The sequence below is a fragment of the Crocodylus siamensis genome, chromosome 8 (assembly GCF_052110815.1).
Source record: "Crocodylus siamensis isolate JL-2025a chromosome 8, ASM5211081v1, whole genome shotgun sequence".
NCBI classification, from domain to species: domain Eukaryota; kingdom Metazoa; phylum Chordata; order Crocodylia; family Crocodylidae; genus Crocodylus; species Crocodylus siamensis.
In genome coordinates this window covers 20,506,175-20,578,263 of record NC_143402.1, presented here as the reverse complement: position 1 = coordinate 20,578,263, position 72,089 = coordinate 20,506,175, and the positions used below count along the sequence as shown (strand labels likewise).

General features: G+C 43.6%; 1 protein-coding gene across 1 annotated transcript; it reads left to right on the top strand.

Moving 5' to 3' along the window:
- The first annotated feature begins 18,356 nt into the window (after nucleotides 1-18,356).
- Nucleotides 18,357-69,742, top strand: LOC149858176 (uncharacterized). Its single transcript, XM_090060563.1, has 15 exons — nucleotides 18,357-18,877; nucleotides 47,669-47,751; nucleotides 52,024-52,194; nucleotides 52,844-52,993; nucleotides 54,783-54,824; nucleotides 55,409-55,493; nucleotides 56,440-56,517; nucleotides 57,691-57,757; nucleotides 59,961-60,149; nucleotides 60,809-60,984; nucleotides 61,285-61,446; nucleotides 62,471-62,580; nucleotides 63,485-63,674; nucleotides 64,331-64,448; nucleotides 65,549-69,742. Exons 1-15 carry the CDS (start codon nucleotides 18,797-18,799, stop codon nucleotides 67,282-67,284), a joined length of 3,438 nt encoding a protein of 1,145 aa, XP_089916689.1. The 5' UTR covers nucleotides 18,357-18,796; the 3' UTR covers nucleotides 67,285-69,742.
- Nucleotides 69,743-72,089: the final 2,347 nt, after the last annotated feature.

Here is a 72,089-nt window from a genome sequence, read left to right as displayed (position 1 = left end):
CAGATCCCAGCTGGGGGTGCATCAGTACAGTCTCCTTTTCTCATGCTAGATCCAACTCCATCCTAATGTAAACAGTTATAAATTATAATGCTACCCAACACAACATAGCTGCACCTTCTTAAAGGAAGGCTGAAATTAAACTTTATCAATATAATGTGAGCAACTTTGTAAGAGCACTATCTAGTACCGAGCTAAACCAGAAGTAGTTCTGGGTGGGTCACAGGAAAATATATTTCATTTTCCATCCCTTCATCCTGTTAAAGAAAGAGAAGAGAAAAAAGAAAGGAGAAATGGAGATTCAGAACAGGTGTTCATAAATGCTGCAAATATTTCACATCTGGAATTGCTAGGCCTAGTTTTCCACTTATGTAAGTATCAAACTGGTATAAGTATTGTCATTGACTTCAGTGGATATATATGACTAGGAACGGAAATTCAGGGTCTCAATTCTTTTCTTCTGCTTTATGAATATAAACCCAAAGTAATTCCAGAGTTATGCTCTGTCATTTAGGGTAGAACCTGGCCATAAGAAATTCATGTGACTTTGGCCTGCATCCTGTAGGATTTACTATGACACGTGATTATTAAAAATATCCAGCATAATATGATAATGGTATTACTGTGTCAGAGTCCCAGAGTGCCAGTTTAATTGGGTTTATGGAGGCATTGCATTGCCAAAGCAGTGGGAGCTGAAATAAACATGATCTGCTCTAGCACCGGAGACCCAAATGAGCAGACATTCGGGTAAGTGTCCTTTTAGACACCTCTTTGCACAAATTTTGCTCACGGTGGCCACGTCTACATGAGCAGTGGACTGCTCAGTTGTTACTACACAGTCATTTAGTGCTTTCTTAACCAAGTACTAAATTACTGCTCAGTAACCACCATAACCATAGCATCTCCACACGGTTTTTTTCTGATGCTACTGTGCAGTAGCAATGAGCTACTCGTTACTACTTCACAGTAGTGTTGCATCATGGTTAGTGTCCCCCAACACTACTGCACAGTAGTGTCTCATGTAGACACAGCCAGTTACTCTGGCTTGATGTCATCTATTTCAGAGATTGCACAGTAAGTGAAGATAGAATTTGGCTCGCTCAGTCTCTCTGATCAAACACATACACATTTTGTTCCCTATACTGTTTTCACATGTATGGATACTTGTCAGCAGTGCCCTTTGGGTTGAAACTGCTGGCTGTCCATGGAAATCTCTCCTCTAAACAGCATTTCATTATGCAGACGCTGTCCTACGACATCCACATTTCTACACCTGGTATTGACTCAATTGTTCTGCGTGCAATGTGCTGGCATTAGGAGGGTACATACCATATTCTTCTAAAGGCATAGGAGAAGCTGGTTGCACTTAAGAAATTGTTTCCACTTTATTCACATGTTTCCATCTTTGCCTATATTTAATGTCCATGGTTCATTTATTCCACCCTATAAAAGATTTATTTTATCACCAGTGGTTCCTGCCTGGGATTGTGCTCAGATGAGATCTGCTGTATGTAAGCATTAGGTTGAAACACCTAATGTAAAAACCCTACCTGAGTGCTTGGAAGGGAAGACTGGACAAATCCCCGCTGGACATTATAAAAGAGCAAAGGCAAAGGATGAAGGAGTCAAACTAAGTATGGCCAGTTGGAAAGGTTCAAGATCCAATTGCAATCTCAGCAGAGATGATGAGCATCATGGGCCTGTGAATATAAACTCAGGATTTCTAGGACCTTTTAGGATAGCAGCCACAGAAGTTCTTATTCTTGGGATGTTTGTGATTAGACTAGGAGCTCTCAGAAGCAGAATGATTAGTCTGACTCTTCAGGCTCAGGAGAGGCAGCAGCTGCGTCTCCCAGGAAATACCCTGCTTCCCTTGTCTTCGAAGAAGTCGTCCCAACCAGACTGGTTGCTTTTGCCCAGTCTTGGGCTCACCTTGAATTCTTCACTCATGAGACTGTCAAGACTTACAGCAGCTGTGACCTCTGTAGCCAGAAGGGCAGCACAGCCTTCCATTTGCACACCCTGCCAGCCCGGTCCAGCCTCAGCACAAGCACTGTCTCCACTGGCTCCACTTGTGGGCCAGTCAGCTCTAGCCTGCAAGGTGCCTTTCCCTCTGAGTCTGGCCACAGGCAGTCACTGTTCTAAAGCGCTTATTGAACAGAAAAACAGATAGACTAGATTAGACCGGGGAGGCTGATCAATTAGACCAGTGTTGGCCAACCTATTCAGCAGGAATGCCACAAGTTAAATAACTGTGCCAACACTAGACGCTGACAGGAGAGAAGGAAAGAGAAGTGAGAATATCCCAACCAAAGTGACACCACCCAAATAGTGATAAAACATGAATTTTATCAAATTAAATAAATCATTAAAGTGAATTGAGGCTGTGTTTGAACCTAGGTGTACTGGGAATGCATATCTCCCAAATCCCAGCACAAGCCATATATAAAACAAGGCTACAATTCATGTGTTTACTTTTGCTTCATTACAAACTTTTCACGTGGATTGTAAAGCTTCACTGCAGCTTCAAATGTGGATGTGTAAAGGCTACACTTTCATTAAGGTGCTATAATTACAGTGAATTAAGTTTAATAGCTATAATAACTTAATAAACTTAATGTGCCGTAATCAGCATTACTACACATTAGCTCAGATGAATGCTTTTTGCATGACGCTTAATGCTCATATGACTAAAGCTACTGCTCATTAACACAGATGAACGCTTTTGGTGTGACACTTAATGCCCGTTGGACTAATCTACTGTGCATTAGTGCATTAGCACAGTTTTTGCCAGCCATGCTATAAGCAGTAGAATTAGTCCAATGGCATTAAGCATCTTATGTAGAGGGGCCCAATATGCTCCAGATCTCCATACGTGCTGTCACACATGATTATGCTTTGGGGAGGAAAGTGAGGTACATTTTCTGGGGCTTAGCACGCAGGCCATCAATACAACTTAAGACTCTAGGTCCTTTTTCCCATGGTTCCTGCTTCTCCTTTATTCTGCCACCATTTTATGCCACTGCTTACCCACATAACCTTTTCTCAGCTATAGGATCTCTTACCTTCACTCAAAACATTGCATCCTCACAAAATAGGTCCAAAATAAATTCTTAAAGCCAGACATCTGGGCCCCAAATGATAACCCTTTTTGTCATCAGCCAAGCCAGAGGCAAACGGATAATGAAATGAAATGAAAGTTACATTCTCTTGCAGTGTATCTCAAACAAAAATAAGGTGGTTCTTGCCAATATTCTTATTAAATATAAATATTGCAGTAGTGTCCACCAGCCCCATTTAGAATTGGGTCCCTATTGTGCTCTGTAACCATGATGTGCATTGTCTTCTCGAGGAGACCTGTGAATGGTATGTTTATAGAAGACATGAGCCTGAACCCAAACCCTGCTGTGAGCAGCCTCAAACTGTGCAGGTTGAAATCCAAACCCAGATCTATATTTCACAGCTGACCGCACTGCCTTATGTTTGAGGCTGGACAAGAGCCAAACAGCCCCAAACTATGAAGTTTGAAACCCTTCAGAGATTGGGCCTATCTCTAATTTAACACAAATGGGGGAGCTGTAGAGAAAGGCAAATCTCCAGAAAATGCTATGCTCAGCCAAAGCCTACTTCTTCCATTATTATTGGGAGCTTCTAGAGCCAAAAATATTGAAAGACGATTATGGCATTTCAGCAGTTCTACCCTTGGCCAAAATATGGAACTAAGGAGACAGCCAAACAAAAATGACAAGCAACAGTGTTGGGGAATGGGATATTAAAAACCTCAAATGAGCTTAGCCCTAGAAATGGACAACAATTTCATAGGAGAGGGGAATTCAGGCACTAAATCAAGTTCATAAGCTGCAATTAATCTCTTTTAGAGTGCACAGTTGTCATTTTTTCTCTTGTTAGAAATGCTAAATCATGTAGACAAAGCTGAGGCAATGAGCTGCCATGGGGAACGGCTCTGTGTGTGCATATAGACAGAGTGATGTTGTGATAAAAGTACCTTTAAAAATATACATTCCAATAAATGGCAAGACATTTCAACACATCCTGAACTAATCAGGGCATGTGGGGTCATCTCTCCTGACATCATTATGTGGGAGCAGCGGTGACAAGATGTTAAAAATGCCAAATAATTTAGGTGGCTTTATTGCTGCCAGGTTGCCGTGGCAGAGCCGTTCTGATGTGCTGCTCGGATTTTGGAGGCATGAGCTTAAGCCTTGCTCCTGACTTGTTCTGGAGACCACCCACAGTTGACCTAGCCATAAATAGGTATCCTGCTGCTTGGACTGGGCAGTCACATGCAACCAGACATGAAGCTAGCCATATCACTCCCTTGAAACTGTTTTGCCTCTTTGGCTGGTACAGCAGGGCATCGCACCGGCAGTCAATGCTTGAGGCACTCTGCATGCTTTAGAAATGCCTCTGTGAAGAACCAGAGGGTACTCACCCAAACCACGAGCATACGACCAGACAGAATAACGTCACCATGGGAACACCTGGTCCACACCAGATCTGCATTAACACCTCGCCCAGTAAGGCAGATTGGTGGGACACAGCAGCCAGGGCTATCTCCGGGGCCGAGCAGGGAACCAGAGGGGCGGGGAGAGAGAGAGAATGGAAGGTGGCGGCCAGGTAGAGGATTACCATATCCTGCCCAAGACCTTAGCCCTGGGAACAGGGCAAGAAACCAATCCGGTCTTGGGGCTCGGAGGAGTCCTCATTAGGAAGAGGGAGAGAGAGAAAGAGAGAGAACGGATGCTCTGTCCCTCGGCTCGTTCCTTTTTCATTTTGACACTGATTAACAGCCACCGGCAGCCAATTAAGCCAGACGTGGTGGCAATCAGAGAGGAACAGGGGGAGAAAACGGACACTCTTTCCCTTGGCTTGGTTTTTTTTTCGTTTTGGTGTTGATTAACCACCATGGGCTGCTGATTTAAGCTGGATGCGGCAGCAATCAGAGAGAGAAGAAAAAAAAGGGAAAACTCTGTTCGCCTCTGCCGCCGAGGCTCAAGCACCTGAGAGCAGGCAGAATAAGCAAAAGAGGTTGTCTTGATCCTGACAACTAGGAAGAGACCCAATGGGCCCAATAAATTTTCTTTCCATTTTTTTAACTTCTTCCGTTTTTTTTCTTTGCCAGCACAGATCTCAGGGCATGGACCAATGGTCAGTTGTGGTCAGGGTGGTGAAGTCACCACCCTACCCTTTTCCTTTACATCTTCAAAACATCAAAGTTGTGGCAGGCGGGAATCGAGAGGGAGAGAGAGCCACCCCAACCAGACCAGCAGAGGGTAATGACAAGTGGGAGAGGACCAGTGAATGCCAATCGGGCACAAAGGCACACACCTGTATCCGGTGACTACCCGACAGCCTCCAGATGCACTGCAGGAACAGGAACCATAGCAATCACTGCTGCACCCTCTTGTGTCCCCTGAACCTAGTCAGTGGGCAAGGAAGTTGGACCATGACTCCCATCCCCATTGCATCCTTTGAGACAGTTAGCACAACAGGCAACATGAGAATTGTTTCCCACCTGACCATGACGGCACAGGACCGGTGAAATGTTGCTCCTTGCTGGGGTATACAGTGATTTAGAAATGTCTCCATATACTCTCTCCCCTGCGCTTTGTGCAGTCCCTGTCCAGACTACTGGTGATAAAACTGTCCTCTTGCTTATCTGTGGGTTAACAGCTATGCAGATAGCAAGTGCTTTAGAATTGCACACAGCCTGGAAATACGCATGCTCTGGGATTAGGTACACTTAGAGATCATGCACAGCATGCTCCGAAGAAGATGGACTTCCTCTTGGAAAACACACGAGTCACAAACCTGATTTCTCATTAAGCCATTTAATTCCTTTTCCTTATTTTTCTTTAATCAGTGCCTGAATCCACATAATTGAAGTCAACAGTGCTTTTCCCCCCAACTTCATATGTACATCTTGACAATACATGATAACTTTGTCAGCCATATATTAATTGAACCAAGTTTATGTGCATAACACATTGGTACCCATGAATGAGTAAAACAATTTGTTTATAAACCACTTTACAGAATATAAGGTTCTCATGATCTGAATCATACATTTTCAAAATGCTTCGTCCAGGTTACAGAGTATGAGAAAGGAGCCATTTCTCTGATATCCAACATACTTTTTCAAAAGCGGCAACATATTTGGGGATTGCAGACATATTATGATGGTGATCTGTAGCAATCCCAAGAGATAAGGCTGCAAAACAATTTCTGTTATCACCCGCATACACACACTTATTTTCACATCTTCACTGCCACATGCCCTTTGGCCTAACATTTTCCATGGTCGGTCCCTGCCCAGTGGTAATTGTTTTATTTGGAAATTGAAAAAGAAATCCCAGCAGGCCTTTTCAAGTTATGGGAGTGTGAAATAAATGTATGCAGCCTTCCCCACTGTAAAAATATTTGACCACGCTTTTTTGCAACAGGCCTACAGCCAGGAGGACTGAAATGTGGCATTTGATAGACACTGGATTTCTTATAAAGCCCCTAGTCCTTAGTCTGGGAGGAAAGAAGGGGGCAGAATTTTAAACTAAATGGTTAAATGTACTCGCAGGTTCCCTTCTGAACATGCTCGCAGATGTCTGCTAAGGATTGACAGCTGAGCTTAATGACGCCTTTCTTGCTGCGGTTTGATGGGTCCAGGAACTTCTGTTCTTGGGCTCCAGCTGGAACAAGCTGCATGATGGAGGGTTTAAATGTCAAACACAAATCCAAATCTTCAGAAAACCTGCTTTTACCTCAGGGAGAAGAGGAAATGGCAGATCTTGCAACATTTGAAGCTCCCTTCTACTTCAGCTTCACTATTCAATACCTATGCCTTAATTCCATAGGAAGAAGGGAAGAGGGGAAGAAATGCTATGGTCCGAAGCCACAATTAGAGTAAGTTAGTATGTACTGATGCTGGGGAATGTAGACACTTTTACCATAATGAAGGTAAAGTAGTTACAGTACAAATAGGTGTCCTGCTGCTCTTTCAGACCAAGTTTGCAGCCATCTCCAACCCATCAGCAGCCAAAGCAAATACGGGAGCACAGCCTTCCTCTCCCATTCACCTCCCAAAGTGGACTAATAGTTTGATGCCTTGCATCTGGAGCCATCATTCACACCTTTGCAAAATGATTTGTAAAGATGTGGTGGCAGTTCATACTCGTGAATGAAGGCACAAGGGGCAAGGCAATGGAGAATCTGTCATTTAAGCTTTGAAATACTGCCCCAGAAACTGCTCACTTCATTCCCACGGAATTAGAAAAATAAGGCTCTAAGGGACCTCAAGAGGTCACCTGGCCCAAAACCCCTGCTTGAGGCAGGACTAGACCTGTCTAGCTTCTCTGTAAAAGGTGAACAGCTGGCAGGTGAGTTATCCTGCAAACATTTTAGTGTTTTGTTGAACTGGGTCCTCACATACCACCAAACTGCCTACCTAATTCCAGAAGAAGGATGGAAATGCCAACATCAAGGTTCCAAAAACAACACTAACTTGGCTAGATAGCACGTATCTTGCGTTTTCTAATCCTGTTCGCCTGGTTAATGGTGGGGTGTAATCTATTAATGTTTATACTCTAAACAGGAGTGCAACTCAAATGAGGTAAAGTTGTTGTTGGACTATTTCTGCATGCCCTGTTTTTTGTTGTTTTACATATATAGCCTTAACTCTGCATCAGTGTGGGGAGCATTGGTTGGAGAAAAGAGTTATAAAAAATCTTGCAAACATAGTTTCTTCCCAGCCATGGACTCGCTGCATGATCTTCTATGGCATTTGAGAATGTCAGTACCAGCAAGACAGTGAGAGAAACTATTGCTTACTGTGCTTTGACTCTTCTGTATTTATCAAAATGTGTTGTGTGCTGGGTCAGATTAGCTGCCTATTGGCCTCTGCAAACTGAGTTGTGCAAGACTCCTACTTGACTTGTCAACCACACTATCCAAGTCCTCCCGTGATACTTACCCAGCAGTATTACAATTATTCAAAGGTGTTACATGAATGTGCCATTGTAAGTATACATTTCAAATTGCTTGGTTGGTATGCATTTGTGGCACCTCTGTTGGCCCCCCTCTTTAAAGACTGAAACCTTCTGAATATCAGTAGAATAAGATCTCTAATACATGCTCTCATGCACACCCATACAGACATATTTATATACTGCTTCCTGGTTACACACATTTCTTTATACTCATATAAATGGTAACATGCACGGATACATATCTTACCTCACAGCAACTTCTGCTGTGGTAAACTGTTTTTTTGTCTGAGCAAAACCAGTGAAGAACACACATCAGGAATAAGAAAACAACAACTGAGACAATCTAGGGAAAATTTGTTCACGTGTGATAGCTCAGAGAGTACAGATCTTGACAATGTGAACTGGTATAAAACAGGTTCTTTGGAGCAAGGAAGGAAAGCAAAGAGCAACTTTGCCACTTGGAAACATGCTGCCTTTAATGATGACCATAATTAACTTGAGATACTAGAATCTTCATAGAGAAATCCTTATAGTCCTTAGCCCTGTGTACAGCTGCAACCGAGGACAACCAGGTAAATAGGATGCTAGTTGCTCTTCTGAAGGAAATGCAATATAAATGGAGTAAAAGACTGTGCAATGTACATTGACTGTAATGTTTCTATAGCATAAACCAACTGGTATTTAGCTGGAGAACAAGATCTAGGCATCGGCTCTGTATTCCATAAGTAATGTGGACTTGGAGAGTTGCAGTGTTGTGATCCTTCAGGTGAAGTTCCTACCCAGTGCTACAGATAATCATACAGCATAGAAACATAGACCATCCTCTCCCAAATCAGGCCAATAGTCTATCAGATCTGGTGTCCTGTCTCTAGAAATAGCCTATGAGAATGCTTCAGGGGAAGACAAAATAGTGCAACTAGCTAGTGGTCTAATGCCATATGTGCAGGGAAACATGCTGACTTGACCCCAGCATTAGCTCAGCTAACTCCTAATTGGATTCTCTGGACATTTGTAGCACATGAACAATATAAAGCAAGTCAAGTTGGCTTCTCCTTTTCCTAGTCTGTAAAATGGCAAACGTAGTGTTTGGTAGGGGTGTGTGAAGTGAGCCGTATTCGATTCAGATTCAGCTCAAATCAGGGACAATGATTCGATTAGTTGATTCAGTTCACTGTCCCTGATTCAATTTGGCCAAATTTGAATCTGAAGATTGGTTGCTGATTCAGAGAATCAGCGATTCGGACATAGACACAGCTTTAAAAGTTTTTTCTACATACCTTGAGGTAGCAGGTGCAGCTCATGAACACTGCGATGCTGGGGTGCATGAAGTGTCCCAGAGGAGTGGGGGGGAGGGGGAGGGAGCCCTCCACATGCTCAGTGGTGAACCCAGAAGTGGACTGGAAGTACTTCTGGTCTACTTCTGGGTCCACTCGGGAGCATGCCAGGAGATACCAGTTGCCGAGCCAGGGGGGCACAGGGGGGCCCCCCGATTGCTCCCCGGCAGACCCAGAAGTAGACTGGAAGTGCTTCTGGTCTACTTCTGGGTCTGCTGCCAAGCATGCTGGGGAGCCCCCCACTCTTCTGTGGGATGCGCCCCAGCATCACAACACTCATGAGCCCCTGCTACCTAGAGGTATGTAGAAAAAACTTTTTAAACTATGTCTATGTCCAAATCTCTGAATCTTTCCAAATCTCTCCAGATCGATTCAGAGGGTTCCCATTCAATTCAGAGAGATTAAAGGGTCCTCTGATTCAATTTGGATTTGGAGATTCTGCCACCTAGTCGGGCTGAATCTCCACCAGATCAAATTGGGGACCAAAGCTTCACACAGCCATAGTATTTGGGTGATACAGCTTTCCTAGAACATGAGTTGGAGTATTGACTCCTTGGCAAAACAGGGAACCTAGGAATATTGGTCACGTTAGCCTTTCCATTGGCAGAACTAACTGACAAATTCTGTTACACGATGAGTTCACAAAATGAATGAGTAAATATAAATACACCCACCTGCCAAGGAACCCTTCTTTGTTCACCTTTAACCAGCCTACCACTGAGTCACTTGCATGGAGCAGGGTGCACAGCAAGTACCACTGAGTCAATTTTGTTTCCAGAACCAGTTACAAATCCATTTCAATCTGGGTGTGGACAAAACTGTGGTTGTTTTCCACAATTAAGGTAAACATCCCAGACTTTATTCTGGCTACAGGAGGTCTGATTTACACAACAATCTGAATCAGTGCTGCAAACAACCATCAGCAGAGGAGCAACTTATGGTTTTCTGATCGTATCTGTGGCAAGGATTTTGGGTAACATCTTTTATTAGACCCTCTGTATAGTTGGGAGAGCTGGTGGGCATCCTTTCAGGCATCAAGGGTCCTTCCACAGGTATAAGAAAGAGGCAGACACAGTCCTGGTTGTAGCTGTAGTACAGGAGGGCCAAGGAAATGGTAGTATGTTAATTTGGGAGGTCTTTAATTTAATCCTCCAAACTAATCATGTCTTTCTCAAGAGGCACAGCTCTTTGGAAAAGTCATTGTCTGGCAATTTATTTTAGTGCTCTGATGAGAAGGAAAGTGAATTGATTTGCTGCTCAGTTTTGAAGGACTTTGGAAACATTTCCTTGGAGGAGTACAGAGTGAGCAAGTTGGTTTTCATCTTTTGCAAACAGACTTCCCTGCTGGAACAGGCTGTTTCAACTGAGCACTGACATTCAATGCCCCTTTGAAAGACACCAGGGACCTGGAGACCATAGACGCTGTCAGGTTTCCAAGACTGAAATTCCTCCCTATAATATCTAGGCTTGAAGCCAATATGGCTGGCTTGGATTGCTCATATCTTTCAAAAATACTTTCTAAGTATTCACATTTCAGACAAATGCTGCATGAAAAAGACACTGTGGAATGATTCAGAAAGACAGGCAGATGATGGGCAGCAGTAACGCAGTCACGGACAAAGACACTCCATGAAGGGATGACCTTTTTAATTCCATGGTACCCACTCTACTCTGAAGAAACAGTGTCCCAGCTCTCATGCTGTTGCCCTTCGCATGATTCATCTGCTTCTCTTCCCGGTATCTGATCCATTATGCAACTGCTTTGACACTATGCAATAAATTTCTTGAGAGACTGCTGTTCCAATTCTGAACTTTCTTTGACAAGGATTGACCTGGATTGTAATACCATCATTCATGGGTTTATTTGGAATCCAGTGTTTATCTTTGGGTGAATGTTTATGAGAAGAGGCAGTTCAGGGAGCTGATGGTGTATCATTAATCTGTAAAACAATGGAAAACATGGTACCCGGTTCCTCTCATAAATTAATGTCAAGAAATGTAATAGAGAAGTAACCTCCACAAGACTATTGTCGGGGTGTAATACATCCACTTTCCCCATGCCTGTGGCTAATCTCAAAGATATTTTGAAATTGGCTGTTACTAATCTCAAAGATATTTTCATAAGAACTTGATATTAGGAGGAAAACCTTTCCTGCTCAGGAGGCTAGGACAGAGGTAGCACTTTAGAAAGGAGATCTGCATTTTATTGAAGAGTTCTTCTGGGAGTTATAAAACCAGTTTCTTCCCCAAACCTGTGCTTGTTATTATTATTACAGTGGTGGCCATAGGATCCTAGCAGAATCAGGTCTGATTTACACAACAATCTGAATCAGTGCTGCAAACAACCATCAGCAGAGGAGCAACTTATGGTTTTCTGATCGTATCTGTGGCAAGGATTTTGGGTAACATCTTTTATTAGACCCTCTGTATAGTTGGGAGAGCTGGTGGGCAGAATCAGGGCTCAGTTGCATTAAGCACTCACCAATACATATATACAAACCATGTGCTTAGGCATCCTATTAATCCACATCATGTTGATTAGATCTGTCAGTGTGTTGGAACTTAATTTTGCCTGAACTATTTGTGCTTTTTGGATTACTACTGAGAGCTTAAATATTAAAACTGGAACTGATTGAAATACATAAAGTGTATGCATATGTGTGTATTAATTTTCCATGAATACCGGGGGGGCTGGGAGAGTATTTTGATTTCTCTCTTATGGAAAATTAAAACTGGATTTTGAGGCGAGAGTGTTTTGTCCACTTCCCCCCACACTCAAAAAATAAGCAAATTGAAACCTTTCTGTGAATATTTTCAGAGAAAAATGTTTTTGAGAAAAATGTGTAACCAGTTCTAAGTAAATGTAGCTTCCCAGCAGACAGCTATTTTCATTCTACTATACGGAAATTCAGTAGAATTAGTGAAAACTCATAACGCAGTTCTGCAAAATATTACTGCAAGATCATAGGAAAGCTGGACTAGAACGGACCTCACCAGGTCATCTAGTCCAGCCCCCTGCTCAAGGCAGGATCATCCTTGACTAAACCATCCCAGCCAAGTGTCTGTCTAACCTGCTCTTGAAAGTTCCCAAGGATGGAGATGTCACAACCTCTCTAGGTAGCCTGCTCCAGCCCTGACCACTGTCACAGTCAGACAGTTCCACCAAATGTCCAGCCTGAACTTCCCATGCTACAGCTTGAGGCCATTGCTCCTAGTCCTGTCCCCTACAGTCACAAAGTAAAGCCCATCTCCATCCTCTCTATAATCACCTTTCAGATATTTGAAAACTGTTATCAAATCTCCCTTGAGATTATCAAATCTTCTCCAGGCTAAATAACCCTTGTTCTTTCAGCCTTTCTTCATAAGTCTGATCTCCCAGGCCCCTAATCATTTTTGTTGCCCTGCACTGAACGCTTTCCAAGCAGTCCACATCCCTCTGGAAGTGTGGGGTCCAGGTGACTCCAGGTGAGACCTTACCAGTGCTGAACAGAGTAGAGGAACCACTTCCTTTGACTTGCAAGTGACACTTCTGTTAACCCAGGATGCTATTGGTTCCTATTCAGCTTATGGTCCCCCATAACTTACAGGCCCATCTCTGCAGTATTACAATCAAGCCAGTCATTCCTCAGTCTGTATTTTTGCATGCAGTTATTTCATCCCAATTGGTTGACCGTGGACCAAATCATTAATGAAGATATTGAACAATATTGGTCCCAGGACAGACCCTGGGGGAACCCACTTGACACCTCCTTCCAGTTAGACACAGAGCCACTGAGGACTACTCACTGATTATGATATTCCAACCAAGGTGCAACTTTGCTTTCACAGAGGAACCAATGGGACTATGGTCAGGAATTATATTACTTGTAGTTGTGACCAGTATTGCTCAGTTATAATTTCATCATGGGTCATGATGTTATTGAAGGCTTCTCTTCCTGGCAATAAATAATTATTTCTAACTTGTACTGGTGGGAAGAAAGGCTGGGCAGCCAGATTGTACCAGGAGGCAAATGAAAAGAACCCCAAGTATATTTATTTTTACGTTCCATAATTTTTAAGACCATCTTATGATGTTGGGGTCTGATTCATACTTTTGAATGCTCACTGTTCAGCACTACTGAAAACATGCTTACAAGCCTGGGCCTTCTACCTGAAGATATCAGAGCACATTGTAGTTTAGGCAACAGTATATTCTCAAACTCAGATTATTTTTGGTACATATCTAGAGTGGGTTCCATAGCACCAAAAGCCCTGAAAGTAATAGAAATATGAAAGTATCCCATGCTCATTATGTGTTTACTTTGGAATATTCTTTCAAGTGGTTTCTTTATCAACTCACGAGTAGACTTCCACGTGCAGACTTCCACGTGCAGGCCAAGTCTCCCTGTAGTACAAACTGAAAGCTTTCAAAAGGAAACTTCCTACATGAGAATTTTTCAAAGTAAATAAACTTGGCTCCAATTGCTTTTCATGTCTTTTAATGAGGAAAAGTCCCAACTATCCTGCCTGTCAGACAGCAGCTTGGTGTGACCCCACTTGTACTACCCTGCCTGTCAGATAGCCGCCTAATATGACCCCACTTCTGAGAGTGTCAGAAAGTTAGGCATGGAAGAGGTTTGAACCAGCCTCTACTGGCATTTACAAATCTCTTAATTAAGTTTAGGCAGTGTGCCAAGACGTTCCTGTGACAGGGGTGTTGGTGAAGTGGCATCCACAGATTTTAGGCTCCTAGCCATCATTGACTGTCAGTAGGATTTAGATACCTAATTCCTGTAGGGTCTTTTGCCTGGTCTTATATATTATAGTTAAACTGGTTGCTTCATGATTAAAACCAGTGAGACAATTGCCACTAACTGGTTTAATTGAGGGCACAAGGAAGAGGTTGAGGACTAAGTAGACTAAAGAGACAGAATGTCTCCTTCACACAAAGAAACAGTTGCTCCACTCCCAGATTCAAGAATATTAGTGAGATGATGAGGTAGAAGCTGTCATGGCCAACATCCATCCTGAATCTGTTTTGTGGCTGTAGAGTTGGTTTTGTTTCCATGGCTGTCTAGCTGGAGCCTTTCACAAGCACAGAATTTTCTGGGTATTTTTTTAAATTAAGGTGGAAAAACATGGTAAGTGATATAATGATCCTACCAGATGGTACAATGAGACAATAAAGCAGATGCCTAGAGGGACCAATATTGGCCTTGCCAATGTGTTTTGGCCTGGAAAAAAGGCCTGGAAAGATATTGGTGGCAAAACTGGTGTTAAGCAATGGCTTCCCAAAAAATATTCACCTAATAAAAATAAAAAAAGGAAGAAAGGAATTGAGAATGCTGAGGATCTTTCCAAAATCAAAAATCTGCATTATTAAAGGCTTTCTACTCTTCCACTAACCTCCTTTTCAAAGGCCACTATGTTTATCATCCATCAGTCTTTCTCACACGTTGTTGCAAACTTGACACACAGCTTTGCATAGCGTTAAGAAAGGGGCAGTAGATACTGAGCTCTCCATGAAAGGAACAGAAGAGTGGAAAATTGGGTTTCTGCCATGGCAGGTTGTTTCAGTTCCATGCAACATGAAGTAGTTATGGTTTTTATTGACATGGGGGAAGCAGCTACAGAAATAATTCCAGAGAGAAACGTATCTCGTCCCAGCAACGTGCTCGTGCTTTCAAGGGAATTCCTCTAAGGCAGCCGCAATAGACCGCTACAGAATGTTTCGGCGCCTTCCACCGCCGGACTCCTGGGATTTCCACTTTGTGGGAAACCTTGACATTTCAGTTTTTTCCACAAAACGGATCTGACGTGAAAGGTTTGATTTTTTTGAACTGCTGACATGCTATTTCTGAAACACGGTAGGGTCCTCAGGATTCTAGAAGCTGCTGACATCCTTCGGTGAACATCATTTTCACGGCTTTCGGCAGTGGCACAGAAGCCATGCGCTTGACCAAACTCTTGGGTGCCCACCCAATTGCAGCGGTGATTGGACAGGCTGCCCAGACCAGCCGTTTCATTTCTGTTATGCAGGGCTGGGCAACAATGCAAGTGACTTGAATCATGTCAGCTCTGATCAGTAGCTACTAGGGTTTCCAACTGCCTGGGCTCAGGACCAGCCTTGCTATGTAAATTGTTCTAAGGTGGAAGATCCCAGGGTTCCTGGCTCCGTAAGAGGGACCCTGGAAATTGTAAGAGCCCCCAGGGTCCAGAACCTGAGATCCCTTGAGGGTCTTGAGAGCCAGGCAGGCTTCTAGATCTGCCCAGTTCCTAACTGGTGGGACTGCCCTGGAACTGTGGACTGTGGCAATGCTGGGGAAAGGCTGAGGAGCTGGGTGGGTGAGTTGGCAGGACACCAGGCCAGTTCTGAAATCTGCCGCTACCCGTGTTCAGTTCGAAAATTCATCAAAAGCAACATGTTTCCATGCGACATCTCATCTAAGGTGCTTCAGCATTTGCCAGCAGGAAAAAAAGTCCATGGGAAACACTTCTGCCTAGTTTTCTTACTGTTAGTAGTTTGGATTGTGGGAGAGGACTGGGAGAATCTTCCTGGGAAGCTCACAAGCAACCCTTTACCCAAGGAAGCCCCGTAAGCAGCCCCTTCCACACAACCTGAAACACCGAGAGCACCTTGTACCATGATTTCAGGAAAAGCAAGGGAGTTACCTGGGCAATACATAAAAGCTGTAGTCACAACTAAAATCACATGGTGCTAGATGCTGTACAAACACAGAGAGATAAGGTGCCTTCCCTGGTAGCTTATAATTTAATTTGAGACAAGATATAAAAAAGAGATGTGATAAGCAAAAGAGAATACACAGGGCAAGAGTAAAGAAAACTGGATATTGAGCATGCATGTGTATCTGTAGTGCCATGGGATGGTTCTAAATAATAATAATCTGCTGTATTTACTGACACATTGATTTTATTTTAACCAAAAAAAAAAAAGATCTCCCGACTGATGAACATATGAGCCGCAGGTAACTGGCTGATTTTCTATAGGTCCCACAGTGAAATGGAGCTTGAGGATTGATTTGTAAGGATTAGCAAAGGCTGCTTTGTGAAGATGGTTGTTATTTATTTACTTACTTACTTAGCATATCCAGTTTCGGCATATTGTTGCAGCCCTCTTAAGGTGATGTCATCACCAGTGTGAAGAGCTTGAAGGCCACCACGGAGCACAGGAAATGGACACAAGTCAACAATGAGGGACATGGTTTGAACACCAGGACATTTGTTGTTACTGTGAAGGACCCATTGGTATACGTTTGAGGCACAGTGACCCCGTCCAGTTCGAAAGGAGTGAGAAGTGCCCAGTAACAATATGGCCAGTTAAATGCTGGTTGACGGTAGGGTCAGAAATGATGTGGTGATCGATTGGTGCTTGTGTCAACTGTTCTTTGTGCCATTAATGAAGGAAAAGTCAAAGGGTTTTGAAAGGGTGGACCATAGTGGACGTCTTAAGGGGAGCAAGCTAGTCATGGGTGGAATATACCCCAATTCACTGCATCATAAGCAGTTTTCTGGACATGTGATTTAGCACTGGCATTATGCAGATGGAAGACACGTCAGACACTCTTTGAAGTATTTGGTTTGAGGTGCCATTTGAGGTGGTGCTCTGCCATCCGTCTCATGTCTCCATCATGTATGAGTTCCACTTTTGAGAAGTCATGGGCTTGGGTGGCAAAGGTACTGTCCTAGGGTGGTCATAGGAAAAGCTGATAAGCAGGTAGGAGAGACCAGTGTTCAGGACAGAAGACATTGGGGGGAACAGTTATTACCCACTGACATAAGAAGGTGATGTATTGTGGAACAGCATAGGCACAGGCAGACGTGCTTCCCCCAACCACCCTGCAGAGACGCTTAAACCAGGACCCAGAGAGAGAGCTGGCTTCCCCAAACGTGGCGTTGTCCATTACCCTTGGCCCATTCAAGTTCTGATCTTTTCAAGACTGCTCAGAAAAGAGTCTTCTTAGCAGCAGCTGTGGGGTGATAAAGGCACCTGTCTTCAGTGCTAGACAGTCTCAGACACCCACTATCACATCTGCTCCTCACTATGACCTTGTGAATTTTCATTCTGCAAAAAAGACTACACTTTGGAGGCAAAATTAGGCCAGCAGCACGATTCTACCACTAGCTTTCAACTGTGCAGTTTTCCTTGTCGCAACAAAATACGTGGAGCTTCTACTCTGGAACAAATTGCAGATTTTTATCCTGAGTGGAAATGTCTGTATTCAACAGAGGCTATACTCTTTCCCCAGTGCAAATTGCTTTCCAAGTTTTATGTTTTTATTTTCTTGGCAAGGGGAGAAATATGTAAGGTAAAAACCCAACTGTTTGTCTCACGTACGCTCCCTCCCCGAAACGTGACATTCCTCCCAGCTTCATCAGTGGTGTGAATTTTTCCATTCTGCTTTCACATCTTGAGCTTATCTGGAAAGAATACAGAGTGGGAAATGCCTGGCTGCTTTTGCTAGGGGAAGGTTTTGCTGTTCTAATAAAGACCAGGTTGTTTCCTAGTATCTGGAATGTGCAGAAGGATTCGGTAGGCGAAAAATGGGCATTGCTCAGAGTTGCTCTAAACTCTCCAGTTTTGTGGGGCTTTAGAAAACTTTTGGAAGTCATACAGGCCTGATCCACATCCCACTGAAGCCAATGGAGCTTTTATTTCTATCATTTTGAATTGGTTTTGGATTGGGCCCAAAATGAAATGTGCTTTCCTCATAATTCATACTGCTTCTTTTTACTGGTAGGCGCCCAATCTGTGGGAAATCTAGGCTAGGTAAGCAAGAAAATGTCCTCTTTTAAACCCTTATTTTCCCATCTCTGGAGGCATCAGGGTTCAGTAACACTAAGCCCAGAATAGTTCTGTAAAACTGAACATCAAAAGTGTCTACTTCTGTTGTGAATGAATAGCACATTGCCCTCAGGAGGGCTTTAAATTGGGCAAAAACCAGCACTCCTGCACCTCCCTTCCATACTGTGGGATCCCCCGGCCATTGCTGACATTATCCTACTGGATTGCCCTAAGCAGCTGCCTGCGACTCTGAGTTCACGTTCCCTTTCTCCACTCACTCTGTGCTGTGTTTTCATTGAACAGCCAGGTTACTTGCAGCATTAAATGCTTTCAGAAAGGAGCACAGTGTAGCCTACTGTGAGTAAATGTCCTTATTTAGGCAGTGCGAGGAGGAGCAACTTAGCTGGATGCTGTCTCAGCTGATCAGGAAAAGCGAGCAGGCAATGTTACTTGCTCCACTCGCTCCCGTGCCCGGGGGCTGGGAGCTCAGCTCGGAACTCAAGGATTAATGGACTGATCCACTAACAATTGGGACTTGTAAAACATAGCCCGTCACAAGCCCCCTCCCTGGGTTTCCCCCCTCTCTCTGCACCTCTCTCTCCTCTGACTGTGTCTGTAGGTGAACATGTGAGGTTGGGAATAAATCATGCACACAGAAGAAGGACCACCACCCAGCCAGGAGGATGACTCCTCAGCAGAAGTCTAATCTGCCGAAGGGGCAGAGCGAAGAAGATCTGAGATTGTGGATGCAGGAGTGGGGCAAGGCAAGTATCTGTCTGGCTTGTTAAAGGGGAGACAGGGCCCCAGGAGGCTCAGGGGGACACTGCTTTATCTACAGGAGCTGGGTTTCCCTGCTAGAAGCAAATCCTTGTCCATCCATGCATTCCTTGCCCTGCTTCATTTTTCTCTCTTCCTTTGCTTTACTTTCCATCACCTCTGTTTACTAAGCCCATGTTTATTCATCCCTTCATTTAGAATCTGTCTGAAAACTTTTTTCCCTCTAAGTATTTGCAAGTTGCAATGACTCCCTCTAATGGGTCCTGAGTTATATTTTCCACATCAGATTTAACTTTCTCTTCTATTCATCTGGCTTGTAACCTGCCTTACCTGCCCATGCTGCTCCCGATTAAAGATCTGCAATAGGAGGGCATAGAAATATCTCCCTGTCCTCTACCACTGAGCACTAGCATTCACCAATGAATCTGTCAGCCACTAGGCTGTTTAACATCTGAAAACGGAAGGATTGAAAGATTTTCCCTAACATCTGGAAAGTACCAAGTGTGGTTTTTGTCAGTCTCCCACTGACCCCAGTGGTATATAGCTATACATTTCATGATATAATGTTGTTCCATTTGTACAAAGAAATATTAACCATCAAATATAGAGTGTAAGGGAGGATTGTAGATCCCACTGGATTCTAGACATCTGAAATGCTTCTTTATTTTCATTACTTCTGCTCTTTTCACTTGACATTTTATAGTAAAGCTGTTAGCCCAGGTCTCCTGTTCTGATATTTACCTTGGGTTTTTTAAATAGTGCCTGCTCATATCCCACCCGCAGGTTCAGTTGGATGCAGATTTGTTCTTCCTGCTTTCAATTGCTCAGTAGTATCCTTTTTTGTGAAACAGCTGATGTGTTCCACTCCAGAGGTGGCTGCATTTCAGTGGCAGGGGAAATCCGTCCAATGTAATTGATAACTGGGATCAAACCAGACATAGAGATATGTAAATTCAGATGATGTTTCAGTTGTTGGGAGAATTCTGCCCTCCATCCATAGCACCACGCAAAGTTGCACACCTACTGAGCTAGACAGGACTGCTTCAATGAAGAGGGGGAATGATGTTTCCTACCATACCTCTTAACAGAAACCTCTTTGTGGGGGAGGCAGGGAAGGGGGGATGCTGGAAGGGAAGGAGAGGCTGAGCAGGGCACTGGTAGCCAGGACTCCTTCATCCCACCCCTCATTCTGCTACCTGATCAATTCACTCACTTGTACCTCAGCTTTCCCAGCTGTAAAGCAGGAGCAATAACTGGACCCAGCTAAAACATTAAATTTCTGTTTTGGGGGAAATTTTAACTTTTCCCAATTTTGTGGCATTTTTTATTGTTGTTTTGAATTGGAAGAAAGCAACAAATATTTTCAAAACCTCCTGAAAACTGGAATTTCAAACCCATTTTGTGTTGGAGGATAATCATATCAGGATTGGAAGATTTTATTTGGAAGTTTGTTGCATGGGGTTTTCATTTTGTATTTTTTTCATGATATCACATGAGTTGGAATGGTCTATTATTATTTTATTGTATTTATTTTTATATTGTTAATATCAAGAGCAGCTGCTACTTAGCATGCATTGAAATATCCTCTCTTAACCTGCATTTAATTATAATGAAATGGAAGTCACTTTGATCCAGAAAGAATAAGATGTTTCAATGAGTCCTGCATAGAAGCTGCCCTTTGTTTTTAAAAATACAATATCAGAAAAATAATAGCATAGGCTACTAGCATGGTATTATCATGCAATAATTTAAAATAAAAATATGAAATAAGAATAGCATACTGTTTCAAATGAAAGGTTGGGGCTGTCAGATTAACAGCACTCTATCATTTTATGAAATACAGTTTTTCTGCACATTTTTATTATATTTTTATTTTTCATGTCAGTTTTCTTCTGCGAGAATTTTTTAAGCAACCAACAGAAAACTGCTTGTACAAAAGTTTTTCAGCATTCCCTAATAATAATACTAATTGCCTACCTAGCAATGATCTTGAGAAGCTAAAAAAACCCTGTCATTTGCAAAGGGACTTGAGGGCTTCCTAAAGTACTATGAAATCTAGAGTCCTGCATCATTGCAAGTGCCTGGTTCATTTTTTAAAGATTCAGTTGAAGGTCTGAGAGCCCAGCATGGGAAGGAGAAGTGATGGCCATCTGAATTTGCTTCTCTGAAAACTTTTAGGAGAATATCCTTCCTAGAGAACTTTTCTGTCCCCTTCTGTCTTTTGAATGGTCTTTATGAAAATGTTCATTTTCCTAGTATGATTATGCATCTTCTAATGCCTCTAATGCAGCCTCCCAGTCCTGTTACATTGATAGTACCTACTGTACACTACCTATATGTATGAGGGACCAGGATTCAGAGCACATTTTCTTTGCCACTAGATCATGGGCAGTAGCTGGATAGTTGGACAAGCAAGGGCACATGTGCCTTGTCCTGATGTCCTGAAAGTACATGGTTACTATGAACTGATTTTTATCCTCTGAGCTGCTAAAAATACATCAGAGCTCTGCAGCTGCCTGCTACCAGCTTATTTTCCTATGGTTTTAGTAATTAAAAAAAAAAATTAACAAAAGCACTAGTAATAAGGGTATAGATTCTGAACAAAAGCCAAATCATATACTTTATAATATGTCCAAACCCTGAACTGACATAGTACCCAGTACTTGCTTTAGCAATCTAATATGCCTTAGATAATGTAATGTGTTGACCCTATGTGATGTTTTTCCTGGCTTGCATGACTGTATACGACAAGAGTTGCCCTGCAGCTAATAATGGATTCAGTCAACGACGCAGTAAGGCAGGAAGGAACATCACTAGTGATACACACACACTTTTCCAACACCCCCCACCCCCAACAAGCCGCTAAAAATCTGCATTTCTCTAAGATCTAACTACCTGTACAGTTATTTAAACACTAAACAGCTCTTGAAAGATTCATTGTAATTGCACCCTCTGGTGACTCTGAAAAATGTACATGTATCTAGTTTGCTTTTATATGCAGCTTTGAGTTTGTCTTTAGAGAATTGCTATTTAACTTTGAGCTGTGTTATTAAAGTTTGAACCGCGTGGCAAACTTTTCTGCGCTAAATCCTTCTGTTGTTTTTAAGCACGCAGACAGCATGGGTGACACAACTGTCATCAGTTTCTGGCTCCTCCATGGATTTTAACAGCTAAATGTTAAACATTTTTCAAAGCTCTATAGAGTCTTCCTGCGGATTAAGACTGAAGGAGGGTTAGCTTTTACTCCATGCTGTATGCTCTAGGTTCCTATAAGCTTTCTCTTATAGGCTTATAAGATGCGAGAAGGCTGAGGTCAGTATCTGAATTCCTGATTTCTTCACCTTTTTGCATCGCTTCATTGTGCCTAGCTCTGCAGGCCTTCCTTCTTTGCTGACAATGCCAAGTCTGGTGTGTTATGGTTCATCCTGCAATCAGGATTTCAGTGGATTTAGTCCAAAAGCTTCTATCCTAAATGAAAACTGCTCAGGATGTGTTTTGGGGGGTATATTAAATGATAGCAGCCTGAAGATCTAGAGCCACTCTTTGATTAGCCATAAAGAGACTGGTCCTCATCCATATATTATATGAGATTCTGACTTTTCAAAATATGTGCATTTAAAAAATGGTTTATTAGCAAGCTAGCACTTTTTCATACAGGGGCACCTTTACGAAAAGCTGAGTACTTATTCATTGGTACCTTTACGAAAAGCTGAGTATTTATTCATTGGTGAGTATTTATTCACCAAGGCGCCCCCGGGGGTTACAAGAAATAATGGCCACAAGCTGGAGGAGAGCAGATTTAGATTGGATATTAGGAGGAACTTCTTCACAGTTCAAGTGGCCAGGGTCTGCAACGGGCTCCCAAGGGAGGTGGTGCTCTCCCCTACCCTGGGGGTATTCAAGAGAAGGTTGGATGTGTATCTAGCTGGGGTAATGTAGGCCCAGCACTCTCTCCTGCTTATGCAGGGGGTCGGACTCGATGATCTATTGAGGTCCCTTCCGACCCTAGCATCTATGAATCTATGAATCTATGAATCTAAGCACTAGGTCTGGTTACTGATTGTTCTGGTCTGCTTCAAATGGCTTATTTATATACAAACAGCATCTGCTACCAGAAAGGACAGAAGAAACTGCTCATTTGCTGTGCTCAGACAGACAGTTATGCAGGTTACAGCCTCTCAGACCTAAATGCAATCATGGAGAACATACTATATTATCACACCCACACCTGACACCCATTTCTTTGTCTACCTCAATTCAGTCATATCTTCATGCGTCTCTATTACATCAGTACACATAGACACTCACAAACACACACATTTGCACCTATACCACCTTGTACCAGCACACATCCCTGTACATTCCCATATACACCTACCTTACACACAGTCACTCACTCCCATACTGTTCACACCTAGAGCACACTACTACTCCTTCCAGAACTCCCATCTCCATGTAGCATCACTGGGCAAACCAGCCAGTTTCTCTGTCAAGTGGTGCTATTCCAGTGGTTGGCCAATAACATTTAGGGGTGGTCTTCTAGAAATGGTACCTACAAAGTGGCCTGACCCATATATCATTGTCTCTAGATGGCAGATGGAGATGCAGTTGTCAAATTCCCATCTTTGTGTGTCTGTGGTTAGAGGTACCCTTTTCACCATGTTCAAAGGCATCACACATGCCTTATACTGGCTTGTGGAAAATCTGCAGGGCAGAAATACATGACCATACCCATCACTGCTGGAAGGTTGATATTTCCAGGGTAATTGTTCAGTCTTTGTGATAAGGATGCAATGCTATTTCTTGTTTTCCAGTTCCATAGAACTTGTAAGAGACTGATTTAAAGAAGGGAAAGGAGAATAAGTAATATGTATGAGGGAGGGTCTATGACTCTATTTCTCTTGCCCTATTCTCTCACCCTACTCATCCCCCCGCCCTCCTGCAGTGAACAAACAAGCTGTTCAGATAAGGATTTAAAAAGTGACTGAGAAAGTTTCCAAAACCGGGTGCCCACAATTACTCCCACTGAAAACAGGCAGGGTGGGGTCATGCCTGCAATGGGAGAGAGAGAGACTCAGAAAGAAAACAGGATGTTTTTGTGATAAACCTTATTTTTGATAATTGCCATTGAAATGTCTGTTTTGCTTTGTTTTTGGAGTTGCTTGCGAGCTTTATCGAAGAAGCTGCAAGCCAAAGAGCTTCGTGGTTGGGTGGGTGGGTGGGTGTGAGTGAGCCAGCAAGGGGAGGGGAAAGTGAGGGGTGACTGCTACTTAGACCTAGGGAAGCTATTCAGCATACCTAGAATATAACAACTGTAACAAGCAGTAGCAACTAAATGACTGCTATCCTGTCTCTGAATACAGTCCTTCTGGTGCAAATGCAGTTGCAGTATTATAGTTGGTTCTGGACACCTCTGTACAAGAAAGGTTGTCAGATTGCAAAGAGCTCAGAGAAAAGAAAGCCAATCCAAGCAAAACCCCTGAGGGAGTGATTTAAATGTGGAGTTATGTTACCCCAGCGATGGAGATCAGCAAACTTCTCCGGGGAGGTTTGTTTCCCTCATTCTGGAGCCATCTGCATCCCATAATGTGCTACAGTACTGTGCCCAGTTTTACCCCATCCTGTTTTCACCCATATGGTCAGAGTGATTGAAAAAAATTAAAACACAGAAAAGTAGAAGATGGATGATAAAGTAAGAATAGAAGCAGAACTGCCATTAAATAGAATATTTTTTCTGTTGCCCATTGATATCTTTTTCATGCCACACCAAAAATTGAGACATAGGAGTTGGTACACCAAAGCAACCCCATAGTCCTACAGTCTGGCATCTTTTCTTCAAGAATGGCCAACAGAGTGAAGGCAAGGATTTCTTAGGATGATATCTTTTATTGGACCAATTATCATCTAGTCCAATGGGACAAGCTTTTGAATGCAAAACATTTAATAGATGTATTTTGAAGAAGATATTCCCTTCTTTATAGTGCCACTCTGTGCAGGTTCATCCCTGCAGCAAAATTCTTCCTGACTTCAACTAGTCTATCTTCATATTGAATGTTAATAGTGCATAAATTGCCTGTTTTAGTTTGTATTACTGAAGAAGTTGTTCCTATTCAGACAAAAAACTAGGGTGAAATGCCAGCTTCACAGAAATCATGAGGATTTTATCATTCATTTCAGTGGTTCAGGTTTTGAGTTTCATCTGTACCTTTACCTAGGTATGAGCTTCTGTAATCAAAAGCAGCAGTTAGTTTCTTGTGAGAACTATTAGTCTCTTGTGATGGACTTTATTAAAACACTCTAGTCACTGGTTGTCCTTTATCCCCTATTCTGCTGTTTCGCAACAAATTATAGCAGGTTAAGGGCAAAATTTACCTTTATATCACTTTAAAGTGGAAGCTCTTTGACATAAACAGTGCCAGTGAGTCCAAAATCTTTGAATCAGATGCCATATGCTCTTTGCTTGCTAACATCAACTGACCATTATTGCTCACTTTCCTCTTCAGTCTTCTTGACTATTTTCTCTCAAACATTTTTTGCCTTCGCTGAGCACTCCCCCTATATTTCCCTGATGAACTTTTCTTCCTCCTTCCCTTCATTATTAACATCTCCCGGGGTCCCATTCTCATTCACTTCCTACTTCTTCTTTACACCTTCTTTTTGAGTGGATTCATCCAGCAACTTTGAAGCAACAGTGAAAGGTCAAGGGTGGAGTGGGAGGTCTGAGAGTTACCAGCATAATGTTGTCTCTCTAATTGCTTCTTATTGTTCCATCTTATATGACTCCTGGCACTTCAAAAACTGGCAAAAATGCAACCTCTCTGGCCAAATCCTCTTCTTGTTTATGCTGACAGCGTAAATCCAAAATAACTCCACTGGAGTTGATGCAGTTTGGATCCTAGTTTGGCTTCTGATATCTGCCCTCCTTTCCACCACCTTCAAAGTACTTGAATTATCTGTTTCAGTTTCAGCCTCTCCCAAGTTTCAAGGAGGCTTTAAAGGGTTGACATTACTAGTAAATATTCAAGCAATCCAGATACTGGTTGGTGGTATCAGGTGAGAGAGTGATGCAAGGAGGAGAGATCCTTTCATGGTGTGTGTATGTGTTGCAAGGGTCACTGCTGATTAGTCCATTTTTCTACCCGCCATCTCTCCAGCGTTGAGAGTGCTATTTAGCAAATCCAAAGCTATATAACACTAATGTGATGCTTATAAGGCATAAAGGGATTAATGCTCAGCTCTAATAAAATCCAGATGCCCAGAGCCGCCTCTCTTCATTGCCAAGATTCAAATAAAATAATTTAACTAATGTAAATACATGAGATGCACAAAAGAGAGAATATCTACTATGTACTTAAACTCACAGGCACCAGGGCCACTGGGTTTCTGCTCACAGGTCATGCAAAAGCGAGGACTTTTTTACCCACAGAACAACTCCCTTTGCAATGAATTAATTCATGAGATAAACCTCACGACCTTTCACAAGAGCCGTGATGCAGTCACATATCTGCAATACAGCTCGGGAAATTCTAGCAGGGGAATAAGGCTATATTTATTAATTAGAAAAAGGATGTGTGGATCTAATGAGCTGGAGAATCTCAGCCTGGTTCCTAATGGATAAGTGTCTCCACACCGCTCAGCCCACTAGCACAAATAGCATTAACTGAGCAATTTCTTGGTAGTCTCCGCTGACAGATTCAATGGCTTGTGGCAATAGAACTTCCTCTGAGCCTTACCCAAGGCAGGGTTGAGTAACCCTGATGGTACTGTGTGGAGTGCGTTTGGTGCTTCAGCATGCTAAACCCCAGAGACATCTTAGTGGTGGAGAATGAGCTATCTGATATCTTGGGGAAGTGGGCTGGATGAAGGGATCGTATGTCCAATGGACCCGAAGCATTAATGCCTCACATCATATTCACTGCAGACCTCTTTTCTCCCTTGAATGATATATACTTTCCTATTCTACCATGTAGGGCCTCATCCACTCTTAGCCAGTAAGGGGGAAAGCAAGACTGAGACTATACTTCAGATCCCATGCTTATGATGGCACAAAATAATACTGCTTTCATGTCCAGTTATCTACACCTTTCTATTTTTAGTATAGAAGCTGTGGAGAAGATTGTACCAAGAGAAAATACAGGGTACTTTTAAAGATACAAAGGAATGTGTTACATTCTTCCATCCCCTAAACTTGGCGGCTATGCAAACTTTTCATTTTGCCAAATATTTATTTGCATTAAAAACCCTTCAATTCATGATTTACTTTGGCCTCAGCGATGAATTTTTATACACTGAAATCCAATAAGTTTCCTCCCAATGTTATATATACATCCGACTTTACAGTAGGAGCTTCTATTGCAAAATATCGGCCCTCTTTAAACATTTTAAAGTCTGTTTGCATTTCTTTTCAATGCAGGGCTTCTCAGCAGTTGCTCTGAAATTGTATTATGGCATATTATCAGAAAGAATCCAGACTTGACAGTAAAAATAATACATACATGTGAACAGCTACAGAGACCCACTCACAACTGAAGAAGCAAGAGATCATTTCTTAAGTTTCTCAGGTAACCAGATGTGCCTGAGGTCAGGGATGAGAATAAAGCCAGTTTACGATAAAGATAGGCTGCCCGCATTTGGGAAATCTTTCTTGGGGCCAAAAGAGTTGTGTGAAGAAAGAGGAGCTATTCCATGTGAGGCATGTAAATACAATGGTACTAAGGCAAAAGCATAACAAAATAGGACTGCAAGGGATCTGGACCATTAAGTTCAGTCACTCTCAATCACAATTAACTGCTTAATTAACTTCCCTTCCACCTCTCATACCAAAAGACACAAAACACCTGCACCACCCTATAACAAACATATGACCTTTAGTACCCAAGGCCAAATGCTGTAAAAACAACAGTGTGCTCAACAGGAGAGAACAGACCATTCGTTACAGTGGGAAATTTGCAGAGATATCAAGTGATAATACCTGTAGATCATGGGGAGGTGAGATAGGATCTCAGTAGAGTAAGAACTAGCCCAAACTTTGAACCCAGGACTGCAGGAGCTTATGACTTCCGTTCAGGTTTAAAAAAATGTTCATGTAAGTTTACCAGATAAGGTAGTTTTACTTTTCCTGCTGCTTGCAGGCTTCTGAGCTAGGGCTAGATGGGAAGGCAATGTAATCTCATCCCAGGACTTTCTTTTGCTGTATTCTAACTTGGCCAAAAGCAGGAATAATAGGGACATTCTAAGATATTTTTTAATACATTAGTGCCAACCAGCCTGCAATTCACTGCTGTAATAAGGAGGTGAAAATCACAGGCTAGCTTTTCAGACAGATAAAGAGAGGACAAACTTCTGGGTGCTAATCTGAATGTAATCTCCCAGTGCAGTAGGCCCAATCTCATTGAACTCAATGGCTACACTTTGACTTCAGTGAGATCAGACTCAAGCACTAAGTGGTTCATCTCTCACCAAAATAAATATCCTCTAACTGAAGACACTGAACAAGTGACACATGCAAGAAAAATGAAGGAAAATGTTCAAGCTGTTGTTCATTAGGAAGATAGCCTGATTGAAGGAGCAGTTCTTTTTTTATTCCGAGTATGTATAATGTCCTAATTCTCACTAAGGGTGCTGACAGATATGCAGTTCCCAGCTGTAACTCATGGCACTTCACATAAAGCACCATGAGTTACAGCATTTCCCATGACCTAACAGACATTTGCTGTTGGTTCCAGGGGGTTGGAGGATCAAGCTCCAGTTTGGAGCAGCTACAGCCATTCTCCCCTAGGTCTGCCCCTCACCCCCCAGATACAGTGCTGTCTTCAGAATGGGAGGGGAGGAAGGGAGAAGAGGGAGCAAAATCTGGGGTTTGTCTAGCCTGCGCTGGAGGGTGGAGAGGGTGGATGGAGCCCCAGACAGAACTCCCTCCTCTCCCTTCTCTCCCTCCCATTCTGAAGACAGCACTGGGCTGCACTGTATCAGCCCAGCCCTGCTCCCAGCACAGGCTGACAGATGTTAATGAAAGCTCTCTACTTCAGAACACTTTCATCTGAGCCCTTGTGTAATGAGGGTTCAGACTGTTGTGCAATCAGGCACTTTTAAAGTGCTCTTCTGCCATGCACTTCTATAAGGGCACAGCTGTAGATTGCTTTCAGGGAGCCAACCATGCAATGAATGTAACTTCTGTCTGCACCCTAAGGCCTCTGGGTGCTAAGCAATAACAGTACAGAATGTGAGCAACAGCAATAGGATCTAAGGATTATGGGGAAACTGTACCATATACCCCTCCATATTCCCCACAAAACAAGTGGGTCGTAGAGCCGCAAAAAGATACAACAGAATGAAATACCCTAGTTAGACAGAAAAGTACAAGCAAGACTGTAAAAGCTGGATCCAAAAGCTTTTGAATAAGGCTGAGAAATAAGGCCTTACTTGGTTACTTGTTAAAGGAAATAAACAATTCTAAAACTAAATTTAACCATTAAGAGTTGTCAAGGCCATAACTGGCGGTTGTATCTTTAGTTTTCTGCACAGGATGCTCTTCTATTCTAATTGGATGTCCGAAAATATATAGGCGCACACACCCTTGTGCTGAACTTTCAGATTTTCAAGGAAAAATAGAGCCATGAATATTTTTGGTAGCAAAGTCTTCCATAATTATCGCAAATTCTTTCCATCACCACTGCACCAAGGGGCTGCAGCCTGGAAATATCCGGACTTTGGCTTCCCTTGTACCTCTGTTTCATCAGGAACCATCTTGCTGTCTGTGGAACCAGATAACAATGAAGTAGTAGCTGTTATCTAGCCATCTGTTATCTATCATGATGGGTTCCTGCTCCACAACCAAGCTCCTAACGACTAACACAATAGAACCAATAAGTACTAGTTGTAGCTGGCCTTGCTCTCCTGTTAAGGACTGGTGAACTCCTGCCCACAGTTAGAGATCGGTGCCAAGCACCTGCACCTAAGTCTGCGAGTCATTTACAGTTCCCAAAGGCACTCTGCTGGGCATTTAGAGTCCTGGATTTGTTTTAGAACAGGACTCCCAGCAACACAAGCAGCACTGTGTGCTGATATGCAGACAGGCTGCTCATGTGACAATACTACAGCAGAATGAACCAGTCCTGAAGCCCAGAGTCTCTTGCAGTAAAAGGCGATTCTTAGACTCCCAGCCTTCCCATACAGACCCATACAGTCCAGCTGGGTTTACAAGAAACCGGTCAGAACAGAACATTGCAATGTTGGTGGTGCTTGAATTGGGACTCCAGTTCAATGTCATTAGACACAGAGGGTACGTCCAGATGTGCGTGGACGTTTGGTTCCCTGGGGACAAGTAGCAACGGTGTACCTTGCGCCACCGCTTCTTGTCCCCAGAGAATGCCTGTGCCACGTGCACTTTCACACCCAGCAATATATATATTCGCCCCAGGTAACACAGAGCGGTGTTTCCCAACCAGCGTGGTGCAGCACAAAAGTGTACCATCAAAAAGGAACAGGCATGCCGTGGAATTTTGCCATGGCAGTGAGTTACAATAGGTATGAGTATGGGGAATGCCTTAACAGGTGTGCCACGGAAAATTTTGATTAATGTAAGTGTGCCTTGGACTGGAAAATGTTGGGAAACACCGATGTAGGGGAGGCTGGGGGCAGCACCTGTGCTGGCCCCAGCAGCCTTACCTGGGGTCCTGGGAGCCTCCCGGAGCTGCAGCCAAGGATATCCAGGGGTCAAAAACAAACCATAGGGGAAAAAACAGAGCAGCACGCACTTGGGCAGCATGCCCTTGAGGCATGGAGACCTCCAGACTCTATGGCATGCGGTGCTGCAAACGTGTTTGCAGCGCCACATACCATACCACACGACCATGCTCATCTGGACACGCCCATAGGTGCCAACCAGGTTGTCTTCATCTGGATCTAAACCTTCCCATGGTCCCCAGGGTCTGTGTTACCTGTAAGCAGAGGTCAGTGTGTGTGAGCATTGCCTGAAGCAAAAACAGCCATTATTCTTTCAAGGATGCCCTTCTTTGTGTTCATTTTTTAAGATTGCTCCAGGGATCCTGAGATAATCTCTGCAGGAACTAATAAATCCACTGGAGCTGAGGCAACAACAAAGAGCATAATAGTGTAAGTTAAACTTTTCCCAGTCATGTCTCCTGGAAAACTCTCACTTGGCTGTTGGCAAATTAGTTCTTTCCCTCCCAAGCTCCTTTATATGGAACTTCTTACACTGGTAGGGTCCCACAGCACGTCCATCTGTTGTGACTGAGCACCATCAGGCACTGCATATTTTAAGAAATGTTTGGGTTTGGTTTGAATTTCTTTTGAGAAAAAAGGGAAAAACAATTAGTAAAACACCATGTGAAGAAGAGTTTGTCTAAAACAGCTCAGATAAATATTTACAACCAATTTTCTTTGCTTCAAGTTCAAGTTAAGCTCAGTTCTTTCTCTGTTGAGACTCATATCCTTAACCAACATAAGCTGTGGCCACCCAGTGTTATTTACTCTTCCTTCTTTGATTAGTTGGCTTAATTGTGGACTCAAGAAGAGGCTGAAGAGTTAAAAAGTCTTCCTAGTGTTTTCAGGAAAAACTTAATGCTTTACCGTATGTGTTTGCTGGCAATATCAGAGCTGAGAACTAATAAAATGAGCTGTTTTTTTGTTTCACCTTTATAGCATAGAAAAATCTGCCCTTTGCAAAATGGGCATGAAATATTGAATATTAAAATATTAAAATGGAAAATATTAAAATGTAAATGAGTTACCACATACATCCCTACCTGACATAAAGTAATATGGCAATGATAGCTAATCAGTTTTTAAATACTGTGATGTTAGCCAGATAATATAAAGGTGTTTTGACCAGCAGCTTTTTGTGGCAACAGCAAGGGCAGTAGTTACCTTCATAGCAGTGTGCACTGCTAAATGCCACTGCTCTCTTTCATTAAGTGTGTCATGGACTTGATAGTGTGGAAGGAGATTTACAGGTGGCAGGGGCTTGTGCTTTTGAAACAGAGTGCTCTGAATTCAATCCTAGTTTGTGGCAAAAAGGTTTGCGTGGCCAAGGATCTATTGTGATACAAATGACTAGTCCCTCTGTCTGTCCCAAACATTGTCTGTCCAGACGATAATGTAAATTCCTGGGGCAGGGACAGTGCTTAACTTTTGTGTATGGGAGTGTAACTACAGGTTTCCCTTGATTTATACGGGGAATAGCGCATAAATTGAATTTGCACAAAGAGAACCCAGTTTACAATGAAACGCATAGGAATGCATTCCCATGATAGTGAGAGAAGGAGGGAGCGAGGCTGGGGCTAGAGAAGGGGCAGGGAGAGTGGTGCGGTGCAGCCCAATGGCTGCAAGCAGGCGGCGTCTGCTGCCTCTGGGGCTGCAGCAGGGGTAGCACCAGGATCTTCGCAGCACTTAGGGTGGGCAGGAGCCCCACTCACCCCACTGGTCTGCTTCTCCCCAGTCATCACAGCCCCTGGTGCAGTAGCCCTGGGCACAGCCAACACCAGGTGCCTGCAGCCACTGGGCTGCACCATGCCCCAAACCCCACAGTGCGGTGCAGCACAGTGGCAGCAAGCGGGCAGTATCCACCGCTCCCAGGGCTGCAGCAGCGGCATACAGCAGCCTGCAGTGGGATGAGAGGAGGCTGGGGCTGGCGGTGGCACCAGGCTCTTCCCGGCGCTCAGCAGCAGTGCTGGGAGGACAGGTTGCAGGGGGCTATGGCGAATTTTGGGGTGGCAGCAGCCCCCTCCCATTGCTGCAGCCCACCCTGAGTGCTGCGAAGAGCCTGGTGCCAACACTGGCCCCAGACTGGTCTTGGCCTGCTGCAGGCGGCTGCCCACCCCTGCTGCAGCCCTGGGAGCAGCGGATGCCACCTGCTTGCAGCTGCTGAGCTATGCTGCACCGGGGGGTTGGGGGCACAGTGCCCCAGGGGAAAGGGAGCCCAGGGGGGGTCAGGGCACAGCGCAGCCCAGCAGCTGCAAGCTGCTGACATCAACCACTCCCAGAGCAGCTGCAGGGCCTGCGGTGATTGGGGCCTCGGCCCCACAGCCCTTACCCCTTACGCCCGCTCACAGCCCTTTCCCCTCCCCTCACAAACTCACAGACTTACCTGCTTGGGGGAGGGCAGGGGCGCACCTATGCTGATCGCATAACAGTTAATTTATTTTGCGTATAATGAATTTCAGGTATAAGAAGGGTCATCGCATAAGAGCAAATTTGCATAAATTGAACCCACATAAATCGAGGGAAACCTTAATGCCTAGAAGAGGGAGTGAGGTGAAGAGAGCTGGGTTCTAGTTGTCTCCTTGCTGCTTGTTTTTACTGCCTTGGTACACGCTACTGACACCTTTCTGAGCCTCAGTCTCCCCATCTTTAAAGTGAGCCCATCATTACTAGCCCCCTGTATAACACAGGTGCTATGAGGCTTAATGGATTCATTCCTATAAAATGATTTAAGACCTTCAGACAGAAGAAAAATATATTAGCACATACTCGGAGTAGACATATTCAGTTTATTAAGGATTCTGGCTGAAAGCCATGCTCCTGAAAACAACATAATAAACAGACAACCATAATATAAATTTAAACAAAAATAACAGGAATGCAAATATAATAATAAAATAGGGCCAACCTTTATACAAGCATTATTCCTATTTCTAGAATTAACATAATCAAGTACAAATATAGTGATAAATCAGATCACGAATCTATAAAAATGTTATGCATAAGACCACAATTAACGCAGTAAAAAACAAACATAGTGATAAAGTTTATCGGTTATATCATATATCAACTGTAAAGGAGGTTTAGCTCTTATTGCTCCAGACAGTCCCTGCATTTGGGCCTGTCCCCTCCATGTGGGGTGGGGCCTTGAAAAGGCAAGCAGCTGTTTAAGCGTCTCACACCTTCTGTTGCCATCACCAGCCATTCAAAGTGGATGCAAAGCAGCTCAGTAGCATTTTGCTCAAGTTCAGAGGTGCAAAAGACAAGGAAGAAATGGGCCCTGCTGTTTCTACCTACAAATGACAGTTTTTGCAGACGTACATTTGCCAATATGGGCCGGTACCACTGCAGGAGCTGTCTGCCAGCCTGGTGCATGCTCTCTGTACAAGCCAGGCACAGAAATGACCTGGCAAAAGGGGGTCCCCCAACCATTTCTTGGTGCCAAAGGTCATCTTCTCCATCCTGTGTGAGCACGTTTATCCCAGTGCCAGAGACAGTGGCTACCAGAACAGCACTGCAGTCCTAAACCCCGGTTTCCCAAGGATCTTCCCTATTGCTTGGAAACAGAGGAAAAATTATCTGAGTCCTGGAAAATTACACTCCTCCCTGAGAGTAATCATTTGGGGCCGGCTTCTTGGCTAGTGGAAGGCAGAATAGAGCCATTGACTTCAACAGAGCTACACCAATTTACTCCATGGGAAAAGCTTGCCCATTGCTCTATAGACCTGCTGCTCTCTACCAACTTCCCAGGAGGCCTGCAATTTAACTAGGAGGCTGTCACTGAAATATGCCACCTTGAACTGTCCCCTCCAGTCTTACCCACCATCCCAGTACTCACTTGGATACAGCATTCAAAAGCTTGGGATTTTTTAACCCCCCTGCATCTCCCTTGGCAGCTAGGACCTCTGTGCAGCCTTCTCATGATCAATGGCATTTAGCAAGAGAAGCCTGGAAGGATGTGAGTTGCATCCTAGCAGGCTGGTACAGGAAGCAGCTGTGGGCGTCAGGAACTGGTTTGTACAAAACACATTTTTGAGAGAGGCTGTTCCATTAAAATCCACTCCCTGCAGGACCCCATTGCCAGAGGGGTTGCACTGATTTGCCTGCTGCTGACAAACTGCAAGCAAATCAACAAACAATGCATACGAGTGAACAACATCATGACAGCAAGCTTGTGCTGAAATAGCTCCTTCCACAAGGATCCCAGGCAGGGATGGGAGAGCCAATTCAGGAAAACAGACACAAATTTAAAAATGAATCTTTTGGTTGAATGGGAACTTGGGAGTCCCCCGTGGGTCAGGAGTGTGCTTGTTTGGAGGGGGTATTTGGTCCGACATGGATCTAGCAGCTTTTCATCCCTATACCTCAGAAAAATCTGCCCTTTGCAGAATGCAGAAAGTTGAGGGAATTATTCTCCCCATTTTACAGATAGGTCACATAAGCCACATTGTGTGAGTGAGCCAGTGGCAGTCAGGGCTAAAACCTATATTTCTGCATTCCCAATTCCCCACTAACTTCACATCCTTCTCTGCCTCACACATATGCTATAGGAAACAATAGGAGAATTTTATTCTCCAGTATTATTATTCACCTTTTTCTGGCCCTAAACCACTCTGAAAATAAATTAGACACAAATCATCACCAAGTGCTCAGTTGGGTTGTTTTCAGTAGGTGTGTTAGACATGCATTAACACATTTTAGTTAATGCACGTTAAATCTAGCACCTCATTCCCAGTTCCCATTAAGGTAAAGTCCTCGTCTCTCTCCCTCCTTCTAGTTCTGTGCGGTCTAAATAAAAAGCAAGTGGGCTATACAAAAGCACTTGGGAAACTGTCCTACCTTCACATACACGTAGGAGATAGTAGAGAGATGGCGGAAGAGCTTCACATGAAGAGACTTTTGTTTGGAATGTGGCCGATAAAACAAACTCATTATTAAATGGAAGGGAAGCAGGAATTGTTTTTATATGGATGGACCTGAGCCCAAGCTATTGGTTAATTGTTTCCCAACTTTTATTTGGTTCTTAAATATATCAGACTGTGCCTGGAAGTTGAATAGCAATATGCTACATTGACACAGTGACTTTAGAACGTATAAATAAATCACTGCTTCCATCACCGAACTGCAGCCATATCTGGGGTGGCAGTCATTAAATGATTACAATGCTGCTCAGCAGTTAAGGACAGAATACACCATCCAGTTGAAACTGCAGGGAAGTTTTGGTAGGCAGAAAGCACTCAATAAGCATCCATTTGAGCTACTCAGAACAGCATCATCCCCACTCTAGTCCAAAGTGGCTTGGGATATGTGCTGCTCCGGAGCAATCAGGGCATTGGCTTTGCGTTTTCTATGAGACGTAACACCTCTAAGCACATGTGTCACATATATACATGTAATGAACGGCAAAACTATTCAAGGTTCATGTTTACTAGCAAAAATCAACAAATTTTACTTCACTGGTGAAACCTTTTAAACAAAACAGGCCCACTTCCCAAATGAAGTTTTGCAAGTTTTTGTGGCAAAATGACTGACTTTTCCTCAAAATTTAGCTAAAAATGAAACCCAGGGCATGTGATGTTTGGAGAAATGTCACTTATTTCCATGTGAAAAATAAACTGGGAGTTTCCTCAGGTCTTTTAGTACCACTTTGTTGGGCCAGTAGTTGCTCCTGTTTTTCCATCCTGTAATTTATAGCTGTACATACAGATACATAAATTCCTGTCCACAGTACCTGCAAGCTGTCTCAGAGAAGAAAGTGTCACCATTACCTATTCATTAATGAGCACTGTTTCATGCAGCACATGAATTCTCATGCAGACCTGAATGGAAAAGGGATTTTTCAGCTTGGCACCATGCTAAAACTTGGGGCCAAAAATTTGCTTCAAGTCAAACCGAAATAGAAATGTTCTGAAGCTTTCAGTAAAATGAAGAAAAAATAAAGAATGTCATTTTGGACCTTGCACTGTTCCTTTAACCCAACTAGATTTTAGTTCACACCTGGATTATTTAAATCTTTAAATACCTTCCCCGCCCCCTTTCTTTTTTCAATTTATTTTATTTTTAAGCAAAAAATGCCACCTAAGGATAAAGTCTAAGAGTTTCATTTAAATAGAGATTGAAATAAACATTCAGGCCTTCCTGAAATGACATGTTTTGTTCAAATGTAGTACTGAAACTGAAAGCGTCGGGCTGGAGGGAGATTACTGGTGGAGTTCCTCAAGGATCTGTCTTGGGACTGATCTTGCTTAAAATTGACCTTGGCATGAAGAGCAGGAGTGCGCTGATGAAATCCACGGATGACACGAAATTGAGAGGCATCCTCAAGCAGAGGAGAATAAGGATATCAAACAGAGAAACCAGATGACCTTGAGAAATGGAGCAATAAAAATAAGATGAAGTTCAACAGTACAGATCCCAAGGTCTGGCACTTAAGGAACTATAACAGAAGCTTCTGCTCTGAGCTGGGGCGAGGGGGCACGGTTCATCAGTTGCAAACTTCTGGAGAGGAGGAGGAAGTAGGTATACTCTTGAACACAGGATGACTAAGAGTCATCAGTGGGATGCCACCATGGAGAAAGATGAGTATGACCCCAGGATATATCAGGATAGGTATTTCTAGTAAAGAAGGAAGTATCAGTGCCACTGTACACAGCACTGGTGTTACCTTACCTGGGGTCCTTGGTACAATTCTGGTCACCCATGTTCAAGAAAGTTGAACTCAGATATGGAACAGATGCAAAAAAGTCTACTGGGGTGGTAATGGAGAGCTTCATATGAGAGGAGACTAGCAGTGCATTGCTGATGTAGTCTAATAAAACACAGACTGAGAGGTGAATATGACAGGTTTATCAGTATATCGTTAGGGTAAAGTAGCATGGAGAAGAGTTATTCAAATGAAAGGACAATGTTGTCACAAGAACAAATGGGCATAAACTGGCCGTGAACAAATTTAGGCTGGAAATCAGAAGGCTCTATACCTTGCCATTACAGCACTGAGGTTACATGACCCCAACAGGCAACGTATTAATAGAGGCATAGACCTGTTGAGGTAGTTTGCATTTTGTCTGCTATAACCTTAAGCTCTACTCTCTACAGTCACTTCATAGTATCTGAAGTGAGCTGTTGCTCACAAAAGCTTACACATCTCCATTAGTCAGTCCATAAAATGCAAGTATACCCTGCTTTTTGCCAGTCCTTATAATATCAAGGAACAGTCTACCATCAGAAAATACTGATTTACCAAAGGCAAAACATTTCACAGCAGCATGTTGCTTTTGAGGAATCTTCCAGCAGAACACAGGCCCAGTTCTGATGCAACCTTGCCTATCAGGCAGGTTTTGAAACTTGTCCGCCGAATAGATTTCCATGGGCAAAGAGCCTGTTTTCTGCCAACTCACCCACTCAGCTCCTTGGCAGCTCTCTAGTCTCCACTGCTTTGGGGTAGCTGTGCCATGCATCTTTCCTGAGGGCTAGGAACCCCACAACTTCCAAGGGTTCCCCTCTTTGCACAGGCTGCCCTTTGGCCGGGAATGCCAGGGTTTCCACATTCCCAGCCAGCTCACTCCCTGGCCTGTCTGACCCCCAAAGCCTTGCAATCCAGCTGCCTCAAGTCAGGCATCCTGAAGGAGCTGGCTGGACCAGGGGCCTGGGGACCCTAAAGCAGCATTCCTAAGGACACCTCTGCACCGTGCACCTTGGAAGGCAACGCAACTGCTGAGTGAAGTAGATAGACTGGTTAGTTTGCCAGTCAGCCTGACCACTTCCTCTCGACCCTGTGGCTCAGTGGTGGGCAGTGTGAAACTGATAAGAAGCCTGCCAGTTTCAGCCAGGTACAATTTGCACAATCACCTTTCAAACCTCTCTTTTCAAAATAAAAATCAGGAATCTGAATGAAGCCGAAATGTCAGCCGTGCCCACAAAGCTGATGTCCCAAGGAGCGTTGACCAGCTCCTCTCCAGTGAGAAGAAAAATCTACCCTGTATGTAGCAGGTGTATATTTTTTCTTCTCCATCCCAAGTTAATGGTCTGGATAATAACACTCAAGCACAGAGGTCAGCAAGGAAAAAAAAAACCCCTGCTTACACTGGCCAGCTGAATTGATATTGTAGGCCATACATGGGTTTGGAATGAGGGATATTAGACTCGCAACTTTCACGAGTGCCAAGAAATACACAGCTAAAATTGGCAGCCCTGGGATGAGTAATACACAAACACAGTCCAGGGTGTTGCAAGTGTTCAAGTACTTTCAAAGTATGTTGAGTAAACTCAAATATGTTCCCATGGCAACAAAACAGAGGGGAGATCATGCTGTGTCCCTTTGACAGCTTACAAATTCAAGAGCCTGGTTAATATGAACTGTGTTAACTTCAGTCAAAAATATTCGTGCAACACAACATCAGATGGTTGAGCAGAGTGATTCCCCTCCTCATTTTAATGTACTGATAGAGCAGCAATCCATGGATATTGTAATGGCCGGCGGGAATATAGTCCACAAACACCAGCCTTTATCACCTGAGCTAAAAGAGAATGTCACCGGTGTGGGCTACGATATATCGGTTAGCAATTCTGATTCTGTCCCATAGAAGGCAACGGCAAGCATATGCTTGAGCCAGTTTGGCATGATATTTAATTCTCCTCTTGGTACAAGTGGGTTCTATAACCAAGCTGTGGCTGCAAATTTAAGTAATGTTATAGATAAGATGTCAGCAGATATCATTCAAAGCTACGCTACCTCACTCCTGAGTGTGGCATGGTCAATAGCATTTCTTATTGGTTGCTGTAAATGGCTTCCTGTGCATAGCTCTGAACATCTGTAATGCTCCACACAAAAACTCAGTGTTTTACCATTAACTACTTAAAGTATCATCACACCTATGGGAGATAGGTACAGTCGCTGCTCTCTGTTACAAGAGTGAAGAAAAGTGGCCACTTAGCAGCAGAGCCAGATTAAGAATCCAGGAGCCCTGCAGTTTGGTGATCTGTTGGTTCACAGTGACATCCCAAAATAATATCAGTTAGAACTAAGTTCAGAAGAATCATTAGGATGCAATAAAACTGACCAGTTAGTTAACCCAAATGTTGTTGAGGTGGTCCATAAAAGTACGATTAACTTCCTTTGATTGGGCTGGTTTATAATGTACACGTGACAAATCCAGATCTTCATTTCAGTAGGAAGACAGGGGCCCCAAGGCACCATTGGAGAGGCATTTTCAACCCTGCTGTAGGCAGAGAGTACTGGAAATCTGACACCACTCGTCCAGAGAGATGCAAAAAAGCTTTGGATTATTTCAAAAAGAGCCTCTTGAACTAGAAACAGTGCCAAACCAAGATGCTGGCACTTTGACTGCTCACTTAATTCTTAACTTAATTTGGAACACAGTGAAGTAAGAGTAACTTTCCAGGGAGGAACCAGCCCATGTGTGCAACTAGGAACTTGGAACAACCAAAATGTAGACAGCCTCCTGAAGAGTCCACTGTAGGTTTTACATGAGAGCTAGCGTACAGTGGGGCAGGATACCACAGGAATGTTACATCAGTTCTCTGTAGCAGACATGCAACTGAACACTGTGTGTTGAACAAGGCTGCTAGTCCTGTACCTTGAAACTGAGGTTTCATGTGTTAATAACTTAGAACAAGGAGAGCACTTTCATGTGTGCTGCATAATATCCTTGTCCCGTCAGTGGTGTGTATACCACGAGATACAAGAAAATAAAGTCACATAGTAACGTTCCTAGAAAATACAATGCTCATGGAAAACTGGAGCGCAACAGAAATCTGGAGCTAGCTGTTCTAAATCTTGAAACGGCATCGAAATAGTCTCCCGAGGTGAGTGAGCTAAGTTGTTTAATGCCCCCCATCAGGTCTTGCAAAAGGATGTGTAGTAAAATTGTGACCACTACAGCAACTCAGAAAACATTAAGGATTTTTCATGGGAAATAATGACTTAAATTTTTTAAGGGAAAATATTTTATCATTTCTCCTAAGATAGGGATTCCAGTTAGCTAGTACCCATTTCTCGTCCTAACTGGGTGTGTGATGCATGACATTAAAATTACATCATATTACTCACCACTGTACCATTTTCTTCCACTTCAGTTCTCACTTGCTATTACTGGCTGCCCAAAAAACACTGAAGATAGATAAAAAATCACCAAAGATTTCTTTATCTGGTCATATTTTTTTTTGTTAATTATAATAATTATAACCATTATACTTGTTTCAACACAGGCATAAAGCGCTGTTTGGTGTAACAAGCTCCAAAAACATATTGGGGTTCAATATACGTTTTATGCATAGTAGTTCTTCACTGGAAGAAAGACTAAGGAATTATGAGACTCGTTTCCATGTCCAGCAATCTCTTGAGAATTGCATCAGCAAAGCTGGTTTTCCCTTATCAACCAAAGTTGGTCAAAACATGGCCCTAGGTATGGCATGAGGCATCTTAAAATGTGATACACTTCCAGCCAGGAAGGAGAAGAAAAGCTGAATAGCTGCAAGTCTATATTCTTTTGCTGCTGAACATAACCATGAAGTAATTTCTTGCCATCAACCTAACAAGATAAAAGTCAAAGCAAATGTATTTTCAATTCTGTCAATTAGGTCAATGCCTGTACCTCTGTCAGTGCCAGTGATGCAATCTTATTGCAAGGTTTGTTAACCAGTGACAAAATAATTTCTAACTCAGCAGCCGGCTGGCAAAGGTAATCACTATTTTCTACTTTATCTGGAGTCAGCCCTGAATCTCAAGCCCATTTCTGCCCTTTATTTAGGCCTGACACATATTAGCGAACTCAGGGTAGTGGAAGAATAATGATTGTATTTGGAACCAGTAAATGATCACATGTCAATACGACCTGTGGTCCAGTCTAGGAAGTACTGCTCTCTGCAAATCCATTGGTAGCATCTGATGAGGCTGTCACCTGTGAAAGCTGATGCTTCTCTGAACATGCTAGTCTCTAAGATGCCACTCTACCATATCTTCTGCCTGATTTCAGAATAGCACAGCTAACTGCCTCTTTCTTTCCTTTTCTGGGATGTAGCCTGAGGAGTAGCCATACCCTGCTTCACTGCAATGCTCCCTAGCTCAGTTTGGAAGAAGTGTAGCCATGCCTTGAGAAGCATAACTTGCCCTCTGCTAGCCTTAGTGCCTAAGATTACATCTGAGCGGTGCACACAGATGAGGCCTCCACAGTTGTTGCTGGAAATGATGTCATGGGTTGCCCAACACACACTTTCTGTTAAGCCAATACTAATCTAATGCTTCTGTGAGTGCTGTGCTTTCATCATTCAGATAAGATGAGAACTGGCCACGATTATCAAACAAACGACAGCACTTCTCAGAAGAGTCCCAGTCATGCTTCAGTTTGCATAGTTACACTCAGCCTCTTTGCTATTTTAATTGGGGTAACGTGCCCTCCTGTGCTACTTCTCCCATGTAGTGTTGCTCCATTTTCCTAGCTAGCTGCCATATTCTACCAGAGAAGAGACGTCACTTTGATGCCTAGCAAAATACTCTTCATAAAGCAGTTTGCAATATGCTTTGGGATCTATTAGGATGAAAGGCCATCTATACATAGGAGACGTTGTTAGAACACATTTGGAGGTGAGGCAAAAATAAGTCCCTATAGGCCAAAGCATTTGGCTATGCGCATCAGATTTCTTCAGCTAGTGACATTTCTGATTGGAGATTGCTTGGCTTTTTACATCAAACTGTTATGCTGGCTCCCTGTTTTCCTTCCCTAAGATGTTGCATTACTGCTGCTTTACTGTATCATATTTTGTAAGAACATTTTATCCCAGTAGGGCACCTCTGAAAGCCAGATGTTCTCTCTCAGTATGGGCTTTTCTTCTTTTTTTAAACAAACATTTTTGAACTGATGTTATTTTTATTCAGTTCCCTCTGTGAAACTCCTTAAGGCAGACATAGATCTTTGTTTGGCAGTCACTTCAGGAGGGAGGAGGAATTGCTCTTTCTCTCCGTCTCTCGCTCTATATATGTGTGTGTATATGTATGTATATGCATGTGTGTATGTGTGTGCGTGTGTGTGTACACATACAGAGAGAAAGAGCAAGAGAAAAAAAGGATAGAAACTATATTAAAAAAACATTAAAGCTGCAAAATAAAGCACTCTGAAGTTAAGCTATGACACAATTAAGGTGCTTTGTGCAACCTTCATTTTCCATTTGTATATTAGTGATACAACCTGTAGATTCCTGATTACATACTTTTTTCACAGGACCACCTGTGTCATTCAGTCAGCAGCATAGGCCTGCTCTAGGGATGTATGAGGACAGTATGGTGAAGGACCCCTTGCACTCTTGTTGCAGAAGTTGAACACAACAAGACATGGTACTATAAGAAGGTGGTTAGGGTAGTTAGTTAACTGCTGCCTTGGTGAACTTTGCTCCAGAGCTCCTGCTAGTCACTTAAAAGCATGTAACTGGTCAGTAATTGGGTCCCTCATTTTTAGGGTGTATGACTTGAGTCACTGAGTATTCACAGATGCAACATAAATGAGTGGAAACAGTACTTTGAAAAGAAAAATACTGTGAAAGGTTTGGTACTCAGGAGAAAATGGGATCCTAGGCAGTTCAAATGAAGCACTGAAAATTAACAGATTTTTTTTTTACTTTAATCTTTCTATATCTCAGTTTTCCAACTGTAAACTGGAGATAATACCATCTCCCGCCTTCACAGGGTGTGATGAAAATTACTACATTTACATCTGTAAGTTATTCAGCTGCTTTATTGATAAGCAACCTAGAAAAGCTTGTAGGGAAATAATAGATCTGTATTTAGTGAATAATGTATAGTACATAAGGCTGGGGCCTACACATGGTGATAAAGATAAAAAAGTATTAGACACTGTCCATTCTGTGCACTGAATGAAACAGGTCATTCCGTTAAAAAGGTATGCGATTATCTCATTAAAGACTGTATTATAATACATACACCCAAAGGCAACCTAAGGTTCCACAGGCAATCTTAATTCTGGCATTTTCTAACTTTTGAGTGTTTGCTTTTGCAGCCTTAATAATCTTTTTGTGCATGGTAATATGCACACACAAACATACACACACAAACACACACGTGCACACATACAAACACACGCAACTATAACTTTCTCTCCCATTAAGGGGAAAAAGGGGAGAAAAATTGTAAAATTACATTTGATTAGGCTGTACTGTGGACCTATTTAACTCAGTAAGAAACTCAGGTACTATGGTGATAAGTACCGCTTGGATCAGTGGTGCCCAAGCTTTTGGCCCCATAGGCCAGATGAGTGGCATGAGGCTAGTCCACGGGCTGGATCGAGCCCCATGTGCCAGGATCAAACCCCACAAACCCAGATCGGACCCTGGGGCACAGTGCTTTCCTACGCACTAGGATTGGGCCCTGGGGCTTGGTGCCATCCCCGGGCAGCCCTGCACACCAGAATCAGGCACACAGTCTAGCACACTGGGCCCAGGTCTCGCCAGAAGTCCAGAAATTTGGCAGCAGAGGAGTGGTACCACTGCTAACCCACTGCCAAATCTCCAAAGTAACAAGGAGCTGGGTGACCTGGTGCCAGAGACCAAATACGGCTCGTATGCCAAGGGTTGAGCACCCCAGTTTACATCCACCAGAAACGTCTCCTTGTGCACCTGGAAAAAATGTGTTTGGTCTCTATGTGAGGGGACGCCTATACCCTGAAGCATCCTAAGGCTATACAAGCTTGAGGAAGGCTCTGAAGGCAGCAGCACTGTTGTGCTTGGGGGAGATAGTACAGTGGTCTCACATGTGACTGAGTTTAAGTTGCTCAGTCTTTAGAACAAGTATGTGATCTTCCTGCATAACTGAGAGATGTCCAGCAGACTGCTGCCTATGTATAAATAAATATGTCTTATTATTTTTTACTATATAAAATTAAGAGGATAGTAACATACTTTCCTGTGCAGTCTTGGAGACAGCATGAAAAACCAGAATCTTGATATGTTGAAAAAGTGCTATTCCTGATAACTGTTATCCTGGAGTTACCTCATGGGAAAATGTCCTGTGAACTGTTTGGATGAATCAGAGCTGCATATAGACACAGCTCCTATCTCTCTCTCTCTCTCTGGTCTCAAGGGTCTCTGACCACCTTAACTAGAGCCTTCCATTTCCCCCGTCTTGCACAAGCCCCTTCTACCTTGTTGCGTCTTTGCCTATCCCTTCCAGATCAGTTTGTACGTTATCTTTCCATCCTTGCCTTGGTCTCCCTCAAGGTCTAATACCCTCCCCCTTAATGACCCAAATCTGCTTTTCATGGCTTCTCTCTGTAGTTCTTGCCCTGCCCATTTCATTCTCTGTGCCCTTATCTTGCTCACGGCATCAGGTATTTTGTAAAAGTCCACAAGCTCTTGATTACATGTTCTCATCTATTCTGTTTTCTTGTATTGCACCAGATATGTTTCCCTACCACATTGTTTTCAAACACTTGTAGCCTTTTTCCATTTTCCTTTGTCAATGTCCAGGATTCACATCATATAAAAGGACAAGTTAAACAATTGTACTATAAAGCTGGATTTTAAGGTTTCTTGAGATTTTTCCTTGATGCCATTATTTTATCCAAGATCTGCAGGCAAATTTTAGTACTATAAATTCTTGCCTTGATGTCTTCAGTTATTAATTGCCCCCATTGATTATGGTTCCTAAATATTTAAATTTCTCTACCTTTTCAACGTTGTCATTCCCTATCCTTATTTTCCAGGGCTGTGGGAAACAGCACCGTTTCGTGTCAACTTCCATTTTGCCATTTTGATGGGACAGTGTTTCGTTTCAAGTTTCATTTCATTTTGAAGCACTGTCCCATTTCGTTTTGTTGAAACTGTTTCACTGTTTCGACATTTTGCCCATTGGCTATAACAGGGAAACACAAAACTGCCTATAACTTTGTCATTTATTTCCTGATTTGGATGGAAACAGCAAAGATGGTAGCACCTTCTCAGGGCATGAAGCCTGCCAAGTTTCAAGGAGATAGGTGCAGGTGTTTCTGGGAAACTGCACCTCAAGCTGCTGACAAGCAAAACTCATGTCGTGTGTGTGTGTGAAAGCACGGCGGGGGGTGAAAACTGCAGGCGTGGTAGTTCCTGTTGAGGCCATGAAACCTGACAGATTTCAAGGAGATTGGTACAGGGGTTTCTAGAAAACTGCACCTCAAGCTGCTGACAAGCAAAACTCGTGACGTGTGACTTGTGTGTGTGTTAAGGCGCATCCTCACTGGTGCTGGGGCCTCTACATGACACGGTAGTGTGCCCCAATTAGGTCTCCTCTTTCCCTATAGCCTCAGTCCAGTCCACCACTTTAAATGACAACAGGTAATAACTTAGTAAGCAGCACAGTAGCACCAGCAGCATCTCAGGCAGCCAAACTGTCACAGTCAGTATGAGAGCAGTCCTTCCCCCCTCTTCCCCCTCCCTCTCCTTACTTTCTGTTTCCCTGCAGGCAAGCCCAGCTTCAGTTTCAAAACTTGAAACGTTTCGAAACTTTCAAAAAGTTTCGACTGCCCTCATTTCATTTTGAGGCTGTTTCAAAGCCCTTCATTTCATTTTGATTTCACTGTTTCGAGCTCAAAACGGGTCAAAACAGTGTCGAAACAAAACAGCCGGCGAAATTTTGCACAAGCCTATTATCTGGCTCTGATCCTGAGATTTATTTCTGGATGTGATCGTGCATTTAATTTTGCTGATATTGATAACAAGCCCAGCTTCTTTGTCATTTGACTCTATGACCTTTGTATTCTTTTGTACCCTTTCCATTTCCTCTCCTACCAGGAACAAACTGTCTGCATACGCAAATACTTAGTGCTGTCAAAAAGAACTTCCTCTATAGATGAGCCAGAGGTTCTTTTTCCTGGTGACTGTATAGTAAATCATTCAATCCCTTTCCTGCAGTCAATACTTTTTACATCTTGGGTTATATATAAATGATATGCACACAATCATGGAAAATACAGTAACTCTATAGAAATTCAGCACCCCCAAAGGGAAGGGTTGATACCAGTTGGCTGGTCAGGGCTGGAAAACTCCACCTAAGAGCTTGTGAAAGTCCTCACTGGCTAATCAAAACTTGTTTTCCTTTTGAGGAATCCTGTGTGTTGACCGAACAGCGCAGATGTCCCAAGCTCTACAATACTCTTATGTACTTTCAGCTTTCGGGTATTTGAATACCAAACACAGGCAGATGCTGTAAATACTGAAGCTGAACTGTTTAGCCAGATCTGCAACTCTTCCTCCCAGGGAGTAGCCCAGCTAATTTCATGATTTGTTCCCAAGGGTCGTAAATCTGGCATCTTTCTCCAGCACAACATTTATTTTGAAAAATAAAAGAAGACTTGTGACCTACACACAAATATATTTACTTGGAAGCCTTCCCACTATAACTGACAAGGATAGTCATTACAGTCGAATCATTTGTGGGGCAGGCAGAAATCTTAAAGTTCAACCAGTTAGAAATGATGGGCGTTCTGATGCTACACAACCTTGAGAGTGGTTAATAACAGGCTCTATTAATCACAGAAATTAGCGGTAGAGAAAACCTATTATGTAATCTCATCCATTACTCCAGCCAATAAAAGATTGCTCCCTCCAGTGCTATATGCTCTCCGTGGTTTTGTCCAGTCCAGGTTTAAATGGGGTTTCCATCACTTTCCTTAGCAGACTATTCCACTGTCTGCTAGACATGACTGTTAGGAAGGTTTTCCTGAACTTCAGCCTAAATTTTCCTCTGGTCGATTTCATCCCATTACTCCTACAATTCACTTTGATTTTTAGCTGTGAAAACTGGCAATATTTCCAGTTAGGAAAATTTCGAGTCTCTTGGGTGTATGTGAGAGCTGTTGAGTATTTTAATATCAAGCAAAAGAAAGTGAAACGCTTCTGGAAACACATCTGGCTTTCTAAGTCTAGGTTCCATGAGTGGCAACCAGATAGAAGAAAAAGTGATATAAAAAGAAGGATGCAGCATACATGGATGCAATGGTAACCTGAATGCAGAGATGGCACTGACAATACTAACTGGATGTACCTTTTTCCCATAGAAGATGAAACCCATAGTCCAAAGAAGACGCTCTACCCCATCTGCTATTACCAAAGCTCTCAGCAAGTCCAAACACCATTCCAGGTAAGGACATTCTGACACCCCGAGAAGTCATTTAGCCCCTGTCTGCAACTAAAAAATAAAATAAAATAGACAGTCTAATCCATGCTCTAATTCAATGGCCAGACCCAGGGGCCATCTGTATCTGGACCAATTTCCCACCTGGAAAGTCTCCCACTTCTTACTGGAGAATGCTTTAAAAGTGCTAGGCTGAAAACATGTAGTGCCAGATTGTGATCTCAGTTATGCTGATGTAAATCCAGAATAATGCCATTGACCATGATGGAATTACTCCAGGTTGATATAAACATAACTGAGTCTGGACCTTATTGTATGAAAAAACAGCCAACGTGAAGGTGAACTTTGTGTGCCCGTAGCCAAGCCACACATAGGATGGATACTTGGTTAGTCATAGCAGCCTGGCAGTTTGCTGTCTGGAAGCCAACTAATAGATTGCCAGGGAGAATAGGACATAGTGTTCCACACAGCATATGGGGCCTTCAAAGAAAAAGGTATCTAGAGGTGGACAAGGCTACTTGAGTGTTTTGAACCCAGGTGGCAGCACATCTGTGAATTTAATGGCCAACAGAGTCAGAAAGAGCAGAGATGGGACAATGTGCCTCTTGTTCAGGTCTGTGTTCTCAATTGAGCAATGGAGCTTCCACCTTGGCCTGGCACCTTGTCTTGGCTTTCTTTCGTTCCTATATTTTTGATCTGCCGATTAACTCCAAAACCTGAAATGAGGGACAATTCCAGAAAGCCCCAAATCCCCTGTGTAATGCCTCTTCTGTAGATAAAAAGCTAGGGCCATGTATAGATGAAACGAGAGGCATGTGTGCACGACACTTGAAAGCAGGTTAAATGCTTTTGCACCACTTTAATGGTGTTGGTGTTTGCACGCATCGGTGGCATATTGCAGAGTAATTCCATCCACTGTAGCTAATCTGGCAGTGTAATGTGCTTTAAATGACTTGGGAGAGTTTTAGTTTGCTGCCCCTATAGCCACAGAGCGAAGCACCAGGCTCCCTGCAGCTCTGCAGGAAGCCAACGCAGGCAGCCTGGCAGCAGCCCGGGAAGGCAGGCTTTACCCAAGAAACACAGCAAGCATGATCTTTTTGTTTTTCCCTGGAGCCTACCTGCCTGCCTGAGCTGTGCAGGGGCCCAGTGCTTCCCTCCATGGCTGCAGTGCCCCCCAGGACCACCCAAGCTGGGTGCCGGCGGGCTGGTGCCACCTGGGGGGGAACTGCTGCTGTTGTGGGGGGGAGCACCAGGACGACACTGCCCACTGGCAGCTCACCTTGCCCTCCCCACCACCAGAGAGGCAGATAAGTTTAGGTGTGTGCATGACACAGGGGTTTAAAGGGCCCTAAATTGAAGCAGTGTTTTTAAAAACCCACCACTTCAATTTAGGGCCCTCGTTTCATCTACACACACCCCAAAACCTTTACTTCCTGCACTGCCGGCCCAATCCACTCCCAGCACTGCATCCGTTTAAGAGGCAAACCCTGCTTTCTCCTCTTCAGCAGTAGAGGGCACTGGCTGCAGGGAAACCCATGGCAGGAGCTATGGAAATGAGCTTCATGGGAGCTCTCTTCATTAAGCCTTGTCTGTGTGGAAGGGTTAATGTGCAGGTACTTCTGCCATTTCAGCTCTGCCTCCCTTCCTTCCTCTGCCCACCCCATATATGTTGATTCCTCAGCTACGAAGTTGGGGGAGAACACTCCCCTAAAAGAATTAGGACTTTTTTTTTCCTTTAATTTTTTTCACAAAACTAGAAAAGGACAAAAATTCCAGCCCTGCCTCGCTCTAAAGGACACAAGCCCTCCGTCTCTCATAAGCTTCTCTGTGAAATTCCAGCTGGGCAGTCAGTGAATGTTTAGCTGATGGATTCACTGCTGTTTAGTCTGCCATGTAACCAGCAATGGCATGAGAAGCAGAAATAGAGATGCCCTAAGAAATGTAGAACTGATGTAACGGAAAAGGGAGACAGGAAAAAAAAAACCTTGGAATACAAGCTGCCCAGAGCAGACTTTTCTTGAAGGACTCCTCTGTCCTCGGTGATTGGTGCCAGTGATGTGCAGTCCTTGCTGAAAAACATCACTGGTAAGTGTCAAAATAGAGCTTTGTGTTAAAAAGAAGCTTTTCAGGGCATTCAGCCTGCTATGCCTGAAGTCGACTACGGGCTGCTGGCTCAGGTGAGAGCAGTCAGGTTCCACGCGGGCCTTTAACTGCTGCAGTTAAAAATGCAGCGGGGTTAATTCTGAAGACTCTTAATCGAACACAGTAAATAGAAAGAGAATCAAAATTGCACCTGAGTAGGGGATGCAGGGTTTCTTATTCGGTTACCCCAAGAAAGGCATGGGGATGAGCAATGATACAGAAACTTTAGCTTTTTAAATTAATGTGCTCCTGGTGGGAGCTTGTAGACTGACTGCCTCAAAGAAAAAAACAAACGACTGTTTTCAGAGCATTCTCAATACAAACAGGGGTCACGAGTTCTCCATATCATTATACAAAGGCATATCACTGCTCAGTCCTTTCTAAAGGCGGGTAGGAATTCAGTCAAGGTGGCTTGTTCCCTGCCTACGCCAGCTGCTAATGGGGTGGCTGGTTTCGAAATATGGATGTTTTCCCACTAGGAACCAGACTGACTCCGCAAGACTTATTTCACTTATCAGATGGTAGCAGCATTTATTTACTATTGCCCCGGGGCCATGTGTTGACTGGTTACTTCAATGGAGACAAAAAAAAAAAACCCCTTCTCTTGTCAGCAATCTCTGGAGCCATCCAGTGCTTCATGGATTTCTTCAGATGGAAAGCACAAGGAGTTCCAGACTAAAGAGTCAAATATGAGTGCACTGGCCCTCCAAATCTTTTGCTGAAATATCAAGTGCTATCTGCAAGCCAAGCCTCACATCCCTTTGATGGGAGCTTAATCAACTTAGAATCCAGCCACTCCATCTCCACTCTGCACAGTGTAACAATTAGACAACAGATAAAGGAGTGTCGTGCTCTTTCCCTGCTCTGCCCTGATAACACCCTCATAAATAGCATTGCGGCAGTGATTTGTTTAGTTAAAATAAATATTTTAAATACAAGATAAAAACTTAAGTGATTTACATTTGGGATCCAGGAGTTCTTCCCAAGGGCAGCAGTTTCATTTCAGCCTTTATTTAACTGCCTGGGAGTAAGTCCTGCTTTTGTGAGGCATTCATGCAGGAACCGATGTTTTAGGGTAGCTTAAAATAAAGCACAGAGATCTTTTCATTCTGCTATCTCCTGGCTAAGTGAGAAACTCTCTTCCCCCTCCCTTCCCTGCCCCCTCCCCTCCCCCCCCCATCTTGCACTCACTCAATAAAAAAGAAACAAATTCTTGACTTTATTTGGCTGGAGAGTCTCCTTGCAAGGGAGGGGGACACTCTAAACTGTTCTCATGATGCATTGCTGTGGAGGGAGCTGGGAAAATGCTTAGGCCATCAGAGCATTGGTGAATTTTTTTGCTCCCCTTCTGTTGTGTTTACAAAACCTTATAACTTCTCTGCCGTTAGGAAATTCACTGCTGAGTTTGCTTGATGTGACTGCTCCCAGCTTCCATTGACGTACATGGGGCGCTTTTAACAGCGTGTTTGAATGCGAATGTAACTTTTCATGTTTAGAGGTACTGGCATTATAAACTGAGAACCTACTTGGTTGGATGATGAAAGTCCCAGGAACTGAAGAGAGGGAGCCTCCTGGCTGCTTGGATGCAAGTGTTCAATGACAGTGTGGGCAGGATTGTTCAAAAGCCTGTAGCTGCTCCCATAAAAGTCTGTGGGGGTTTAACTATTGAGTCCACCGGCAGCTGACTTGGGCCAACAGTATTGAAAATCCCACCTATTAGTATAAATATTTTTCAGTCTTACTGATTTCATAGGACCCTCAAATTATGCTATTGAATAAAAGAAAGAGTAGCAGAATCTGGCCCATTATAGTCCTTTCCCTGCAAACTGCTTAATATATAGCCTTTATATAGCTATATCTATGACATCTCTATATCGGTGTTTATAGGTATAGATCTGTATAACTTTTATATATCTATATCTAGAATATATCTATATATACTGCAGTTGGGGAAGGAAAGAAAGTGGCATTTTGTGCATTTTCATAAGGACTCTGCTTTACTCTCAATGGTTCCTTGCTGGGTTCAACTAACATACAAGAAGAAATTAAGCAATTAGGCCACCTATGTATTATGTTATCAATGAAGTCTTAAAGGAAAGGAAATAACTGCTCGATGTGATGATATTTTTTCCCCAGGGAAATTACAGTTTCCTCATCCCATCCAGATAATGGGCTGCCAACCGGGGCTTTTAGTAGCCCTAATTCTGTTTTCATCCTGGATGAGCGCGTACAGCTAACTGTGGGACTGCAGACCCAAGAGAGACACTTGTTCCTCTTCAATGACATGCTGATCATCGCCAAGTCAAAGTAAGAGGATGCCGACAAGCTTCACAAGGGTCATGTCTACACACCCAGTGAAGTTTAAGCCAGGACTGAATTCAGTTGTGGGTCTGGGCACCAAGAGAATCATATTTTTCAAAGACAATATTACATATAACTTTGCCACCTTCCCCCCCCCCCGCCCCGACCCCGAAATATATTCTACATTCTTTTTGGCATGTCTTGCTTTAATTTATCACTGTCTACATTTCCACACAGTAGGCTGATCTTATCAAAGTGACCTTGATTTTACTTCATGAGGCTTGAAGAAATGCCATGGCATTCTTTCCATGGTTGAGGGAAGAAAGTGAGTGTAGAGATCAAAAAATTGACTCCCTTTTTGGCCCTACTCTGAACCCCCCCCCCCCCCTCCCCAGCCTAATAGGCAAAAACTTATGGGGTAAGTTCAGATATCAGTGCTATGTTGTGGATAGTAAACAGTCTGAATCATAGAGGCCTGCCATCCACCTGTACACATTGTGCTAGTGCTGAAAGAGGGGAGGCCCAGGACTTGGATACGAGTAGAGTCAGTTCTGAGGCATTAACAGAAGTGATGAGGGATGGTTTTGCAGTCTTTGCATGGGCTACATCTGACTCTAGTCTCGTTAGCCTAAGCAATCTGTGGTTTGGATTTCAGGTCTTCCTCAAGCTTGAAGCTGAAGAAGCAAGTGCGTCTCAGTGAAGTGTGGACAGGCACCTGTCTCAGTGAAGTGACAGAGAAGAAAATGAGTCCAGAGCATTCCTTTGTCATTGGCTGGCCCACCACCAACTGTGTCGTTACCTTCAGGTATCACAGTGCAGTAATAAATTCACTGTTTTGCAGCTGTCAATAAGCTGTATGTAGACTGAGAACTAAATGATGGCAAAGGGAATAGAAACCTCTGTTCCACAAATATAGGAATTCTCCTATAGCCCTAGTGGCAGGGGCCTATGTAAAGAAAGATGATCCAATAGTTAGGCCCCTAGCTTAGGGCTTGTGAGACATGGGTTCAAGTCCCTGCTTGGACTCCCTGGCAATTAGCAAGTCATCAAGGCACAAACCGTCAAAGCTGTTTAGGTGTCTGAGTTCCTGTGAGCTGCCCTTGAGGATCTGGTCCTCAGCTCCCCTATGTGATGTGTGGATGCTAATAGTTTTCTACTTTACAGGGATGCTGTGAACACAAATGTATTCAAGACTATGAGTTCCACAGGTAGAAGTGGATAATGGATAATGAGATGTGTACCACTACCTTAGACGGAATGGACTTAGGACATGTAAATCCCATCCAGGAAATGCCAGTGGGTCAAATGAACTAAATTGTTCATTTCTGTACCCTAAATATTGCAAAGAAACTTCCCCTTCCCCTCCCTGTCACTGTTCCTTCCCCACCTGCACAGTCTGCTTTAGTCAACTTTTTTCTGGAGTACAGAAAATATGTAGTCCATTTTAAAATACAATACTCACAGGGTAGCTCCTACATCAGTGGCTCCAAACCTCAGGACACGACCCAAATCAGAGTCGCAAGAGGTCCACCCCTCACTCCGCCCGTCCCACCTGCAGGGCTCTCCCAGTGCATAGCCTGCGTGGATCTTGCCACTGCTGCCCCCCACGACCCCAGCCCAGCCTGGGCTCTGCTGGCACCACTGGGCATGAGTGAGGCGGTGGCAGAGGCAGGGGCAGGGTCGTGACCTGGATCTAAGGTCACAGCAAAAAAAGGCTGGGAGCCACTGTTTTACACACTAAGCACACCTTGACTCACCAACTCATCACATGTGAATTGAGCATAGCTGGACCCTCCTGAAAATTACTCCAGGCAATTCACTAAGTAAACCCTTTTTGCATTAACCCTGCAGCTGTTGTCATAACAGTCCTAGCACTTTTTATAGTTAGGAAAAGGTGAATCTGATGGTGAAAACTGCCAGGTGCCAGGCATCCTTTATCCCTACACCAAGAAGTGCCAGTCAGCTCAGCTATTGCTGTGGACAGGTATCTTGGTGGAAAACGCACTGGGACTCTCAAATGCATCTTGTATTGGCTGCTCCATCCCTTCTGAGTACCTGGGATGCTGCCTTTAGCATCCCTTTGCCATGGACTCACATATTAGACAACTTAGGCTTCTAATGCAAGGGTGGACATTTTTTAATCTCAACTCTAGCAACCATGCCACTTCCCCTGCATCACAAAACATGTGGGATGGATATTGCCAGTGAAGGCTTCTAGGAACTACAAGGAGAGGAAGGGAAGTGATACTAGAAAAAAATATCAATTAAAGGTCATTACAAAAAAGTAAAGAGCCACGTGACTTGTTAAGTCCAGCATCACAGAAAGATATTTGTTCCTTATCTGAACACTTCTCAGCCCAGCCAGAAAATCCAGCTCGGCTCGTCTGCTGCTAGGGTTTTATTAGTATTATTATTGTTATTTCTTATTCTTGTTAAACTAGAACAGAACCAGGAAAGGACTGCGCTTTTGTTCCAGGGTTTTACAGGAAGGAACTGAGACTTACAGCTAAATATAAGTGAAGCCTGATAAAGTCTCCAAAAATTATTAGTCATTCAGCACTTAGCTGATATTATGCTTCCCTTTTTATTCTCAGCTCATCCGAGGTGAAAGAACGGTGGCTCACGACATTATTGTGGTAAGTAGCCTGTCCTTTCTCCTCTGCCTTTGCCATCACTCTACAGTCCTATATAAACATTTGGAGGGAGACAGTAGATGCTAGATGCTCAGCTTTCACTGACCCTTGGTATAGTGGGTGCCTAGTTGCTTTCCACTGCTTTGAAGATCAAGCTTTAGGATCCTTGGATGGAAGAAAAGAGGCTTTTAAAGTTCAGAAAATCAAATTCCACTAAATGGGAACTGGCATCTTTGGAAAATGGTCTTTCTTTGTAAAAGACTTTTGTTTTACCACAGTGAAAGGGCCCTCTCTTCCTTACTCCTTTCCAAACAAGATCCTAGGGTCCCCTCTCCAGTAATGTGTTCAGCCCTGCTCCATCTGCTGAGAGCAGCATTTGTTCTAGATAGTCCAACCAGTCTCCCCAGTTACTTCCTGGTGCATTGTGAGTTCTTTCTTATCGACGACTAATACAATCTCTGTGAGATTAGTATCTACCGAAGTGTTTAATATCACTTGCCCCTTTTTCTGTGTTAACTGCTACTTCCTGTGTGGAGGGATTGTGTGTTTGCCTGATACTTTTTTTCTTTTTTTCCTCTGACGTTTAGGCAAATCAATGAGACAAAACAGAATGAATATCTGAAAGCCCTGAGTCTCCAAATCCTTGTGCTGGATATTGAAAACTGTTCTTCTGTGAGTAAAACTAAGAATCAGGCCAACACAACTGAGGTCAGGGCAATGGGGGATCTTTGCTCCTGCTGCCATTTCTGGGAAGCCCTTTCTGAAGCATCTTGAAAGGTTGCTGCAAAGGGCCTCACAGTGCACAGTCTTTGGGATCTCCTCTTAGAGAGGTCTCAGTGCAGGTAATTAGGAAGTGCTTACAGAGGGTTAACAAGCCCCACCACAAAGGATAGTTCCGGAAATAACTTTTGAACACATATTTTAGTGCATTTGCTTCCTGCTACCCTTCATGTCCATCAGTGGCTTCTAGCTTAGTGATTATAAGCATTCATATACCCTATAATTCTTTATTAGCAGTGCCATAGTAGAGGATCATGATCACTGGCACATCCTCTTCAGTTTATCTCTAAAAATATTTTCCTATGAGCAAGTTCTGGGCTTCAAGCCTGGTTCACCTTTATCTTCCAATGCACTTCCCACAGGAAACGACTCCAACATCCCCCTGCAGTATTCTGCACTATGTTTCACTGCTGTGGTGGCCATGGAGCTATTGGGCTGCTTTTCAACTCTGGCAGCATTGTGATTAACTACCACAAGAGTCCTATGATTTCCGTAGTGTGAAACCATTGCATTCAGTATTGGAATGGTAATGGAAGAAGACAGTGAGCATTGTGGTCCCACTGCAATACATCCTTACCTACCAATGGTTCTCCAATAGTCTCAGGTCTGTTCAAACATCCTATTGCTAATAAAAAGACAAGACTGTTCCCAAGCTAACACCAATGTAGGAAAACTGTGCTCTCTATCACCTTAAAATGATTTCATATTTAGTAATGGCAGACAGTAACCTGCCTAGCCAGAATATTTTCCCTTAATTTTCAAATCCAAGTGACAACGTGACTAGATCTTACCTCTTCCTTTAGCTTTATACATTTTTCTGTGTATCTTCCTTTCCTAGACTGCTTCAGTCAATGTGTCTAATACAGAAATAGCAGACAATGTGATCAAGAAGACAGTTCATCAGCTTGGACTTCCTGTAAGTGTCCATTGTATATGCTGCCAGATCTTAGCTTGGGAAGTTGAGGACGTCTGTGTTATTGAACAACGCAGATGTGATGGAGTCTGGTAAAAATTGAAGGAGACTTGTTTAATCATTAGAACACTAGTATTCTCCATGCTACAGGATGGGCCCATACATCTCTGCATATATAAAGATTTATAAATGCACATGCACATCTGATGGACAAAATACAAATCTTATGTAAGTAAATGCAACTTTAGTGATTTCAAGGCACTTATACGAGGGTTGATCATGGACTAGACTTTCCAAAGCGCTTTTATCCTAGACACATAATTACTGAATATATCATTGCTTATCAAATTATTCTTGGACAAATCATTGATAATAGTAATCGTCCATCAGTTACAATATTTAAGAAAGAAGGTCATGGCAATAGCCCAATAGTAACACCAAGACATTAGTTGTACACCTATAGGAAGCCTTGGTTCTTTATTCTTAATGAGAATTATTTCTTCTATCATTAATACATGCCCAACTTTACATAGAGCTAATCATACTCCTTGCTCCAAGAGCATACCATCAAAGGGAGAGATGAATAGTCAATACCTTTGTTCAACTTGCAGAGTGAACAAGCATGAAATATTATGCAAGTATGCTCTAGTTTCTTTAGCAAGAAAATAAGAGATAGGAAATACTTGTATCTGTATGAATTGAAATATCCATGTTCTTAACCTTTTGAACTAGTCCTGTGTTTTGCACCCTACAATACATAGCCAGTAAATGCTGACATTCCTGGGAAATCTAATGAACTTGACTGATGTTGTTTGATCAATATGTCAAGAGACTTCCTGAATCTGAGCCTTAAATGTGGACATTGGAGAAACCTTAGTTTGGGTTTGCTTTCTTAATCTGGTTTTTTTTTAAATTTGGATTTCCCATTCCCTTTCTGTCCCTCTCTGAACCTTTCCCCTTCCTCTCCCAGGTCAGACGAACTGTTTCTGAGACCCTGTCACTCCAAATCATTCTGCTTTCCCAGAGATTTCTGGCCATTGCTTTTCCTGCCCCTTGGTCTGTTCAGCTGTTATCTCTTTCAATTGTTTTGTGGGCTCTGTCCAGCTTATCTGGTCCTTCTTTCCAGCTCTTGCCCCCATTCTCACATTTCTTTCCTTTCTGTTCCCCAACCTGCAGGGTAGACCAAGTGACTACCATCTCTGGGTGATATCTGGAAAGGATGATCCTGCTTACCCTTTAATTGGTAAGGGCTCTTCCATTTCCTTCTTCAGATATGCTGGCATGTAGGATCCACGGTAATAACAATAACATCAACAACAACAATGCTGGTGTCTGGACAAGGGAAACATCTCTCACTCTCCAAGATCTACCTCTAAGTGCTTGCTGACCTGTGAAATGATCAACTGCATCAAGCCTGCAAGCAGCAGATATTCGTGATGAAAGATAACTGGCCTGATAGCCTCAGGTTTCACACACAAATGGTTTACCAGATTGTACTGTAATTCGTTAAGGAAGTCGATCAAAGTTGACCATCTCCTGAAAGATTCAGAAGGGTTTCAGCTCTGATTGACTTCAGTGGCAGAAGATCAGGACCTAAACCTAAAGCATAACAAGGAATTACATTCAGAATGCTGCTTTTGGTGGTCACAGTGGTTTCCAGTCTTGCAGGGGAAAGGGAAACCTTAAGGCAGGTCTCGGCACACAAGTAAATAAAGGGAAGAAGTGTCTTAAGATGCATGTATAGGTATCCTTTAAGCACGTAATTAAGACCCCAAAATATTTATCTTCTTTGTTCGTATTTATTTATTTTTCAAAGCATTCCAGCTCACATTTAAGGAAATTGTTTTCCATGTGAGACATCAAGTCCCATTAAGTACACGGTTCATTTCACAGGGTTTTTTGTGTTGCTTTAGTCTCTATACTCACTTTAATCTGAAACTGATCTCACATGGAGACGCAGGGCATTTGGGGCAATGTCCTTTGCGAGCTGTTTATTTGAAAAGTTCCTTTTTTAACCATTTCTGTTTAGATTACAAAAACTCTGGGATGTTAGAAGGAAAATGATTGTGTATATAGGGGACTCAGAGCCAGAACCAGAAGAGATGATAGATCCATAAGTTGATCTCAGAAATACAACAAACTTATTCAAATAAAATCCAGTGTCTAATCTCCTAAATTTGAAATATTAATCAGAGAAAACACCAAAGCTGGAGTTTACAACAAAAAAAAGTATTTATTTATTTTTATTTTTTTTTGGTTTTGCATCACTGGCAAAAACGAGACAGCAGAGTAAGATTAAATGTACAATTAAAATTAGACAGGGTATTTACTTTGGCAAAGCATATGAAACATGTCTCTCCAGTCTTTCCCATAGTAATTCATAACAAATTCTATTATTATGTTTGACGCCGTGATGGAATCAACGTTAGCGACAGGCTGTTTGGATCAGAGTCAACCCCAACGTAATTTTTTATGAAATTCAAAAATCTTTGATTTATTTTCTTTGAGAGTTTTTTTGTTTTGTTTTTGTCTTTTAATTTGTATTTTAATATATTCTAGAGTCTTTGCAATTCCTAGCAAAGACCAGAATCACCAAGCTATCAGAAGAAATACTGTTCTTCTGGTATTATTAACTGTTTTGAAAATCAGCCTGTCTTTGTCCTGTCTTATAAGTAGAGTCAGGAACTTCATATAGCCACTGGCAGAGCACAAGGAACCACCCTATATTATTGTGTTACTCGGTGTCCAGAGCAAAGCTTTCCTGAAGCATGTAAACTGCTGATGGTTTATGTGGACAGAACTTTAAAAGCTCAGCCGTCACATACAGCGTTCTGACCAACATGCTAAGAGCTGATGGTTAGTTACCTTGCCCACATCTTTTTTAAGTGTAACCATCAAATGTTACATTTTAAGTGACACCCAATGAATAAGTTTGAATAAGATGCTTCCACTGATGTCCGTCAAAGTGTACTTCAACATTTTAAAAGAGAGTTCCCTTGGTTGTTGAAGCTGAGATCATTTTTTTCCCTAAGCTGTTCAGAGGTATGTCTCATTGGTGCTGCAGCGGGATGAGCTCCTCTATCAATTCTCTCCCACTGAAGCCTAGGAGAACTTACCTGGGCTTTCTGAGTACATATGTTGTGATGCCATAGAAACCTTGTTATTGTGGAGTTGCTGGTGAGCAACAGAGTGTTCCTTATCCCTAAGCTTCAGGGACGCACCTTACCCCTGGCCAAGAGGAAACTGCATCCTGGAGTAATCAGTAGTTCAGTCTTCATGAACTGAGACTGCCAGTGAGAATCCCGTTCGTTCTAGCTATGATGGTAGCTGTGTGATGAGGGCATATGACCACTGTGTCCCAAACCAAGACTCCCAATTGCTTTCACATAGTGAAATTTGTGAGTTTGGATTCTCACTTGGACTTTACATGCCTCTTATCTCAACAGGCCATGAGCATCCTCTCAGCATTGTCTTGAGCTCCCTCCAAGACACTGTTGACCAGCATCAAGGTACCAACAACAACACACTCCTGGCTGATGGCACAGAGGCTTCCCCCCTGGACCAGCTGCCCAAGGACAGACAGTGCCAATTCATCCTGAAACCCAAGCCCCAAGTTCCAATGCAGCTAAGGAGAGGTGAGATCAGGGATGATGAGTTGTGGCCCTTCAAATAACTTTGGAAATCTCCCTGTGGAAGCTGCTGATATCCTGTTAGATCATGTTTTTATTTCAAAAGACACTCTGAACTTGAATATATCTGAAGTCAATTGCTTCATTGCTCCCACTGACTACCTGTTGATTTCAATGGTGGCAGGACTGCGTTCTTGAGCCTTAGGCCAGCTCTCAGTAACATCTCTTAAGTGGATGAGTAGCATTGAGCAATGAGTTACATTCACCGTGGATATGCGCCAACAACAGATACACCAATGAGGCTGTATTTAACCCTTAGCTGTTTCATTTCAGAAAGCAAGAGGATTGCAGTCTCCTAGCTATTTTCTTACTAATTGGATTACGTGTTACTAATGTCTTGATCTGAGCATGCAATTCTAATAATATAGACATTGCCTGTGAATTGCATATGTGCCAATAGACCAGAATTTTCTCTGAATATTATTTGACCATCTTTAGAACAGATCACATAATGAAAAAAAAAAGATTCCCAGATAATGAATTCACTGAGAGATGGAAACAACTGATTAAAGTATTGGGAATTACTGTCCAACCGTCTGTGACCCGCTCATAGCACAATAGTAAGGGGAGACACAGGAACAAACAGTGTCTTTTTGCTGTTTCAGAATCATTGCAGAAACATACTAAGAGGAAGAAATCCTTGATTGATTGGGCCCTGCGTCGGAGCACAAGCACTCCCACAGGCAGTCCACCATCACACTCCCCAACGACACCACGGAAACTTTTTGGCCTGTCTCTGTCCTCCGTCTGCCCTGATGGACTCCTTCCCAAGCCAATTATGGTAAGGGGAGATTTGTGCCGTGGGTCCCGTAACAAGCATCTATCTACCTCTCTCCCTGCCAGTCATTTCTCAGGCATCTGTAACCAAGGCTTGTATGTGGTGGGTGGGAGAATGATTTCCTATGCTTCAGTATGAACTCTGAATCCAGAAAAAAGGCACCCCCTACATAAACTCCCTGCATCACCCTAGTAATCTCCCATCTCAGTGCTGACTAGACTGTACTCCAATTATCACAGGAGATCTGGCATGTGATATACCTAAAATATGAGTTAACATATCTTGGTGCTGGGCTTTCTCTAGGATATGCTGCTTCTCCTCTACCATGAAGGTCCCTCCACAAGGGGCATTTTCAGGCGCTCAGCCAATGCCAAGACCTGTAAGGAACTGAAAGAGAAACTGAACTCTGGAGATGAGGTCCAGATGGATGGGGAGTCCGTCTTTGTGGCTGCAGCAGTCATCACAGTAAGTTATTCAAATGATACACCTCCTTCCAATTAAAACAGCATGACACAGTACTCCTCAGTTAGTAAGGAAATACTGTGATTCTGCCAAGGGACTGCATTTTTAACTCGACCCATTTGACATACCCCACTCTCATTTGAAAGTTGGTTCCTGAAAGAGAGCAGGTCTGCCCCTTCATGAACTAAGAACTGCTGCTTTTACTGGCACAAAGGTGCAGAAATTAGTACTGGCCCTCATGCCACTATCTGGGGTGGGGGTTGTACTTATTAACGCAGAAGCACAGCAGAGTCTCAGGCAGCAAAGGGTTCAACAGACTAAGAGTATGTCTTCATCATGAGTTAACCAAGCTACATACACCTGAGTTCCCTGAGAATGGTACCTCTCTAATTGCTTTTTCCACACTGGTGCTACAGTGAAAAGACCACCATACTTAGGTTAAAGGTTTTTGTGTGTGGACAAGACTTGAACTAGGGACAACTAGGGACAACACGTGTGTTATCACTCTAGCTAACTTTGTAGTAAAGGGAAACCCTAGTGGGGCACTGATGTGAAACCAGGTGAGAAAAATTCAGGCACCTGAAATTCAAGCACCTGGTTCTTGCAATGCAGGCTTGGCCTAATGAGTGGAATCTCCCCAGTCCACCCCTGGTTTGCAGGAGATTCAGACTGTTTAAAAAAAAAGGCATATTAAGCTGTGATACAGGATGCCAAGGAAAAAGGAACTTGGGAGATTTAAAACTGGTCTAGACAAAGCCTTGGCGAATGTGAAGCCTTAGCCTTACCATACTGTGGAGAACAAACCTGCTTCTAGCACAGAGGGTAGATTAGGTGGTCTTTGTTCCACTGAAGGAGAAGTTCAAGGTCTGTTTTCAATGCTGCACATTATGGGGAGCAGGGAGGCCTCGAAGGCATGTATTTGTATTGTGTCTCATTTTTTCTTATGCTTACTGTAAATAAAAACGTATGCACTGTGAAAAAAATTAAAAACTGACCAGACTGCTCTGCATATATATATTTAATTCAGGATTTTCTACGAAATATACCTGACAGTGTTCTATCCTCAGACATGCACGGGTTATGGATGGAAGCTGTGGACACAGAAAATCGAGCACATAAGATAGAAGTCATTAAAAGGTTTGTAAATGCTCACAGTGGCTCTTGGGGGTGGGGATGTGAATATGTCCCACAGCATACTTACCCTATTCTAGGAAACTCCTAATATTGCTCTAGGCCATGTCACTGCCCTTGCCTGTTGCCAGCATAGATGGTCAGAACATTTTCATCAAAACAATTTTTTTAAATGAAAGACGTTGATATGTTCAACAAAAAAATTCATGAGAAAATAGTTTTCTGATGACCAGCTCTGATTACCAGAATTTGCAGAGAGAAAATACAGTCATTCAGACACCAGTCGTGTCCTGGGGTATTAATGGAATTAGCTGCTTTGCGTGTGCAAAGTTAAAATGATTGCCACAATGGACATCAGAAAGAAAAACCCTGGCCAGGCACACTTATTGGGACCTGGGGAGTTTCTTTCTTTTTGTCAGATGAGTGCATTGAATGGGGATTGTCCATTAGCACTGGCATGTCCCATACGATAAATCTCTTTCTCTCACTGGCTCAGTACAGGCTTTTTAAGCCACAAATTCCTTCCTTACAGATCTTTGTAACTTAGGACATAGCAGAATGCATTATCCCATGGACTACTGGCACAGCTCTATATATGTATCCTCCAGACGCTCCAGTGCCCCTGCAGGGGAGGTGCAGGGACTAAGGTCGCCATTTTCCCAAAAGGCATTAGTGCCAGTATAGCTAGGCATTATGACAGGTGTGGATGTCCAGACAGGACTGCCACATAGCTGTAGAGTGGGAGTGACTCAGCCCTATTTGCTGCAGCTGGATCAGACTAGCATGTCCCAGACTAGTTGCAAAAATGCAGTTGTATTTTGGTTTGTAAAGGGGACTTTAGAAAGCAAGTGGTGCTTGCAGGACGAGGTTTTATAAGCAATTTGTTTTGCATTTTTTCTTTCCCTGGCAGCTTGGTGAATCAGCTCCCAGAAGCCAACCTCCTTTTACTCCGATACCTCTTTGGAGTCCTGCACCACATTGAGCAGAATTCAGGAGTGAATCAGATGAATGCCTTCAACCTGGCTCTCTGCATAGCTCCCAACATGCTGTGGCTTCCCGGTCCCACTGGGCCCGAAGAGGAAAGCAGGTCCACAAAGAAGGTAAATCCTCTTTGCAGGATTCTGCCCCGATGACTTTCCTTTCCTTGTGCTACCTCCTATGAGCTTCATTCCCCTTCAACCTAAAAAAGGAATATAAAAGATTAGCCACATGTACAAATTCATATGGAGTGGTGTGGCCACCAAGCTTCTCCACGCATGGAGGCGCTGAGAGAAGCCATTATCTGCTGTAACAAATGGACTCTTCTGGACTTGCTTTTACAGGGAGTGACTGGGAGTAAACTTCTATCCAGCTGGGATTAGGGCACTGGTACTCTAGCAGAAGCTTCTAATAATGGGTGGCACCATTCTGCAGAGAGGAAAAAGTTAGTTATCACAACCAACTCAATAGGGACAGGGTGTTTCCAGTCACTTTTGAGATGACAGCAAGAGTAATTAGGATCACAGAATTTGCCATATCTGTATCTGCTCTCTCTGTTCATCCACGCAGTCCAGTTTCTTGTAACTAATGCACCGTCATTCCAGTATACAGTGGTGTTTCATTGTTTTTTGAGCCAAAAAAAGAAACTTCTCTATTAAAATATGTTGCTTTTCTGTTGACAAACACACCAACTTGCCACCTTGGGCAACTTTGAATTGCCCAGTATAGCTGCAAATGTTTTCTTTGAACTGATCTAAGTGACTTCTTTGTTTGGCAGGTGGCCATGCTAGTGCAATTTCTGATTGAAAACTCAGCAGAAATTTTTGGAGGGGATATTGCATCATTGTTTCGAAGACCAGACAAAGAGAAATCAAAAGGCTCAGAGGACTCCCTAGGTAAGTCTCTGGGATGGCATATTCTTGGCACCTCTCCAGAAATGTCTCATAATTCATAACAGTGGTCAAAAACCTCTGGAAGGGAAAACTACAGTTCCCATGCCTTTATCCAAGGGACACTGAAGAGAAGATGACTGATTTCCCATTACACTTTTCCCTTTGCTCCCTGCCTATCTCAGCCTGGAAATTGGAGGGCATAAGCACAGTGCTGTGCACATATCCGTGCCTGTCTCTTCCCTCATCCTCATTACCTCTGCCATGGTTCTGAACTATTCTAGTCCTTTCAGTTCAAAGGGATAACCAGCAACTATGTGACTTGTCACCAAAATACTCATACCAATCACAGGTCCACAGTAGCCTGTTTAAAATGAAACAGTTCAACTAATGTCTCTAAACTTAGACCTTGAAGGTCAGAAGGGATCCAAGTGCCTCTACTATACACACGTACTTTGGGCTAATAATGACAGGTCTTAGAGGCAGAGTTCTGAGGGTCTCTTCCCAGGTCTGCCAGAGACTTGCTGTGTAACCAGGAGGTGGCTACTAGGGCTGCGTGACATTTTGCCAGCTGTTTCGATTCAACACTGTTTCGACTCATTTCAAGCTCGAAACAGCGAAATAGAATTGAAACTAAGGGCTTTGAAACAGTCTCGAAACAAAAAGAGGCTAGTCGAAAAGTTTCAAAGCTTCAAAACGTTTCAGGTTTCAAAGCAGCGAGGTGGTGGGAGACAGGGGAGAACCAGGCTGTGCTCCCAGCAGCAGCCAGGGGCGCAGCCCTGGCTCTCGCTGCTGGGCTGCGGGAAGCTGATCACAGTGCAGGGAGCCCAGGCTCAGTTCCCCTCCTAAGCACTGCAGTCGGGCTGGGGAAGCGAAACACTGAGGCTTTTTTGACTCAGAATGAAATTCAGAACAAAACGCTGTTCCATCCAAACCTCAAAACTGAAGTAGAAACAGAGCAGTGCCGTTTCACCCAGCCCTAATGGCTACTTCTCTCTGCACCTGATATTGAACCCACCGTAGTTATAAATATTTGTAGATTATTATCTGGTTCTCAATAGAAGAGCACAGTACGAGTTTGCATTCTCCCTGTGTGTCTTCCCCAGGTACTAGAATGGCCCAGCATGATGATTCATCCGATGAGATGGAGTTTGCTGCCTGTGATCAGGAAAGACCAAAGCACCAGCCAGTTCCTGAAGCAGACATTGTGTTTGACCCATCCAGTGATTTGTTACTTGATGAAGAGCGGGAAGACTGGGACTTGTTTAGTGAGATCGCAGCCTGCTACCAGAGCAAAACCAGGAAAAATGCTAGTGCAGACAGCTATGACCTTCTGGAGGAGGAGGGCTCCTTCTGCTCCATGGGCTCAATACGCTCGCTGAGCCCAGCAAGGGATCGGTGCTCATCTGAGCCCAGTGTCTGTGTCAGCTCTCAACTTCCTGCCCAGAGCCACGAGCCAGTAGCTCGCCAGTCCAGCTGCGATGCCACCATCATGCACAGTCACACGGACTACATTCATAGGCTGAAGCAGCTGCAGCTGGAGAGCCAGAAGCTGATTGATGAAGGCCTGAGTCCCAGGGTTAATAAAACCAGGCCAAATTTCTGGCGCTCACCTCAGACTGGAGCTAGGGTGAAGAAGCTGAGCTTTCAAAAAAACAATCTGTCCAATAGATCCAGCTTTTCCAGCCTGTCCTCTACCACCACTTCTCCCTCTGCCTCCTCATTAAGTTCCTTAGACAGTGCTTTCTCCTACTGCTCAGAGTCTTCAGCCTTCAGCCCCACAGATGTCTCCTCCTTGCCTTTCATGTTCGGCACTTCTGCCAGACTCTATGCCTTATCTCCAAAGGCAGCAAAGCAGCCCCAGAAAGAGTGGCACAAGCCCTTAACCTCTCCTTTGCCCTTGAACCCTTGCAATTTGGACTCTTGTAATGAGTATGAGCAAAAGGACATAGGGTGCAGCCATAGCACTGGGGAAGTAAAGGGCTTTACCCCCATCAATGGAGGTGCCGTGGGAAGCTTGCTAAATGAGAGTGGCAGTGAAGGGGAGGAAAGAGAGATGGGAAGTACAGGGCTCTCTGGACAAGGTTGTTACACAAGAAGTGAAGGTTATTTCAAAGAGTGTAATCACGACGCAGGCCATGGCACCCACACCCAAGACAGCGAAAGCTCCTCTGCAATCAGCCGGCAAGTGCACAGAGAGAAATCAGGGAAGCACATTGAGATAAAGGGCTCTGAGGTGTCCAGACAGGAAAGCCTGAAGCGTACCAAGATAACCTTTTACATGGCCCCAAATACAGAAAGTCCAAGAGGGTCTCCAGTAGAGCAGGAAGAGAAAGGTTTGGCTGTGAACCTCAGCACCAGCAACTCAAGCAGCAGTGAACAAAGCGCCTCCAGGAGTCTACCGACAGTTAGAGTGCAGATCCCCCAGACAGTGTTTTACGGGCAAAACACCCCGTTGGTGCTGCAGTCAGTCTCCAGGCGATACCATCACGAATGGACCAACCACTCCCTGCAGGCAGAATACAGACAGGTCGCCCAGACCACCTCCCCTCCAGAGGAGCTGGCAGAGGAGGCACAACCAGAGGCACAGGCCAAAACCCACAGCAAAAGCATCAACACCTTCAGTCACACCATCCGCATCATCCTCCCTGCCTCCATCCGCAGCACCGTCAGGGAGTACTTCAAGCATGATGAGGTCAAGGCCTGCCATGCAGCAGAGGCAGAAGCTGTGGAAAATGAGCTCATCCGGAGCAGGGTGGAGTGGCTGAGGAGCCAGCCCCGCACAGTTGCATCCTCAGAGGAGTGTGATGCAGTGGCGTTCGCAGAAGAGACGTTTGTGTAGGAAAAATATGAGTGGGAGCCGTGACTGCTGACTCTCTCCAGCGTGCTGTGGAGCTTCTTCTATAGAGGCATGACTGAGGGGTGAAGAGCCCAACAGGCTGCATGGGTCAATAAGTGTAAAGTCATGAGATGTGCAATTCATGTTGGAGTTTGGGTTTGGTTGCTGTTGTCGTCATTCTCTTTTTTTTAATTCTTTGCTATCTTTTCTACAGAAGGAACTTAACTGACAGGTGTGGAGCAGGCTAAGTACAGCCTAAATCCTCCCCCAGTTTTAAATTAGCAAACCTGTACAAAGAATTTCCCTCAAAATTTCAGGCTCTCCTTGTTGTTTTGCCTAGAATTGCAGGTGCACACAGGAACGTGAAGGGGTTTGGCCGGCAAACCTGCAAACTCATACAACACTTTTGCACGTGTTCCAGTTCGCGCTGGTCAGACTGCATCAGAGCAGATGGAGCGTTTTAATTAAAGCACTTCAGCGTCCTGCAGCGTCTCATCCAATGAGCCTCGTCGAATGAGTTTTAGTTCAAGTGCTTCTACCACCATTTTGAAATGCGGGACACTGAATGTGCAAGACATTGTGAGCTTTTTAATTAGAGTGGCTCTTGGGAGCCACCCTAATTAAAACACCCTCCCCCTAACCCCAAAGCACGTTCTGTAGGTTTTCTTAAGTTTACAAAAGAACCCGGGAATATGAAGCAAAGTGTTGTGTCAGCCTGCATTTATTTTAGCTTGTAGTGAGCTCCACTATGTTATCTTTTTCTTATCGACATTCATGGGAATCCAGAGCAAGGAGCTTCCCCCTGAATTAAGAGTTAGCTTGGTTCTTCCTTCTCCAACTTCCTTTGGCTCTGTGGTTTGGCTCATCAAAATTGAAGGAGTTTGTTGCTGATGATGATTGAGGTGGGTTTCAAGGGCACCCAAACAGTGCATTCAGGAGCAAAGCACCCACAGTTCCTCATGGGTTGAGTGAGAAGCATGTTTTTGAGATCTGTGGCTTCCAATCTGTTATAGTGTGTTCATTTTCTTCTCTCCCGCCTCTTCCCATCAAATATTTGGGAAAGGGCTCCACCACCTCAAGAGAGCTATGACACTTCACCACCGCTGAGGAGCCCTGCTCCTTTGTTACCTTTTGGGAATAGTTGGTCCTACACAATCCTAGTACAGGATACAATCCTTTCCTGAGGGCTCCTAATCGATGATAAAAATTCATAACTCATATTTTTTAACAAGGTAGTAAAAGATGCAATGTGCATAGGGATCCTCATTAAATTCCTAGTGACTTTTATGAGGAGTTGCATATGGTTTGATTTTGGCATGGTAGTTAAAGGGTTGTGAAAGTAGTTAAGATGTGTTGCTGAGTGGATGCTGAAGTTAGGTCCTTTCTGGCCAGAGAATGGCCCACTACTCCAAGTGCTAGATGATGTGAAGGTCAGGAAAGAGCAAGCTATTAGATAGCGCTTACTGCTGCCTCTGAGGACAGATAAGTCCCCCTTAACGAAACACAAACACCAGCGTTCAGACTGAAAGCAACAGGCCTGGCTATCAGGATAAGGACAACTGGCAGGAGTGTCAGAAACATTTTTGGTAACTAGTTTGCAAGTGTTTCACCAGGAAATGAAAGGCAGGCAGAGCATCCAAATCACTATATTCAACAAGGCTGCCTTAGCCTTTTGGAAAAGTGGTTAGAGGTTAAGAATGCTGCAGCCCCATCTTCAAAGATGAGGTAGTCAGATGAGTTCAATGGCAATGAGGAAAAAGAGGGTTTTATAGAAGGGAAAAGTCTCAAAGTTTAAAAAGGTTTGGGGAGTTTGAATGGATGTTGCTCAGGAGTTTTCCAAATTGGTCACCCCCACCAACACTACACTTCCACTGCTGGAAATAAAAATAAAGTGGGTTTGACAAGGTGGAGAGAGCAAGAGAAAAGAAAATGAAAGCCCAAGGAATTTGTACATTCCTATTCACTGCTGTAGGGCCTAATCTCTCATTGTGCTGCTGGACCCTGCAAGCTGCTGAGAGTCATTGATTCCTATTGCTGGACCTGCTCAGCACATCACAGGGTTGGACCCTAATGCAGATGAAGAAGAAATGTCCAATGACTACATGTCACCTTGACTAGTCTACTCAACACCCCCTTGCAATCAGTAGAAAGCAGCTGGCTCAGCACTCTTTGACTGTGGTTAATAAACTCCATGTTGTCAGAGAACAAGGGAGAGCAATAGCCCATTTTTCAAGGTGTACAGAGCTTGATTTGGTACCTGTGACTTTTATCTCACAAGCTATGGTTCCTTTTATCCCTGGCTCACCTTGATGGCCTTTGTGTGATGCAAGGTGTATATATTGTAATACAAACCACTTGCAATCATTCCCCTCACACATGCTCCTTAAAGAGCTGTTCACTTTCTTTTCCCAAGCTGTGGGTGTAACTATTTCAATAAAAGAAGCACGCCTGTTTGACACTTGATGTTTGGTGATTTTCTATGGTTTCCTTATCTTCAGTTTTATAATATCTAGTGAAGGGGTGATGGCCTGGCTTGCCAGACCTAGCACAGCTGTCTTCTATTGCTCCTGATTCTGTATAGAAGCTAAGCAGCAACAGTGCAAGTTCCTGCACAGATATATGGAGCCCAGCCCCTACAGCTTAAAGGGCTCTTCTCTAGTGGTGTTGCAGCCTAGACAAGTACAATTTAGCTAGTTAAGTCTATGGCCGGATTAACCTGCTTTCATCCAGGGTCGACATGCAGGGGGTGCACATGGGTGCACGTGCACCCCCTGCACGTGGCGGTGCACTCCCTGCAAAAGGGTTGACACTCACCACTCCACTGCTGGCACAGCTGGTGGTATCTGTGGGCAGTCCATGATCGCCTCTGGCCACTGATGCTGCCAGCAGCACCTGCAGGTGGTCGCCGACCCCTGATTGGCACTCACTGCCCCTACCCCCCGCCACCAACAGCGCCAACAGGGTCTGTGGGACCTCCCCACCTGCCAGAGGCATGTGCCATTCATGCTTTCACCCCTGGGGAGTTGGGAAGTGCTATTGCAGCAGTTCTCAACCTTTTTTAGACTCAAGAAACCTTCTCATTGGACTAAAAGCACCCCTTGTTAGACTCAGGGTACCTCTCTGGAAATGCCAGCTTTTAGCTGTCACTCACTTTTTGACTACAGAAAAGCAATAGAGCAATTCTTTTGTTCCAAAAAGCTCAGAAGGACCACAACAGGTCAGAATGGTTTTTGACCCAATGGATTCCTATTTGAAATTTCTGGCTTTATCTTGTGACTCACGTGGGAGGTGTTGGTTATAGCTGTGTTGGTCTAAGGAGATAAGCAGAAAAGGTTCTTTGGGTAAAAATGTGATATCTTTTATTAGACCAACTAAATAGCGGAGAAATTGTTCTTTACAAGCTTTCGAGCACAAACACCCTTCTTCAGGCATAGGGAGATGCTGTTGGTGTTTGTGTACTCTCTTGGATCAAATAAAAGCTCAAACCAGTATACAAACCGCAAGTCTGTGAAAATGGAAATGCATGGCAGTGAAGATTTTTTGCACACTTAATAGTACTAATATTGTGCACCACTCTTAAAAGAATCTCATGACACCCCAGAGCAGCGTAGCACCCTGACTGCAAATCACTATACAGGCAGTCCTCGACTTACGTCAGTTCAAGTTACGATGAACCACAGTTACGCCATTTGTAAATTGACACCTGGGTTTCAACGTTCCAACATGGGTTTCAACTTTACAATGCTGAATGCTGGATACAGCTGTCTTTGGAAGGGGAAGGCGAAGAGGAAGGGGAAGGAAAGGGCCGTGGCGGGACACATCAGGGCCTCTGCGGGAGGGGGAAGCTGGGGCTGGAACAGGGGGAGGGGCAAACGCTGCACAGATGGGGCTGCGCCGGGCTCTGGAAGCGGGTCTATGGGTGGCAGGAGAAGCCGCAGCTTGGCCAGCTGCTCCCCCAGCTGCAGGAGTGCCAGGGCTGCGCCGGACGACCACAGGAGAAGCCACAGCTCATCCGGCTGATCCCCTGGCTGCTCGCACTGGGCTGGGGCAGGCAGTAGGGGCTGAGCTGGGCAGCTGCAGGAGAAGCTGCAGCCTGTCTGGCAGCTCCTGCCACTTGTCCAGGAGGGCATAGGGAAGGTGGGGGAGGGACGTGTGACCCCCAGATCTGGAATATTTACAATACAAATACATAACTTCATATAGACAAGTACTATAGCTACATTTATTTATTTTATATAATTGAGTACTGTACAAAATTCTGGGTTATTTTGGGTGAAAATAGTGTATCAGGCCTTGGTTCAGGAACCAATCCCCCATTTATAACGTTGTTTCCTGTGGGGCAATTGGTTGCGAGTTACAACGTTTCAACTTAAGACACGGTTTTCAGGAACCAATTGTGTCGTAAGTCTGAGGACTGCCTGTACTATTGTCTCCATTTTACAGACAGGAAATTGATACAATGGGATTAAGGACCTGATCCACAAAGGGATTTAGGCAGTTGGCTCCAGGAGCGAAAGCCACAATCTCATATCCACAAACCTTGCTAGACTATATATCAAAAGGGGAGAATGACAGTTTTAAAAATGTACTTAACAAACATATATTCGCATGTTATGGTGGCTCAGTCTTGGTTGCTGACAACATTCAGGAGACGTCTCCTGTATGGTACAACCCTGACATCAACTTGTGGGTGATTATCGCCCAGGACAGCCCCAAATGGTGGAAAAGTCTGCTACAAGGATTACAGAACTTTGAAACTTTATGAAGACAACAGGAGATGGACAAACAGAAACAGCTTGTTGCAGATT

Excerpts from the sequence above, each read along its gene's own strand:
- LOC149858176 (XM_090060563.1), top strand. The coding sequence starts at position 18,797 with ATGACTCCTCAGCAGAAGTCTAATCTGCCGAAGGGGCAGAGCGAAGAA. Across the intron at positions 56,518-57,690 it reads TTCATCAGCTTGGACTTCCT|GGTAGACCAAGTGACTACCA; the intron begins GTAAGTGTCCAT and ends CCCAACCTGCAG. Across the intron at positions 60,150-60,808 it reads TCCAATGCAGCTAAGGAGAG|AATCATTGCAGAAACATACT; the intron begins GTGAGATCAGGG and ends TTGCTGTTTCAG.